Source organism: Rhinatrema bivittatum, chromosome 2 (genome assembly GCF_901001135.1).
Source record: "Rhinatrema bivittatum chromosome 2, aRhiBiv1.1, whole genome shotgun sequence".
NCBI lineage: Eukaryota > Metazoa > Chordata > Amphibia > Gymnophiona > Rhinatrematidae > Rhinatrema > Rhinatrema bivittatum.
In genome coordinates, this window is record NC_042616.1 from 3907392 (window position 1) to 3979269 (window position 71878).

At 46.3% G+C, this 71878-nt stretch overlaps 2 protein-coding genes across 3 annotated transcripts; one reads left to right on the forward strand and one right to left on the reverse strand.

The window, feature by feature from the left end:
- Positions 1-7866: 7866 nt before the first annotated feature.
- Positions 7867-35697, reverse strand: LOC115083438 (gastrula zinc finger protein XlCGF52.1-like). The gene is made up of 3 exons (XM_029587254.1): positions 35532-35697; positions 11844-11970; positions 7867-11249 (listed from the first exon to the last, which is right to left on the reverse strand). Exons 1-3 carry the CDS (start codon positions 35553-35555, stop codon positions 10117-10119), a joined length of 1284 nt encoding a protein of 427 aa, XP_029443114.1. The 5' UTR covers positions 35556-35697; the 3' UTR covers positions 7867-10116.
- Positions 35698-39259: 3562 nt separating this feature from the next.
- Positions 39260-47397, forward strand: LOC115083439 (zinc finger protein 260-like). 2 transcript variants are annotated; one of them, XM_029587256.1, is made up of 2 exons: positions 39260-40910; positions 45269-47397. In XM_029587256.1, the coding sequence occupies exon 2, from the start codon at positions 45430-45432 to the stop codon at positions 47221-47223; it is 1794 nt and encodes a 597-aa protein (XP_029443116.1). In that variant the 5' UTR covers positions 39260-40910; positions 45269-45429; the 3' UTR covers positions 47224-47397. The 2 variants fall into 2 exon arrangements, with proteins under 2 accessions (XP_029443116.1, XP_029443115.1); XM_029587255.1 differs by having other exon boundaries at positions 39260-40833.
- The last annotated feature ends 24481 nt before the right edge of the window (positions 47398-71878 follow it).

Sequence of the window (71878 nt, forward strand, 5' to 3'; positions counted from 1 at the left end):
CATTTGTGCTGGAGGTATATGACTACCCTCATGATAAGGGCTGTCCTCTTACAGCACAATAACCAAGCAACTCTGGTAATCTGCTCCTGTTTCTCCAAAACGTTCTCTCCAGCCAAAATCTAAAAATAATAAATAAATAAAAGGAACTGTACAATTGATGACTGCGAACTACTCTTTGTCATACTAGCACTCAAGGAATGGCAGCACTTATTGGAAGGTGCCAGATACCCTGTGTCCATCTACAGAAACCATAATAATCTGGAGTATTTGTCACAGGCTCAATGGCTGAATCTGTGCCAGGCCTGTTGGTCACTGATTTTCAATAGATCTGACTTCGAGCTACGCTACCACTCAGTGGAGTAGAACCAGCGGGCCAATGCCCTGTCCCATTCATTTAACACTAAGTATGCTCTGGAACTAGCCTGCCACATTTTCGACCCTGCAAGCATTGTGGTGGCAGTCCCGCCAGGGAAAACAGTTGTCCCTCAATGGCTCTGTGAGAAAGTACTGTGCTTGGCCCATGATTTTCAGTTAGCAGGCCATCCTGGCATTACCAGGGCCCTGGAATTAATCTTCCATTACTTCTGGTAGCTCCAAATGAAGAGTGACACAAAGTGGTACATGGACTCATGCCCAGTATGTGCCATGAACAAGAGTTCCCGAGCTCAACCTTGGGGGTTGTTACAGCCAGTGCCGGCCCCCAAGGAACCCTGGACCCACCTGGCCACAAATTTTATCACTGACCTTCCCCTCTCTAGTGGAAACACTACAATCTGGGTGGTGTTGGAACGCTTCTCTAAAATAGCTCATTTCATCCCCACCACCCTTCCCAGCCTATCTTCAGTGATGGAGTTGGCTAGCCTCTATGTCCACCATATTTTCAGACTGCATCGATTTCCCATCCACATCCTCTTTGACCATGGAGTACAATTCACGGCACACTTTTGGAAGAGTGTATGCCAGAAATTCAGCATCATCTTGGATTTCATATTAGTGAATCACCCCCAGAGTAACAGGCAATCCGAGCGGGTGAACCAGATCCTCAGATCATATGAATATAAGAAATTGCCATGCTGGGTCAGACCAAGGGTCCATCAAGCCCTGCATCCTGTTTCCAACAGAGGCCAAACCAGGCCACAAAAACCTGGCAATTACCCAAACACTAAGAAGATCCCATGCTACTGATGCAATTAATAGCAATGGCTATTCCCTAAGTAAACTTGATTAATAGGGAATAGCCACTGCTATTAATTGCATCAGTAGCATGGGATCTTCTTAGTGTTTGGGTAATTGCCAGGTTCTTGTGGCCTGGTTTGGCCTCTGTTGGAAACAGGATGCTGGGCTTGATGGACCCTTGGTCTGACCCAGCATGGCAATTTCTTATGTTCTTATGTTCTTATAAGATACAGGCATGGCTGGAAAAGAGTGACATGGAGAAGGTGAGGCAAGGCAATGATAGGCAGGAACACTGGAACTCAGGAATGAGGCAACATGCACTGACAGCTCAAGGCACAGAGGAGACCTGTTGCTGAGGCGACTGATGCTCCTCTGAAGGAGCCTTAAGTAGAGGGACGCTGATGATGTCATCATAGGGTATAGTTGCTGCCTTCAGCAAGGGCCCTTTAAGATTGATAATGATGGGTGCATACACCCCTAGAGGAAGCCAGGAGAGGTGGCAACAGGGCGGTGTGAGAGCTACATGGAATGGCTTTTGTGGTCCAAAGCGATATCCAGGTTGAGTGAGGTGGCTCGCGGGGCCATCCTACAAGCCGCCAAATGTAACAGTGTTACCCCCCTCCCAGTCTTCTGGGCTTGGGCTTCCTGGGAAATCTTTTGTGGAACTCACACACCAGTCATGGGGACTGAAGGATGGAGGCTGGTTCCCACAACCTTTCTTCTGGCTCAAAGTTCTTTTAGACAATGAGGTACCGGATTTTGTTCCAGACCTTCCTAGAGTCCAAGATCCCCTCTACTTTGTATTGTGTGTCATCTTCAGCCCCACGTCAGTGGGTTTGATGGGAGGTCTTGATGGCCATGACAGTATTGCAGGTTTCAGCAATGACATCAATTATTTGGAGGGTTGGGAGTAGTTTTAGTTTATATGTTACTGTTCCCACTTGTCAAACAACTGAGAGCCACACAAACCTTGGTGCGAACTACATAGATGGAGGAGAAGTCCATTACCTGCTATTTGGAGGAGAAATCCATTACCTGCTATTAATTAAGTTGACTTAGAAAATAGCCACTGCTATTACTAGCAACGGTAACATGGAATAGACTTAGTTTTTGGGTACTTGCCAGGTTCTTATGGCCTGGATTGGCCACTGTTGGAAACAGGATGCTGGGCTTGATGGACCCTTGGTCTGACCCAGTATGGCATGTTCTTATGGCATCTTTAGGTGAAAGCTGCTAGTTCTGAGATGCACCAACTCCCTTGGTTGAAGTTGGGGTACTGGATAGCGTCTTTTATCTTGGAACGTCCTGCCTCTTAATCCAGAAGACAGTGAGCTCTTTACCAAACTTTTTGCAATTGCTGGCCTATTATGTTTGCTGCGGTACAGGTGACTGAGATTGGGATGGGTATGGCATGCGGGGGTAGCAGTTGAACATCACTTAAAAGGGTGAGGACCCAGTTGAGGTCCCCCACATGGCCTGACAACTGGGTAAGAATATAGTGATAGGCATATACTACCATCCACCTGGACAAAATGGTCAGACAGATGATGAAATGCTAAGAGAAATCAGGGAAGCAAACCAATTTGGCAGTGCAATAATAATGGGAGATTTCAATTACCCCAATATTGACTGGGTAAATGTAACATCAGGACTTGCTAGAGACATAAAGTTCCTGGATGTAATAAATGATTGCTTCATGGAGCATTTGGTTCAGGAACCAACAAGAGAGGGAGCTATTTTAGATTTAATTCTTAGTGGAACAAGGATTTAGTGAGAGAGGTTACAGTGGTGGGGCCACTTGGCAGCAGTGATCATAACGATCAAATTTAAACTAATAACTGGAAGGGGGACAATAAGTAAATCTGCAGCTCTAACACTAAACTTTCAAAAAGGAAACTTTGATAAAATGAGGAAAATAGTTAGAAAAAAACTGAAGGTGCAGCTGCAAAGGTTAAAAGTGTTCAACAGGCATGGACATTGTTTAAAAATAAAATCCGAGAGGTGCAGTCTATATGTATTCCACGCATTAAGAAAGGTGGAAGGAAGGCAAAACGATTACCGTCATGGTTAAAAGGTGAGGGGAAGGAGGCTATTTTAGCCAAAAAAAACTCCTTCAAAAATTGGAAGAAGGATCCATCTGAAGAAAATAGGATAAAGCATAAGCATTGCCAAGTTAAGTGTAAAACATTGATAAGACAGGTGAAGAGAGAATTTGAAATGAAGTTGGCCATAGAGGCAAAAACTCATAATAAAAACTTTTTTAAATATATCCAAAGCATGAAACCTGTGAGGGAGTCGGTTGGACCATTAGATGACCAAGGGGTTAAAGGTGCTCTTAGGGAAGATTGTGATAAATTGCAGGAAGACCTTGTGAGACTGGAAAATTGGGCATCCAAATGGCAGATGAAATTTAATGTGGATAAGTGCAAGGTGATGCATATAGGGAAAAATAACCCATGCTATAATTACACAATGTTGGGTTCCATATTAGGTGCTACAACCCAAGAAAGAGATCTAGGCATCATAGTGGATAACACATTGAAATCGTCGGTTCAGTGTGCTGCGGCATTCAAAAAAGCAAACAGAATGTTGGGAATTATTAGAAAGGAATGGTGAATAAAACGAAAACTGTCATAATGCCACTGTATCGCTCCATGGTGAGACTGCACCTTGAATACTGTGTACAATTCTGGTCGCCACATCTCAAAAAAAGATATAATTGCGATGGACAAGATACAGAGAAGGGCTACCAAAATGATAAGGGGAATGGAACAGCTCCCCTATGAGGAAAGACTAAAGAGGTTAGGACTTTACAGCTTGGAGAAGAGACGACTGAGGGGGGATATGATAGAGGTGTTTAAAATCATGAGAGGTCTAGAACGGGTAGATGTGAATTGGTTATTTACTCTTTCGGATAGTAGAAAGACTAGGAGGCACTCCATGAAGTTAGCATGGGGCACATTTAAAACTAATCGGAGAAAGTTCTTTTTTACTCAACGCACAATTAAACTCTGGAATTTGTTGCCAGAGGATGTGGTTAGTATAGCTGTGTTTAAAAAAGGATTGGATAAGTTCTTGGAGGAAAAGTCCATTACCTGCTATTAAGTTCACTTAGAGAATAGCCACTGCCATTAGCAATGGTAACATGGAATAGACTTAGTTTTGGAGTACTTGCCAGGTTCTTATGGCCTGGATTGGCCACTGTTGGAAACAGGATGCTGGGCTTGATGGACCCTTGGTCTGACCCAGTATGGCATTTTCTTATGTTCTTATTGCAGAAAGACTAAATGAATTCTTTGCTTCTGTGTTTACTAAGGAGGATGTTGGGGAAATACCAGTTCCGGAGATGGTTTTCAGGGGTGAACTGAACCAAATCACTGAACCTGGAAGATGTAGTAGGCCAGATTGACAAAATAAAGAGTGGCAAATCACCTGGACCACATGGTATGCATCCTAGGATACTTAAGGAACTCAAAAATGAAATTTCTGATCTATTAGTTAAGATTTGTAACCTATCATTAAAATCATCCATTGTACCTGAAGACTGGAGGGTGGCCAATGTAACTCCAATATTTAAAAAAGGCACCAGGGGCGATCCGAGTAACTATAGACCAGTGAGCCTGATTTCAGTGCCGGGAAAAACAGTGGAAACTATTCTCAAGATCAAAATCGTAGAGCATATAGAAAGACATGGTTTAATGGAACACAGTCAACATGGATTTACCCAAGGGAAGTCTTGCCTAACAAATCTGCTTCATTTTTTTGAAGGGGTTAATAAACATGTGGATAAAGGTGAACCAGTAGATAAAGTGTATTTGGATTTTCAGAAGGCATTTGATAAATTCCCTAATGAGAAGCTTCTAAGAATTGCGGCGGTTACTTCCCCTACTACCCCTAACTAATCAAGCTTGATATTTCACTTGGATGCAGCTCCATCACTGCTCTCTATATTAATGGTGGGGGTGGAAGGGAAATAGAACCAAAGAGCTAAGAGAAACAGATAAGTATGAGAGAAAATGTGTGAAGCTTGCTGGGCAGACTGGATGGGCCGTTTGGTCTTCTTCTGCCGTCATTTCTATGTTTCTATGTTTCTATATGTTTCTAAAAAGTCATGGGATAGGAGACGATGTCCTTTCGTGGATAACAAACTGGTTAAAAGATAGGAAACAGAGAGTAGGATTAAATGATCAATTTTCTCAGTGGAAAAGGGTAAACAGTGGAGTGCCTCAGGGATCTGTACTTGGACCAATGCTTTTCAATATATATATATATAAATGATCTGGAAAGGAATATGACAAGTGAGGTTATCAAATTTGCGAATGATACAAAATTATTCAGAGTAGTTAAATCACAAGCGGATTGTGATATATTACAGGTGGACCTTGCAAGACTGGAAGATTGGGCATCCAAATGGCAGATGAAATTTAATGTGGACAAGTGCAAGGTGTTGCATATAGGGAAAAATAACCCTTGCTGTAGTTGCACGATGTTAGGTTCCATATTAGGAATTACCACCCAGGAAAAAGATCTAGGCATCGTAGTGGATAATACTTTAAAATCGTCGGCTCAGTGTGCTGCAGCAGTCAAAAAAAGCAAGCAGAATGTTAGGAATTATTAGGAAGGGAATGGTTAATAGAACGGAAAATCTCATAATGCCTCTGTATCGCTCCATGGTGAGACCGCACCTTGAATACTGTGTACAATTCTGGTCAATGCATCTCAAAAAAGATATAGTTGCGATGGAGAAGGTACAGAGAAGGGCAACCAAAATGATAAAGGGGATGGAACAGCTCCCCTATGAGGAAAGGTTGAAGAGGTTAGGGCTGTTCATCTTGGAGAAGAGATGACTGAGGGGGGACATGATAGAGGCCTTTAAAATCATGAGAGGTCTTGAACGAGTAGATGTGAATCGGTTATTTACACTTTCGAATAATAGAAGGACTAGGGGGCATTCCATGAAGTTAACAAGTAACAGATTTAAGACTAATCAGAGAAAATTCTTTGTCACTCAACGCACAATAAAGCTCTGGAATTTGTTGCCAGAGGATGTGGTTAGTGCAGTTAGTGTAGCTGGCTTCAAAAAAGGTTTGGATAAGTTCTTGGAGGAGAAGTCCATTAACGGCTATTAATCAAGTTTACTTAGGGAATAGCCACTGCTATTAATTGCATCAGTAGCATGGGATCTTCTTAGTGTTTGGGTACTTGCCAGGTTCTTGAGGCCTGGTTTGGCCTCTATTGGAAACAGGATGCAGGGCTTGATGGACCCTTGGTCTGACCCAGCATGTCAATTTCTTATGTTCTTATGTAATTTAGGAATCCTGCCGGGTACCTGTGACCTGGATTGGCCACTGTTGGAATCAGGATGCAGGGCTTGATGGACCCTTGGTCTGACCCAGCATGGCAATTTCTTATGTTCTTATGTAATTTAGGAATCCTGCCGGGTACCTGTGACCTGGATTGGCCACTGTTGGAAACAGGATGCTGGGCTTGATGGACCCTTGGTCTGACCCAGCATGGCAATTTCTTATGTTCTTATGTAATTTAGGAATCCTGCCGGGTACCTGTGACCTGGATTAACCACTGTTGGAATCAGGATGCTGGGCTTGATGGACCTTTGATCTGACCCAGCATGGCGATTTCTTATGTTCTTATGTAATTTAGGAATCCTGCCGGGTACCTGTGACCTGGATTGGCCACTGTTGGAATCAGGATGCTGGGCTTGATGGACCCTTGGTCTGACCCAGCATGGCAATTTCTTATGTTCTTATGTAATTTAGGAATCCTGCCGGGTACCTGTGACCTGGATTGGCCACTGTGGGAATCAGGATGCTGGGCTTGATGGACCCTTGGTCTGACCCAGCATGGCAATTTCTTATGTTCTTATGTAATTTAGGAATCCTGCCGGGTACCTGTGACCTGGATTGGCCACTGTTGGAATCAGGATGCTGGGCTTGATGGACCCTTGGTCTGACCCAGCATGGCAATTTCTTATGTTCTTATGTAATTTAGGAATCCTGCCGGGTACCTGTGACCTGGATTGGCCACTGTTGGAATCAGGATGCTGGGCTTGATGGACCCTTGATCTGACCCAGCATGGCAATTTCTTATGTTCTTATGTAATTTAGGAATCCTGCCGGGTACCTGTGACCTGGATTGCCCACTGTTGGAATCAAGATGCTGGGCTTGATGGACCCTTGGTCTGACCCAGCATGGGAATTTCTTATGTTCTTATGTAATTTAGGAATCCTGCCGGGTACCTGTGACCTGGATTGGCCACTGTTGGAATCAGGATGCTGGGCTTGATGGACCCTTGGTCTGACCCAGCATGGCAATTTTTTATGTTCTTATGTAATTTAGGAATCCTGCCGGGTACCTGTGACCTGGATTGGCCACTGTTGGAATCAGGATGCTGGGCTTGATGGACCCTTGGTCTGACCCAGCATGGCAATTTCTTATGTTCTTATGTAATTTAGGAATCCTGCCGGGTACCTGTGACCTGGATTGGCCACTGTTGGAATCAAGATGCTGGGCTTGATGGACCCTTGGTCTGACCCAGCATGGCAATTTCTTATGTTCTTATGTAATTTAGGAATCCTGCCGGGTACCTGTGACCTGGATTGGCCACTGTTGGAATCAAGATGCTGGGCTTGATGGACCCTTGGTCTGACCCAGCATGGCAATTTCTTATGTTCTTATGTTCATATGATCTGAGGATCTGGTTCACCCGCTCGAATTGCCCATTACTCTGGGGGTGTTTCACTAATATGAAATGTGGTCCTTGTTCCATCTTTCCTGGACCTGACCTCTAACCTTAGGTCCGACCACGCCTTGTCTGCTGCCTGCCCCGACCTCTGGCCTATTTCTGGAATCTCACCTGCCCGACTGCTCTAGGGTCCCACATAAGTCCTGCCGGCCGCCAGAACCCAAAGGCTCAACCTGCGGGGAAGGCGACTAGTATAGGTGAAGGTCAGCCTGTCCCGTCGTAGGGCATGTCCATCAGCTTGTTGACACGGCCCTAGTGGTGGTCACCCCGTAGGCGGTACCAGCCATGCCACAGCGCCGAGGACCCATCAATACCGACGTCATTAACACTGTATTTCCGACATAAAGTTGTAATTTTGTTATTTGCCATGGGCTTGCCTTGAGCCGCTGAAATAGATGGTTAAATAAATAAATAAATATACAGAGCTGACTTTCAAACACCTGCTCAGAGGATAAGCGAGCCGGTTATATTTTTCCTGGTTAGAGCAGCCGTCTATTCGTCTGCCCTTAGCAGCATAAAACTGCAGCTTAATATATGGCTAATTCTAGTGGGTCCAATTCAGCCACCTAGATTTAGCGCAGTTGGGGGTTCCTCACTGAAGATTAGTGTTCTGTTTATTAAAAAGTGTAATAAATAAACAAAGCTGGCGATCCCCAACTCTTCCCTTCCTCCTGAAGGGTTCTCCTAAATATGGAAAAAGCCCCTCTCACCCCATGCCCCGATCTTCCTTCTTCCGAGCCACCCCTGTCTGCCCCCGAATCAGAGTCCAATCTTCCTCCCTCGTAAAATAAAAAAAATATAGAGATGTGTGAGGGCTGAATATCGGTCGAACCGGCTAAAGCCCAGGTCCCTCGCCAGAGCTAAATCTGGGCACATTTAACCAGTCAGATTTTAAATCCGATTGATTTAACCAGCTGACTGCCAAAAGGAGATCTCATCGTGTTGTTTAGCTTTTATGCAAGGCCCCGGAGAAAGCGTTTCACCCCGGCTCGTTTGAAGGGGAGTTAGCAGTGGTGTTTCTTAGGGGGGGTGCAGTTCCCTCGCTGGGGTGGATGTCTTCAGTTATCCCCGCTTCGGGCTTCAGCCGGCCCCCGACACGGGTTTCTTCCTGCACTCTCGCCCGTGGGCTAATCTGGGTCCACTCCACTGTTTCTGTGAAATCTCCTGGTGCTGTGGCTCCTGCTTCTTGCTCTAGCGTATCCTCCGCAGCACCGGATCTTGATTCTGGGGATTCCTCTACGCCGCTGGGTCCAGCTCTGCCCGTCTGCCGGCAGCGTTGCGTTCCAGGTTCCCCTCTGTAACGCAGAGTCCTGGTTTACATCGTCTCTCTGCGGTACTGGATCTCATTCCTGGGGAGGCCGATCCTGATCCTGGCATTTGGATTTAGATTTATTCATATGTCTTTACAAAGGCAAGTATTTACATCTGAAATCCAAATCCACTGTTGGACCCACAGAATTAGGATCCTGCACCACCGAGGTACATCTAGTTCTGGGATCCAGTGCAGCAGAGAGATCCCTGGGTTCTGGAAGTCCCTCTTTCATACCAGATCCTGATTCTAGGAGCCCTCTGTAATACTGGATCTGGTGTCCATCTGTAGAATGAGATCCTGGTCCTGGGATCCCTCTGTGGTACTGAATCCCGGTCCTGTGTACTCCTGGATCTTCATGCCCGAGTACCTGTGTGATATTATGTCAGAGATTTTTCTTTGAACTGACTGTGTCCTTCACTGAAGCATGCCATTGGTGGCCTTTTTTTTTTACAGTTAAATTCCACGTTGGATAATGGACATCTGCTGCTGAATGTCTCTTTTCATAACATCCCTCTAAGGCAGATTTTCCCTTGTCTCAGGAGCATGCTTTTCCTTGCACAGACACCGTGCCGCTCTGACTCAGCACAGCACTTGCTAGAACATTCCGGACACTGTATAACAGTGTAGCTTCTCCCCTGCATTAAAGGCATATGCATTTCTAACTCTTAGGACACTTATTCATTTCTCCCTGCTGGCTATTCACATTAACTTGTAGAACAAAACAAAACAAGCATGAACTCTGGATGTTTTGATGGCACTCTCACCCTTTAAAGACATCTGATAGTAAGCCTATGTCTTTCTTTACCTGCATTTCCTTGCTGTTTGAAGACAGAATCTAACTTCACTATCGTGGCCTACGCGGTCTTTATACAGCACTACACGTATCATAGGCTAACTTCCTCTGACTATCCAAGTCTGCAGCTGCCAAACGAGCATGGATCTTTTGGTGTTTTACAAGGTTGTGCTTCAGATAGAAACTGCCACCACATTCAGAACATAGAAATGGTCTCTCTCCATTGTGGATTTCCATGTGTCTGTCAAGAATTTGCTTTTGGTTAAAGGTTAACTGGCACACAGAGCATATGAACGGTCTTTCTCCTGTGTGGATCCTCTGGTGCCGTACCAGATTCTGCTTACAGCCAAAGATTTTCTGACACACACAGCACAAGTACCTTTTCTTCTCACCTGGACGATTCCCTTTTTGGACTATGAAATCCACTTTGTAACCAGAATTCTTGCCACGTTCACAGCAGCTGTTGGGTTTCTGTCCCAGGTGGACTTTTTGGTGATTCACAAGAGCTTCCTTCATAGGAAAGCTTCTCCCACATCCATTACAAGAGAATGGTCTGTCCGTTGTGTGGGTTTCTTGGTGCTTCAGAAGGTGTTGTTTCCGATTGAAGCTTTTCCCGCATTCATTGCATGAAAAGGGTCTCTCCCCGGTGTGGATCCTCTCGTGGATGATGAGATCCGCCTTGCGATTGAAGCTCTCTCCACATTCAGTGCAGGAGAAAGGTCTCTCCCCAGTGTGAAGCCTGCGATGTGTTGTGAAGTTGCCCTTGTGATTGAAGCTCATGCCGCAATCAATGCATATGAAGAGCACCCGCCGTTCCTCGTGTACCTTCTGATGCCTGCTCAGATGCTGCTTGTGCGTGAATCCCTTCTGGCACTGCAAGCAGATGAAGCGCCGCTGCAGCGTGTGCAAGCTCTGGTGGTTCCTCAGCTTGGACTCCAGTCGGAAACGTCGGTCGCATTCTGTGCATTTATAGGGTCTCTCTGCCGCATCCTTCAGCTCTGTGTTGCTAGTTCTCCGTTGACTGGAATCATTCTCAGTTTGTCCGGGCTCCTCCCGTGCTTCTCTCGCTGGGCTCCTCACTGCCTGCTGAGGCTCGATTGGACTCCAGCAGTTCCCGTCACTGGTGGGACCCTGAGCCGTGCATCGTGACAACGTCAGCTTCAGGATCTCAGAGCCTTCCTTATATTCACTCCCAGCATCATACTCTGCAGAAGAAAATTGAAAACCCCATTATCAATCAGCACCTCCCACGTTCCTCCTGCTGCCCCATCCACTCTACCTCTGGTGAGTGAGAGTGATTTTCACACTATGAAAGCTAGGCTTGGTTTCTGAGGTCCTGTGGCTGCTGTTTTTCTGACAGCTAATTAACGTGCAGAAATTGTTACTTACCGACGTGAATGACTTTGAAAATTGCCCTACGTATATCTAGATCTTATCAGAAGTTCTTTGCTTTTCCAATTAAATGTACAACAACAGGCACAGAATAATGAATACATTTGGCATGAAAGCTAGTAACAAAAAAAACCACATTGATTAAACTATTATTGTTGGTTTTAATGTCACAGTACCTCTGGAAGCTGATGTTAATCCACATATACAGGTGATGGGTTCTAGATACTTCTCCTCCTATCTGATCTGTGAATGAGGAAGGAAGCTGGTATTGTGACTGTACATGTGTAATGCACATGCTATGGCTGCCCACCTTGCTGAGGTCTTAGACTGAATCTTCCTGACTCTTCCCCAAATGACATCATTGATCTAATCCAAGAGCACAATACAAGACAGCCAGGCAACCTTACCCAAAGACATCAGGAGCTGCAGATTTGCCTCCATCACATCCCTGTGAAGTTCCTTCTGCCATTCTTCTAAATACTCCCACTCCTCCTCTGAGAAATAGATGGCGATGTCATCAAACTTTACTGGGACCTGAAATACAAAGCAGAAACATCCTCAGTCCCATCCGCTTCTCCATGCAGCACCTTACACTCCTCCTACAGAAGAAGAAACATGTAAGCACCATCTGCTTCTCCTCCTGCAGCAGTAGGAAGGCACTTGGCTCGGCCTCTTCCACCTCTCCTACAGCAGCAGCACACCCAGCTGGGCTGCATTCGGCTCTTCTCTTCAGTGCAGGACTAGTTCTGTTTAGATCAATACTGCTACCCAGTCTGTCCACAGGCGATGGGCAATGGACCAGTGTGACATCTAATTATGAAAGAAGCATGGGCAACTCTATCAAATAAGCAGTCATGATCCAAGAAAGGGGCAGCACCTTGAAAATGTGGAGGGAATAGCAGATGGCAATGCTTTCCTTTCTACAAAGCCAAATTGTATTTTATATACCATCACTGATGGTGTTATGACACAGCAAACACAAGTCACCATGTTACAACCCCTTTGGGCTACAAATCCTCTGTGGTGGAGAAGATGGAAGATGTTGGATCTCAAGGAGTGCAAAGGCAAATGAAGGACTGCAGCAAAATGAGCTCTCCAGTCTTGGTCTCCTCGCCACTGGATCAAAGGCTTGTTCTGTGCGGAAATGTGAGGATCCTGGCTTGCAATGGCTCATCTAGCATACATAAAGCAAACACAGGTGTTTTTCCTGGAAACATTGAGGTCCACAGTCAGAGGTATTAAACTTTCTACTTATCCAGCTAAATGCAGATTTTTGAATATTTTTTAATATCTCATCCAGCTAAAGTTTAGCCAATTAAGTGGGGAATTCCGGAGTAATTTCTTGGAGGAGTTAGGTTAGCTGGATAACATATCCTACTAAGTTTAGGAAAGCTGTTCTAAAGTTAGCTGGATAAACTTATCCAGCTAGCTTTAAGAATGTTGTCTATATTCCAAAGTATGGCTGAACCACTGACTATCCCTCCAAAGTTAGTCAGATAAGTTTATCTGGCTAACTTTCAATCTGCTGCAAATCTTAGCCACTTGAAGAGTGATATATAATGAATATTCAGTCAACAAAATGAACGGTCTTTTCGATCACTGTGCTACCCAAAGGGTGTATTCGTCTATCAATAATCAATGTCTTTTCGCACAGTATATTGATTTTTGCAACTGTATGAATTTTTAGTAACCTACACACCAGTGGTATCAATTTTAACGTTGAATATTCACAAATTATTTTTATGAAAATATTTAGAGGAGTTGGTTGAAGGTTTCATACAATCGTGCAGGCGTCCCTGCACAGTATATGCATATTATAATCATTAACCTCCTCCTTTTGTGAACTTTTTTTTTGTGTAAAAAAATTTTTTTTTACAAATATTTATCTAAAAGATTTTTGTTTGTATATTTGTGACATCCAATAAAGTTGTTCCTATTATATATAGGAACAACTTTATTGGGTATATATATAGGAACAACTTTATATAGGAACAACTTTATTGGGTATATATATAGGAACAACTTTATATAGGAACAACTTTATCTTAGAGGTAAGCCAATTTTAAAATTATACACATGATGACTTGGAAATTTCAATAGATTGCTCCTGTCCGTGAATTTACGATATACAGTAATTTTGAGGGATCCATGTGATTTGGAAACTTGTACATGCAAAAACTCCTCTAATTATTTTCATAAAAATAATTTTTGAATATTCAACATTAAAATTGGTACCACTGATGGGTAGGGTACTAAAAATTCATACAGTTGCAAAAATCAATATACTTTGTGAAAAGACATTGATTATTGATAAACGAATACACCCTTTGGGTAGCACAGTGATCGAACAGATCGTTCATTTTGTTGATTGAATATTAACTTTCAATCTGGCCAGTGACTAAATATGGACCTCGGTGTCTTCCAGAACATTCCTCAAGTTATGGGCTCTAGAAGCTCCTAGCAATGAATGGTCTCAAAGGCAGCTTTTACAAAAAGGTTGGATTAGCCTAGATTGCATTTTGGCAGCTGTAATTGTAACTGAGCAGCCCTTTTAAAGATCCATTTTGATTTCCCCAGTTTGGAAAGGGGGTAGAAAAGAGTTGTGCACATAATCTGCTTTTTTTTTTTTGACTAGATAGCCATAATCAGTAGGATCACCTTTAACTCAGTCATAATTAACAGAATCGTCCAATAATTTTTGGTATTTGTATCACCACATTCCTTATAAGCAACTCTAACAGGGAACACCCAAAGCAATGCACCACAATTATAGCTTGAGGATTGCAACATCAACACCAACATCTGAAGAAAGGCATCATCAGAAGGAGATAAAGTGACAGCTATGCTGTATTCTGTAAGGGTAAGCAGAAAGAAAAACACTGCATGGGAAAATCTAGGGGAAGCAAAAGGGCAGTGAGCAAAACTAAGAACATAAGAAATTGCCATGCTGGGTCAGATCAAGGGTCCATCAAGCCCAGCATCCTGATTCCAACAGTGGCCAATCCAGGTCACAGGTACCCGGCAGGATTCCTAAATTACATAAGAACATAAGAAATTGCCATGCTGGGTCAGATCAAAGGTCCATCAAGCCCAGCATCCTGATTCCAACAGTGGCCAATCCAGGTCACAGATACCCGGCAGGATTCCTAAATTACATAAGAACATAAGAAATTGCCATGCTGGGTCAGACCAAGGGTCCATCAAGCCCAGCATCCTGATTCCAACAGTGACCAATCCAGGTCACAGGTACCCGGCAGGATTCCTAAATTACATAAGAACATAAGAAATTGCCCTGCTGGGTCAGACCAAGGGTCCATCAAGCCCAGCATCCTAATTCCAACAGTGGCCAATCCAGGTCACAGGTACCCGGCAGGATTCCTAAATTACATAAGAACATAAGAAATTGCCATGCTGGGTCAGACCAAGGGTCCATCAAGCCCAGCATCCTAATTCCAACAGTGGCCAATCCAGGTCACAGGTACCCGGCAGGATTCCTAAATTACATAAGAACATAAGAAATTGCCATGCTGGGTCAGATCAAAGGTCCATCAAGCCCAGCATCCTGATTCCAACAGTGGCCAATCCAGGTCACAGGTACCCGGCAGGATTCCTAAATTACATAAGAACATAAGAAATTGCCATGCTGGGTCAGATCAAGGGTCCATCAAGCCCAGCATCCTGATTCCAACAGTGGCCAATCCAGGTCACAGGTACCCGGCAGGATTCCTAAATTACATAAGAACATAAGAAATTGCCATGCTGGGTCAGATCAAAGGTCCATCAAGCCCAGCATCCTGATTCCAACAGTGCCCAATCCAGGTCACAGGTACCCGGCAGGATTCCTAAATTACATAAGAACATAAGAAATTGCCATGCTGGGTCAGACCAAGGGTCCATCAAGCCCAGCATCCTGATTCCAACAGTGGCAATCCAGGTCACAGGTAGCCGGCAGGATTCCTAAATTACATAAGAACATAAGAAATTGCCATGCTGGGTCAGACCAAGGGTCCATCAAGCCCAGCATCCTGTTTCCAACAGTGGCCAATCCAGGCCATACGAACCTGGCAAGTACCCAAAAACTAAGTCTATTCCATGCTACTGATGCCAATAATAGCAGTGGCTATTCCCTAAGTCAACTTGATTAATAGCAAGTAATGGACTTCTCCTCCAAGAACTTATCCAAACCTTTTTTAAACACAGCTACACTAACTGCACTAACCACATCCTCTGGCAACAAATTCCAGAGTTTAATTGTGCGTTGAATGAAAAAGAATTTTCTCAAATTGGTTTTAAATGTGCCCCATGCTAACTTCATGGAGTGCCCCCTAGTCCTTCTATTATCCGAAAAAGTAAATAACTGATTCACATTAACCCATTCTAGACCTCTCATGATTTTAAACACCTCTATCATATCCCCTCTTAGCAGTCTCTTCTCCAAGCAGAACAACCCTAACCTCTTCAGCCTTTCCTCATAGGGGAGCTGTTCCATTCCCTTTATCATTTTGGTCGCCCTTCTCTGTACCTTCTCCATCACAACTATATCTTTCTTGAGATGCGGCAACCAGAATTGTACACAGTATTCAAGGTGTGGTCTCACCATGGAGCGATACAGAGGCATTATGACATTTTCCGTTTTATTCACCATTCCCTTCCTAATAATTCCTAACATTCTGTTTGCTTTTTTGACTGCCACAGCACACTGAGCCGACGATTTCAAAGTATGATGCCTAGATCTCTTTCTTGGGCGGTAGCTCAAAATATGGAACCTAACGTCGTGAAACTACAGCATGTGTTATTTTTCCTTGCCCTTATTCACATTAAATTTCATCTGCCATTTTGCTGCCCAATTTTCCAATCTCACAAGATCCTCCTGCAATTTATCTCAATCAGCTTGTGATTTAGCTACTCTGAATAATTTTGTATCATTTGCAAATCTGATTATCTCACTCGTTGTATTCCTTTCCAGATCATTTATAAATATATTGAAAAGCATGGGTCATAGTACAGATCCCTGAGGCACTCCACTGCCCACTCCCCTCCACTGAGAAAATTGTCCATTTAATCCTACTCTCTGTTTCCTGTCTTTTTTGATTAACCACTTTTATTGTTTTGCACATAAAACACTTACAACCTTTATAATGGATGCAGGAATCCTTATGCATCCACACAAATTAGCATAATCAGAACATACAAAGGTAACATCAGAACCAATCCATTTACCTCCCTCAGACCATCCCCCTTTGATTTATCTCTCTCCCTTTCCCCCCTCCTCCCCATTAGGAGACAGAGAAGGGCCACCTTAAATGATACATTAGCATTGGGGGACACTCAGCGATTTAAGGAATGTTCATTAGGCACTTCATCAATTGTTCAGAATCAAACTCCTGGATCTATGTGGTAAAGATTGAATATATGTGTCCCAGATCCGCAAGAACTTCCATCGTAGAACAGGGGATTCTTTCGAGGTCATACAGTCCATCTGCATCATCCGATGAAGATGATTGTGCCCGCCCAGAAGGAGGGTGAAACCGGATCCTTCCAGTGTAATAATATGAGTTTCTTCCCTACATAACACGCTTTTTTAACAAAGATGCGCAAACTACGCCTCGGATTAGTGAGGGCGGAATACAGTCAAACAACAACATTTGAGGAGTGGGTGTCATGGTAATATCTAAAAGTGCCGTCAAATATTGTACAATCTTAATTCAAAACCGTTTAATATGACTGCTTTCCCAAAACAGATGGGAGAGCGAACCTTCCACCCGCCTACACTTCCCACACACTGAGGAGGGAACCAAATGAGAGTGAAAGGCAAGCATGGTGGAAATGAACGCTCTCCATAAGAACTTATATTGCATTTCACGAAAGTACATGTTGGGTGACACTGTGGATATTGAGTGAAAACTGGAACGGATCATGGTTTCAGAGACAGTAAATACTCCGTCCGCATTCCATCATTCAGCTCGCATCTGGCTTGGGTGAACTCTTCTCTGAGTTCACAGCTGCTTGTAATAACAAGAGCGCGAGGGCATGTATTTTTTATTTAGCAACAGGAAAGTCTCAAGACCCTGAAAAACTGCAGGTTGCAGAGAAGGTTGGGGCAAGGAATTCACATAATGACGAATCTGTAAATATGGAAAAGCCTGCAGGCCTGTCAGACCATACAGGGCCTGTACTTCATGCAGAGGTAGCAAGTTACCATCGCCATCTAATACATGGTCTTGGTTTAACAAAGAGATGGGCCGATAGGACGTTGTAGACAGATGGTCATTTCCGGGTTTGGGATTGAGAGTGATATGTGCCAAATTAGTATGGGTGGGGTAGGAACCAGTGGAAATGAGTGCATTAAAGGTTTGAGTGAGAGGAGAAACTAACAAATCCATCAGTGGCTTGTAGAATTCTGCCGTGTAACCATCTGGACCCGGAATCTTGAAGCTCTTTGCTTGCCTAATGGGTTGCCTGACTTCCTCCTCCGAGATAGGTTGATTTAACCAGTATTGTTGTGTCGGGGTTAAGCGCAGCAGATTGAGCGAGGAGAGGAAGCGGGTACAGACCACTGGATCCCAGGATTCTGACCAATAAAGGCCAGAATAATAATTGTGAAATGTTCTCAGAATGGTAGGGATATCAAAGGCCACTCTGCCAGCGGGGTTTCGAATGGCAGTTATGTAACGTGAGCTCCGTTGCATTCTGTTTCCTGTCTTTTAACTAGTTTGTAATCCACGAAAGAACATTGCCACCTATCCCATGACTTTTTACTTTTCCTAGAAGCCTCTCATGAGGAAATTTGTCAAATGCCTTCTGAAAATCCAAATACACTACATCTACCGGTTCACCTTTATCTACATGTTTATTAATCCCTTCAAAAAAGTGAAGCAGATTTGTGCGGCAAGACTTGCCTCGGGTAAAGCCATGCTGACTTTGTTCCATTAAACCATGTCTTTCTATATGTTCTGTGATTTTGATCTTTAGAAAAGTTTCCACTATTTTTCCTGTCACTCAGTCACTCAACTGGTCTGTAATTTCCCGGATTGCCCCTGGAGCCCTTTTTAAATATTGGGGTTACATTAACCACTCACCAGTCTTCAGGTACAATGGATGATTTTAATGAAAGGTTACAGTTTTAACTAATAGATTTGAAATTTCATTTTTTAGTTCCTTCAGAACCCTGGGGTGTATACCATCCGGTCCATGCATGAAGAATAGTGACTGTTGGAAAAATATTCAGGTCCTATACTTACACAAAAACATGCGTGCCAATAACGACCCAGCCTTTTCCCATTCGTTTTTACAACTTGGAAATGGAAACCTGCAAGACCCTGAATTACAGGAAGGCATCTTCGAAATTCCTCCAGTCTGCATTGCGAATGGATATATTATTGATGCTGTCTTTCCTGAGATCATCCGATCAGGAGATGACAGCATTGCTAACTGTGCAAACCTGACTCCAAAAAACCAGGAGTCACTTGCACTTAATGAAAATGTTCTTAGACGAATTCAATCTGAATTGAAATGCTATACCAGCATTGATTCTATTCAACAAGACAGTGCAAACGCCAAGAAGGTAGCAAACTATCCAATAGAGTTTTTTAACAGTTTAACACCTGCAGGTATGCCTCCTCACATACTTAACTTAAAAGTTGGTGCAGTAGTAAGGTTACTACGAAACCTTGACTCAACAAGAGGTCTTTGCAATGGCACAAGAATGGTCTTCAAGCAAATGATATCCAGTCACTGACTGTGAAATCCTCGCCGGACCTTTTAAAGGTACCAGGGTATTTATTCTAAGAGTTATTCTTGCACCCAGTGACCCTGACCTTCCCTTTACATTAAGACATAAACAGTTTCCCTTGAGACTTGCTTTTGCTATGACCATCAACAAAAGCCAAGGACAAACTCTGGATTTAGTTGGTATTTATTTGCCATCTCCAGTATTCAGTCAATGACAACGTTATGTTGCATTCTCAAGAACAAAGTCCTTTCAGCAAGTCAAGGTAAAGTTCTTAGGAACTGATCAACAAGGCAACTTAAAGAAAGACCATAGAGCTTATACCAAAAATGTCGTGTACAAAAATGTTTTCGCCAAATAAATAAACTTTGCCAGCCCTGGCTTTAGCAAATGTGCCTCCACGTCCCTTGCCCTGGGTGAAAACAATTTCATTTTTCCTTTTCAGATTACGCTTCCATACAAGAGCATATGTGCCAATAAAAAGGCTCGCCGCCCGGGCGTAGAACGGGTACAGTTGCTAGTTTTAAATATTTTGAGAAGAATTTCCCTAGAAATTCACTGTAAGAGTGTCCCTTCCACTTGCCCTTTCAGGCCCCAGCTCCTCCACCTGCCAGTATCTCTCCCTCCACCTCTAGGCCCAACCCCTTCCACTCTATCACCAGTACCAGAGTTTGACCCCATTCTCAGTACTGCCCCTCACACAGGCTCCCTCTGCCCCTCCCTCTCTCACACACATGCTCCCTCTCTCTAGTGCACATACACACTCCCTCATACAGGCTCCCTCACTCTCTTACACACCACATCCCCTTATACAGGGTCCCTCTCTTTGCATACACACCCACACAAGCTCCCTTTCTCTCTCACACATACATCCTCACACAAGCTACCTATGTCTCTCTCTCACGCAGCCCTTCACACAGGATCTGTCTCACACATACACAGTCCCTTCACACAAGCTAGCACCCTCACATACACACAATCTCTCCCAATCTCTCACACACACACACTCCTTCACAATCTCCTCATATAGGCTCCCTCTCTCTGAAACCCACACTCAAGCATTCCCCCTACTCTCTCTCACACCCCCCCTGCTCTTTCATCCCTCCCCCCCTCTCACACCCCCTCCCCTCTCTCACATGCTCCTGCTCATCCCCCTGCTCTCTCACCCCCCCTGCACTCTCTCTCTCTCACCCCCTCCCCTCACCCATACCTCTCTACAAACATTCACTCTCACTGGGGCCATCCTCTTCACCACAAGTAGAGCGCATCCTGTGGCGGTCTTCCTCATCACCGCAAACAATGCGTGCTCCGTTCATGGTGCGGCAAGACCTTCCTTTTTGCCGCGAATGGCGCGCCGGGACCTTCCTCTTCGCCGCGAACGGTACATGCTCTGTTCGCGGCATGCCGGGGTCTTCTCTGCCATTTTCTGCTCAGAATTTGGCAATTCTGCATGGGAGGGGAATTCTGCGCAAATTCTGCACTCCACAGTAGCGCAGAATTCCCCCAGGACTAGATGATCCCTGCTACTCAAGTGGGAGCCCAGATGGACATTAGCGATAGTAGATTATTCTGAAGATGTAAATAAACATGCGGATAGAGGTGAGCCAGTTGATATAGGAGGTAATTTTATAAGTATTTACATATGCAAATTTAACATACTATTGTAGCAATATTAAAAGCCATTTACTCATGTAACAAGCACTTTCACATGTATGAACTATGGACAATTCAATAGCACACTTACATGGGTAAAGTGTATTCACACATATGAACTATGGACAATTCAATAGCACACTTACATGGGTAAAGTGCATTCACACGTATAAACTATGGACAATTCAATAGCACACTTACATGGGTAAAGAGCACTTTCACACGTGTAAACTATGGACAATTCAATAGCACACTTACATGGGTAAAGTGCATTTACACGTATAAACTATGGACAATTCAATAGCACACTTATATGGGTAAAGTGCATTTACACGTATAAACTATGGACAATTCAATAGCACACTTACATAGGTAATGTGCATTTACATGTATAAACTATGGACAATTCAATAGCACACTTACATGGGTAAAGTGCATTCACATGTATAAACTATGGACAAGTCAATAGCACACTTACATGGGTAAAGTGCAGTCACACGTATAAACTATGGACAATTCAATAGCACACTTACATGGGTAAAGTGCATTTACACGTATAAAACCCAATTTTAAGCATGCAAGTACATTTCTAAAATCAGGCTCTTAGGGTATTTGGATTTTCATAAGGTGTTTGACAAATTCCCTCATGAAATTTGGAGATTATGGGATAGGAGGCAGTGTCCTATTGTGGACTGGTAATTGGATAAAAGACAGGAAACAGAGGGTCGGACTAAATGGTCAGTTTTATGAATGGAGGAAGGTTGTTAGTGGAGTGCATCGGGGATCGGTACTGTGATCTGTACTGTTTAACATATTCATAAATGATCTGGAGAAAGGAATAATGAGAGAGGTGACCAAATTTGCAAATGACACAAAATTGTTTCAAGTTAACAACAGTTAGCAGATTGTGAGGAACTGCAGAAGGAGTTGGAGAGATAGGAGATTGGGCTTCTACTTGTCAGATGCAATTTATTGTGGACAAGGGCAACGTGATGCACGTAGGGAAAAATCATCCCAACCACAGATACACGATGCTGGGTTCCGAGTTAGGAGTCACCGCCCAGGCAAAAGACCTCGGAGTCCATGTGGACATTGAAATCCTCAGCTCCGTGTGCGGTGGTCAGAAAGGCAAGAAGAATGCTAGGGATAATTTTTATAGGAAGAGAAAACAAATCTGAGAATATCTCAACGCCTTTGTATAGACCGATGGCGCGACAACACCTTGAGTACCGAGTGCAGTTCTGGTCGCCACCATCTCATGATAAAGGGGATAGAAAAGGTACAGAGAACGGTGACAAAAATGATAAAGGGGATGGGAAGGATTCCTTATGGAGAAAGGTTAAACAGGTCAGGGCTCTTTAGCTTGGAATAGAGACGACAGAGGGGATGTGATGGAAATTTATAAAATCATGAGTGGGGTGGAACGAGCAAATAGGACACAGTTATTTACCATTTCAAACACTGGGGCTAGGGGACATGCCATGAAACTGGCAACCGGTAGATTTGAAACAAAATCACAGGAAGTATTTTTTTTTCACTCAGCGCACAATCAAGCTATGGAATTTTATCAAAAGAGGGTTGGACAAGTTCCTGAGGGAAAAGCCCATGAGCAGATACTGAATCAGCCAGGTAGACTTGGGAAAGCCAGCGTTTATCCCTGGAAGTGAGATACACGAAATAGATCAAGCATTGGGGAGCTGTCGAATACTTGTGACCTGATCCGGCCACTCTTGGAGACAGGATGCCAGGCTCGATGGACCTTGGCCTGACCCTGCGTGGCACTTCTTATATTCTAGCACTATCTCAATTTGTGAGCACCAGGTGCAGCATCGCTCTTCGCATTTCAGGGGCATCCACAATCTCTCGACTTCCCACAAATTCTGCAGCAGGGATATGCCAACTCACATCCAGCAGATTAAAATTTCAGACAGACAAACAACATTTCTCCCTTCCGTCCCATTTTTTGAAAGTCTTCAGCCTTCTGTCCAATCCTTCTACCAGAGTTGGAGGCCTGTAGACCACACTGGTATAAATGGAAGTGCCATTGTCCTTACTTTCAAGACAGCCCATTCTGCTTTCTCCTTTCTCCATCTCCCCTGCATTTCAGAGTATTTAAGACACCAGATAGAGAAAACTCCACTGCAGAGTGATAATATTAATGATAACATGCTGAAAACACACTCTACAACATACATGTATGGACAAAAACAAAATGGCTGCCAATACAAATACAAATGGTGATGGGTGGTAGTTTCATAAAATGTCTAAATCAAGTACCAACCAGGATACTGTGGACAACTCATAAAATCATCAGCATCCACCCAACTCACTTAATAGTAACTTCTGTTATGACAGTCCATTTCTTTTCAAATATTTTTTGTTGCAAATAAAAATCTCTTAATATCTTAATAAAATGAAAGTTGAGACTCAAACCAATGCTGGTAGTTCCACTTTAGCAGATTATTACTCATTATAAAATCCACATGTCCAAATTTCTTTAAAAATATCTCTCATCGCAATAGACTAACCCAATGTGGCCCCGTTTCGGATAACAATCCTTCCTCAGCGAACGGTGATAAATCGGTGATGGCGTCAAAATATTTGCGACGGACTGAGTCACCTCTGCTTAGCATCCCCTTCTTTTGACTCACTTGAAACTTTCTTACAGCATCCATTTAAAAGTACCCATTGACTAGAAAGAAACCTATCAGAATTAATGATGAAAAAACAGCAGCCATTCATATGCTTTAAATGAATATCCAATGGGAACAGTCTTACAACAATGTCAACCAATTAAGTTCTTCATTCATCCTTGCCAGAGACACAGTATTAAATGTAAAAATGGAAAAAGATTCAAGGCAATTCAAAATGGATTTTAAATCATCTCCCTGTGCTGACAAGTGGACTTGTTCAATCAGTGTCCATGGTCATTGCTCAATGCTGTAAACTGTTTTTGTTCAAATTTATTTGCTAAAGACGGTATATAAAAAGTCTTAAATAAAAATAAAATAAATAAAGGTATGAGAAAAATCAGCACAATGTTGTAGCATAGGTGCCCCCAATTTTCTTGTATGTAATCGAGATCAATGTTCTATCAATCTGGTCTTCACTGAACACATGGTGTGTCCAATGTACAACCTGGGACAGGGACAAATACAGATGTATACCACATTTATTGCACTGCAGTCTGTTGTAAGACTGATCCCATTGGATATTCATTTAGAGCATTTGAATGGCTGCTTGGGCGTGAGTGCTAAGGGGGTGGCATGGTTTACAAACTGGTTGATGGGTAGAAGACAGCGTCTAATGATAAATGTAACCTTCTCTGAAGAGAGAGTGGTGTTAAGCGGAGTGCCACAGGGATTGGTGTTGGGATCAGTTCTGTTCAATATCTTTGTGAGCAACATTGCGGAAGGGATAGAAGGTAAAGTTTGTCTACTTGTGGATGATACTAAGAACTACAACAGAGTGGACACGCCGGAAAGAGTAGAGAGGATGAAAAGTGATTAAAGGAAGCTTGAAGAGTGGTCAAAGATTTGGCAACTTGGATTCAATGCCAAGAACTGCAGAGCCATGCATTTGGGATGGGCGGTGAAAGACTGATGTGCATGGACCAAGACAGGGACCTTGAGGTGATAATGTACGGTGATCTAAATGCAGCAAAGCAATATGGCAAGGCGATAGCTAAAACCAAAAGAATGCTGGGCTGTATAGAGAAAGAAATAACCAGTAAGAAAAAGGAGGTGATAATGCCCTTGTTGTTATGGGAGTCTCTGTTTAGTGGACCCTTGGGCCGACCTGGAGACTGGGAAAGGAGGTCAAGGTCTCTAATGAATAGCAGGCCGGGAGGCAGATGTTCAGGCAGGACATAGATGCTCTTCACCCTGGAAGCTGGTGCTCCCCCGGGAGGAGCCCGTAGGAGCCCAACCGCTGAAACTTAGGTGGCTTCACCCTTGGAAGCCGAAGCCCCCCCGGGAGGAGCCCGTAGGGGCCTGGCCGCTGGGACTTAGGTGGGTTGTGGATCAGGACAGGTAACTGGAACCAGACTAGGACAGTAGCAATACTGTAACAGGGCTCGGGTTCTGGAACCAGGCAGGAACTGTAGCAAGACTCAGGTACTGGAACCAGGCAGGAACTGTAGCAGGATTCGGGTACTGGAACCAAGCAGGTACTGTAGCAGGCAGGCAGGAACCAAGCAGGTACTGTAGCAAGCAAACAGGAACCAACCAGGTACTGTAGCAGGCAGGCAGGAACCAGGCAGGTACTGCAGTGGGAATGAAGCGACGAAGCAAAGCGAGTCACTCCGGGGCACAGCGCAACAGGAAACCGGGAGGCTAACCCGTTGCAAGGCAAAGACTGGATGGCTGCGGCCAGCTTATCAAGGCCGCAGCGTCTGACGTCAGGAATTGGGCAGAGTCACCACTGGCGGGAAACAGCCTAGAAAAGCGCCCAAGTGGCGCGCGCGCGCCTAGGAGCCGGGCGTCCATGGGAGACCTCGCAGCGGCGCAGCCCCAGCGGGACACCGCCAAACAGGCCGCAAACCAGGCCTCTGGAAGCGGGAGCAGGTCCGGGAGCACGGAGGTAAGGGCCTGGCCGCGGTGCTCGTGGCCAGAACCGCAACAGTACCTCCCCTCTTACGCCCCCTCTTAGCCGGTCCGAGTTTACTTGGGTGGTCCAGATGGAACTGCCATAATAAGTCCTTATCGAAGATGTTACGGGCCGGTTCCCAAGAATTATCCTCGGGTCCGCAACCCTCCCAGGCAAGCAAGTATTCCCATCGGCGTTGATGAAACCGGACATTCAAAACTTCACGCACTTGATACGTGACCTCGTCCGGTACTGAAGGATCCGATGGTTCAGGAGCCCGGGAGTGGTACCTGGATAACACAAGAGGCTTCAGCAATGACACATGGAACACGTCATGTATGCGCATAAAGGAGGGTAGGCGCAGACGGTATGAGACTGCTCCCACTCATTTGGCGACTCGAAAAGGCCCACAGAATTTCGAAGCTAGTCTTCTAGACGGAATACGTAGCTGTAGATTTCTGGTGCTAAGCCAGACACAGTCTCCTGGGAGGAAAATGGGTGCTGGCTGACAATGCCTATCTGCCCACTTCTTGGTGGACAGGGCGGGTTTACGGATCTTTTCCTGGGTAGAGATCCACAAAGAACGAAGCTGGTGAGCTGAGAGTTGCACTGCCGGGAGTGTACTAGGTTCAGGCGAAGGTAGGGGCGGACGAAGTTGCTTCCCATAAACAACAAGGAACGGCGAACTTCCAGTAGCAGCATGCATGTGATTATTATTTATTTATTTATTTATTTATTTAAAATAATTTATATACCGGAGGTTCCTGTATAATATACATATCACCCCGGTTCACAAAGAACAGTAACTATCGCTACAAATAGCGGTTTACATAGAACAGAATAAAAGAAGTTTTACATTGAACAAAAACTAAGTAACAAGTTTTTACATTGAAGTCAGCATGTGTAAATTTCTGATTAACAAAGGAAGAAAAAAATAGATCTGAATAACTCGTTGTGGGCTTGAAAAGACTTTTCTTTGTGTTCTTGGCTCTAGGGGAAAGCTTGTTTGAAAAGCCAAGTCTTAAGTTTCCCTTTAAATGTAGAGTGGCATGGTTCCAAACGAAGGTCTGGAGGGAGCGAGTTCTAAAGTGAAGGGCCCGCTGTGGATAATGCACGTTTCCTCAGAACGGATTTCGCAGGTTGTGTGATTAGTCTGTTCTGATAGGCGCTTCTGGTTGGTTTCACAGATGTGTGTAATTGAATTTGGAATGTTAGGTTGAGAGGTGCGATGTTGTGTAAGGCCTTATGTATCATCATTAAAGACTTGAACTGGATCCTGTATTTAATTGGAAGCCAGTGGAGATGGTGGAGAATTGGGGTGATATGATCTCTCTTTTTGGCATTTGATAGAATTCTTGCAGAGGTGTTTAGGACCATCTGAAGTGGTTTGATGGTGCATGCTGGAAGGCCTAGGAGGAGAGAGTTACAGTAATCCAGCTTTGGGAGTATGATGGCTTGTAAAACCATGCGGAAGTCTCTGTATAGGAGGAGAGGTTTGAGTTTCTTTAATGTTTGAAGTTTAAAGAAACATTCTTTTGTTGTGTTGTTGACGAATTTGTTGAGACTGAGTCTGTTGTCTATGATGACTCCCAGGTCTCTAACTTGTTGCGTGGTGGAGAGCCCTGCGGTGACCGGATGTTGATTAGTGTTAGAATGTGAGGAAGGGGTATAGTTTTCAGGAGTTATAATGAGGATTTCAGTTTTGTTTTTGTTTAGAACCAAGTTGAGGCTGGTGAGTAGATTGTTGATAGCTGACAGACATTTATTCCAGAATGATATGGCTTTGTGTATGGAATCTTCTATAGGGATGAGGATTTGAATATCATCCGCGTATAGGTAATGTCTTAGCTTAAGGTTAGTGAGAAGTTGACAAAGTGGGAGTAGATAAATATTGAAAAGAGTCGGGGAGAGGGATGATCCTTGTGGTACCCCCCTTTTGGATTCGATGGTGTGGGACTCTTTGTTATTTATCTTGACCTTAAGAACATAAGAACATAAGAAAATGCCATACTGGGTCAGACCAAGGGTCCATCAAGCCCAGCATCCTGTTTCCAACAGTGGCCAATCCAGGCCATAAGAACCTGGCAAGTACCCAAAAACTAAGTCTATTCCATGTAACCATTGCTAATGGCAGTGGCTATTCTCTAAGTGAACTTAATAGCAGGTAATGGACTTCTCCTCCAAGAACTTATCCAATCCTTTTTTAAACACAGCTATACTAACTGCACTAACCACATCCTCTGGCAACAAATTCCAGAGTTTAATTGTGTGTTGAGTAAAAAAGAACTTTCTCCGATTAGTTTTAAATGTGCCCCATGCTAACTTCATGGAGTGTCCCCTAGTCCTTCTACTATCCGAAAGAGTAAATAACCGATTCACATCTACCCGTTCTAGACCTCTCATGATTTTAAACACCTCTATCATATCCCCCCTCAGTCGTCTCTTCTCCAAGCTGAAAAGTCCTAACCTCTTTAGTCTTTCCTCATAGGGGAGTTGTTCCATTCCCCTTATCATTTTGGTAGCCCTTCTCTGTACCTTCTCCATCGCAATTATATCTTTTTTGAGATGCGGCGACCAGAATTGTACACAGTATTCAAGGTGCGGTCTCACCATGGAGCGATACAGAGGCATTATGACATTTTCCGTTTTATTCATCATTCCTTTTCTAATAATTCCCAACATTCTGTTTGCTTTTTTGACTGCCGCAGCACACTGAACCGACGATTTCAATGTGTTATCCACTAGGACACCTAGATCTCTTTCTTGGGTTGTAGCACCTAATATGGAACCCAACATCGTGTAATTATAGCATGGGTTATTTTTCCCTATATGCATCACCTTGCACTTATCCACATTAAATTTCATCTGCCATTTGGATGCCCAATTTTCCAGTCTCACAAGGTCTTCCTGCAATTTATCACAATCTGCTTGTGATTTAACTACTCTGCACAATTTTGTGTCATCTGCAAATTTGATTATCTCACTCGTCGTATTTCTTTCCAGATCATTTATAAATATATTGAACAGTAAGGGTCCCAATACAGATCCCTGAGGCACTCCACTGTCCACTCCCTTCCACTGAGAAAATTGCCCATTTAATCCTACTCTCTGTTTCCTGTCTTTTAGCCAGTTTGCAATCCACGAAAGGACATCGCCACCTATCCCATGACTTTTTACTTTTCCTAGAAGCCTCTCATGAGGAACTTTGTCAAACGCCTTCTGAAAATCCAAGTATACTACATCTACCAGTTCACCTTTATCCACATGTTTATTAACTCCTTCAAAAAAGTGAAGCAGATTTGTGAGGCAAGACTTGCCCTGGGTAAAGCCATGCTGACTTTGTTCCATTAAACCATGTCTTTCTATATGTTCTGTGATTTTGATGTTTAGAACACTTTCCACTATTTTTCCTGGCACTGAAGTCAGGCTAACCGGTCTGTAGTTTCCCGGATCGCCCCTGGAGCCCTTTTTAAATATTGGGGTTACATTTGCTATCCTCCAGTCTTCAGGTACAATGGATGATTTTAATGATAAGTTACAAATTTTTTACTAATAGGTCTGAAATTTCATTTTTTAGTTCCTTCAGAACTCTGGGGTGTATACCATCTGGTCCAGGTGATTTACTACTCTTCAGTTTGTCAATCAGGCCTACCACATCTTCTAGGTTCACCGTGATTTGATTCAGTCCATCTGAATCATTACCCATGAAAACCTTCTCCATTACGGGTACCTCCCCAACATCCTCTTCAGTAAACACCGAAGCAAAGAAATCATTTAATCTTTCCGCAATGGCCTTATCTTCTCTAAGTGCCCCTTTAACCCCTCGATCATCTAACGGTCCAACTGACTCCCTCACAGGCTTTCTGCTTCGGATATATTTAAAAAAGTTTTTACTGTGAGTTTTTGCCTCTACAGCCAACTTCTTTTCAAATTCTCTCTTAGCCTGTCTTATCAATGTCTTACATTTAACTTGCCAATGTTTATGCATTATCCTATTTTCTTCTGTTGGATCCTTCTTCCAATTTTTGAATGAAGATCTTTTGGCTAAAATAGCTTCTTTCACCTCCCCTTTTAACCATGCCGGTAATCGTTTTGCCTTCTTTCCACCTTTCTTAATGTGTGGAATACATCTGGACTGTGCTTCTAGAATGGTATTTTTTAACAATGACCACGCCTCTTGGACATTTTTTACTTTTGTAGCTGCTCCTTTCAGTTTTTTTCTAACAATTTTTCTCATTTTATCAAAGTTTCCCTTTTGAAAGTTTAGCACGAGAGCCTTGGATTTGCACACTGTTCCTTTTCCAGTCATTAAATCAAATTTGATCATATTATGATCACTATTGCCAAGCGGCCCCACCACCGTTACCTCTCTCACCAAGTCCTGTGCTCCACTGAGAATTAGATCTAAAATTGCTCCCTCTCTCGTCAGTTCCTGAACCAATTGCTCCATAAAGCTATCATTTATTCCATCCAGGAACGTTATCTCTCTAGCGTTACCCGATGATACATTTACCCAGTCTATATTGGGGTAATTGAAGTCTCCCATTATTACTGCACTACCAATTTGGTTAGCTTCCCTAATTTCTCTTAGCATTTCACTGTCCATCTCACCATCTTGACCAGGTGGACGGTAGTATACCCCTATCACTGTAGTCTTCCCTGATACACAAGGGATTTCTACCCATAAAGATTCAATTTTGTATTTAGTCTCATGCAGGATGTTTATCCTGTTGGACTCTATGCCATCCCGGACATAAAGCGCCACACCTCCTCCCGACTGCTCCTCTCTGTCATTGCGATATAATTTGTACCCCGGTATAGCACTGTCCCATTGGTTATCCTCTTTCCACCATGTCTCTGAGATGCCAATTAAGTCTATGTCATCATTCACTGCTATACATTCTAATTCTCCCATCTTACTTCTTAGACTTCTGGCATTAGCATACAAACATTTCAAAGTTTGTTTTTTGATTGTATTTTTATTCTGCTTTTTAATTGATAGGGATAAGTTAGAATTTTTTAGCTCAGGTGAGTTTTTAGTTACAGGCACTTGGACTACTTTTCTAATTATTGGAACCTCACTGTCGGGATGCCCTAATTCTAATGCATCATTAGTATCCTTTAAAGATACATCTCTCCGAACCATGCGCTGCTGAGCGACTGTCGGCTTTCCCCTTTGTTCTAGTTTAAAAGCTGCTCTATCTCCTTTTTAAAGGTTAGCGCCAGCAGTCTGGTTCCACCCTGGTTAAGGTGGAGCCCATCCCTTCGGAAGAGACTCCCCCTTCCCCAAAAGGTTCCCCAGTTCCTAACAAAACTGAATCCCTCTTCCTTGCACCATCGTCTCATCCACGCATTGAGACTCCGGAGCTCTGCCTGCCTCTGGTGACCTGCGCGTGGAACAGGGAGCATTTCAGAGAATGCTACCCTGGAGGTTCTGGATTTAATCTTTCTACCTAAGAGCCTAAATTTGGCTTCCAGAACCTCCCTCCCACATTTTCCTATGTCGTTGGTGCCCACGTGTACCACGACAGCCGGCTCCTCCCCAGCACTGTCTAAAATCCTATCTAGGTGACGCGTGAGGTCCGCCACCTTCGCACCAGGTAGGCATGTTACCAGGCGATCCTCACGCCCACCCGCCACCCAGCTATCTACATTCCTAATAATCGAATCACCAACTATGACGGCCGACCTAACCCTTCCCTCCTGGGCAGTAGGCCTTGGGGAGATATCCTCAGTGCGAAAGGACAATGCATCACCTAGAGAGCAGGTCCTTGCTACAGGATCCTTTCCTGCTACATCTGGTTGGTGCTCTCCCATTATGAGACCTTCTTCCTCCAAGGCAGCACCAGGGCTGCCAGTCTGAAGTTGGGACTGGACTACTATGTCCCTGAAGGTCTCATCTATATACCTCTCTGTCTCCCTCAGCTCCTCCAGGTCTGCCACTCTAGCCTCCAGAGATCGGACTCGTTCTCTGAGAGCCAGGAGCTCTTTGCATCGCATGCACATGTACAACTTCTCACCGGTGGGTAAAAAATCATACATGTGACACTCGATGCAAAAGACTGGGAAGCCCCCCTCTTGCTGCTGGACTGCTGCCTTCATCTCAATTTTTATCAGTTCCTAGTTAAGTTTTAGGTTGCTATGGGAGTAGGAATGTGTCTGGTAGTGGCCTACTGGAACCAGTTAAAAGCTACTCCTGCAATGCCGATGTCTATTAGGCGTTGCAGGAGGCATGAATGGTTAACGGTATCAAACGCTGATGAAAGATCCAGGAGAGCGAGGAGGCAAGGTTGGCCCTTTTCTAGGTTGAAAATGATAGTGTCTGATAATGATGTTAATAATGATTCGGTATTCATAGACTTACGAAAGCCAAATTGGTTTGAGGTGAGGATGTTGTTTTCGTCAAGATATTCTGTAAGTTGTTTGTTTACAACTTTCTCCATAACTCTGGCAATCAACGGGAGGTTTGCTATGGGTCTAAAGTTTGCTGGGTCTGAGGTGGGTAAGTTGGGTTTTTTGAGGAGCGGCTTGAGCATGGCTAACTTGAGTTGGTTCGGGACATGTCCTTGAGAGAAGGAGCAGTTAATAATGTCTGCTAAAGGTTTGGCTATGGTGTTGGAGATCAGACACAGTTTGTTGTATGGAATATGGTCTGATGGATGGGAGGATGGTTTTATCTTCTTGAGAATATTCTCTATTTCTAGAGTGGATGTGAGCTCAAAAGTGTTGAGCACTGTTAGTGAAGTGTTAGGTTGTTTGACATTTGGGTGCGATGGTTGTTGACCTGTTGGGAGTGGAGAACTCCGCCCATGGGAGTAGCTTGGCCCAATTATCTTGTCGTTCATTCACGAAGGCACGAAGAAAAGTCTTCAAGGTTCGATTGGTTCGTTCCTTTTGCCCATTACTTTGAGGATGGAACGCTGACGAAAGACTAAGTTGCTCATTGAAGCATTTGCATAGGGCTTTCCAATAATGAGCTGTAAACTGTGGTCCTCGATCGGAGACTATATCCGGCGGGAGGCCATGAAGTCTAAAGAAATGCTGAGCGAACAGGCCGGCCAGGTCAGGTGCAGAAGGTAGCTTAGGCAAAGGGAAAAAGTGTGCCATCTTGGAAAATCAGTCCACGGTTTCCCAAATGACTGAACTACCTCCTGAGGCAGGAAGGTCCACGATGAAATCGGTGGAAATGTGTGTCCAAGGCTCCACCGGAATGGGCAATGGTTGCAACAGGCCCCTGGGCTTCCCGATGAGTGGCTTTTGAACAGCATAGGTAGGGCATGAGCCCACAAAAGCTTGGATGTCCTGTCTCACCGTTGGCCACCAGTAGAAACGGTTTAACAGCATGGCCCCCAGTGAGGGAGTCATGGGCCCAAGCGAGAACTGCTCTCCGGGAGCGACGTGGAACGACGGTCTTCCCTTGGGAGGACACTGAGGTTGCAGCAAGAATTACTTTCTCAGGGTCCAAGATATATTGAGGTGTATCAGGAGTCTCTTCGACCTCAGAGGAACGCGAGAGCACGTCAGCTCGAACGTTCTTCGAGCCGGGTCAGTAGCGTAACGTAAAGTCAAACTGGTCAAAAAACAGCGACCACCGGGCTTGCTTTGGATTCAGGCGTTGGGCTTGCTTCAAGAATGTTAGGTTTTTGTGATCGGTGTAAATCGTAACCGGATGGTTGGCTCCTTCCAACCACTATCTCCATTCCTCCAGGGCAAGTTTCACGGCTAGCAAGCCCTCCAGGGCAAGTTTCCTTGAGAAATATGAACAGGGCAACAGCTGTCCAGAATCAGAGTACTGACTCAGTACGGCCCCCACGGCCACATTGGAGGCATCAACCTCCACCACGAAGGGCTGGCTGGGATCCGGATGGCGAAGGCAGGTGTCTAACAAGAAGGCTTCTTTAAGGGCCTCAAAAGCTTGGCAGGCAGAAGTGGGCCAATCCACCGCGTTAGCCCCCTTTCGGGTGAGGGCAGTTAACGAGGCCACAATACGAGAGTAATTGGGAATAAAGTGACGGTAGAAATTGGAAAAGCCGAGGAAGCGTTGCAACGCTTTAAGACCCCTTGGCCGGGGCCAATTCTTAATAGCCGCCACTTTCTCAGGATCCATTCGAAAGTCAGCTGCAGAGACTATGTGGCCTAGGAACGGCAGGGACGTCTTCTCAAAGCTACATTTTTCCAGCTTCGCGTACAGACCATGCTCCCTAAGTATCTGGAGCACTTGACGGACATGCTGACGGTGTGACGGCAGGTCCTGGGAGTAGACTAACACGTCGTCGAGGTAAACAATTACGCCGGTGTTCAGAAGGTCCCGCAACACCTCATTCATCAGGTACTGGAACACCACCGGGGCATTACACAAGCCGAAAGGCATCACCAGGTACTTGTAATGCCCGTCTCGGGTATTAAATGCGGTTTTCCACTCATCTCCGGGATGGATTCTGACTAAATTGTACGCTCCTCGCAAGTCCAACTTTGTGAAAATCTTCGCCGATACAGAAGCAGGACTGTGACGGGAGGAGTGCTGCACCTTGGCCCGTTGTTGTATGCGGCGTTCAATGCGGGCAGCCATCTCAATCAAGGCGTTGAAGTCCTCCGGCTGATCTCGAGCAGCAATTTCATCCTTTATACGTCCGGGCTGGTGGCAGTCTCCTGTACTCCCAGGATAAGGAGTGTGAGAGCCTCCTACCTGCACACATTGCCCTGCAGCCATGTCCCTCACTCTGGGGATCCTGGGGAGGGAGGGTCAGTGTCAGGGCTGGTGTCAGTCTCCTGTACTCCCAGGATAAGGGGTGTGAGAGCCTCCTACCTGCACACATTGCCCTGCAGCCATGTCCCTCACTCTGGGGATCCTGGGGAGGGAGGGTCAGTGTCAGGGCTGGTGTCAGTCTCCTGTACTCCCAGGATAAGGGGTGTGAGAGCCTCCTACCTGCACACATTGCCCTGCAGCCATGTCCCTCACTCTGGGGATCCTGGGGAGGGAGGGTCAGTGTCAGGGCTGGTGTCAGTCTCCTGTACTCCCAGGATAAGGGGTGTGAGAGCCTCCTACCTGCACACATTGCCCTGCAGCCATGTCCCTCACTCTGGGGATCCTGCGGAGGGAGGGTCAGTGTCAGGGCTGGTGTCAGTCTCCTGTACTCCCAGGATAAGGAGTGTGAGAGCCTCCTACCTGCACACATTGCCCTGCAGCCATGTCCCTCACTCTGGGGATCCTGGGGAGGGAGGGTCAGTGTCAGGGCTGGTGTCAGTCTCCTGTACTCCCAGGATAAGGGGTGTGAGAGCCTCCTACCTGCACACATTGCCCTGCAGCCATGTCCCTCACTCTGGGGATCCTGGGGAGGGAGGGTCAGTGTCAGGGCTGGTGTCATTCTCCTGTACTCCCAGGATAAGGGGTGTGAGAGCCTCCTACCTGCACACATTGCCCTGCAGCCATGTCCCTCACTCTGGGGATCCTGGGGAGGGAGGGTCAGTGTCAGGGCTGGTGTCAGTCTCCTGTACTCCCAGGATAAGGGGTGTGAGAGCCTCCTACCTGCACACATTGCCCTGCAGCCATGTCCCTCACTCTGGGGATCCTGGGGAGGGAGGGTCAGTGTCAGGGCTGGTGTCAGTCTCCTGTACTCCCAGGATAAGGAGTGTGAGAGCCTCCTACCTGCACACATTGCCCTGCAGCCATGTCCCTCACTCTGGGGATCCTGGGGAGGGAGGGTCAGTGTCAGGGCTGGTGTCAGTCTCCTGTACTCCCAGGATAAGGGGTGTGAGAGCCTCCTACCTGCACACATTGCCCTGCAGCCATGTCCCTCACTCTGGGGATCCTGGGGAGGGAGGGTCAGTGTCAGGGCTGGTGTCAGTCTCCTGTACTCCCAGGATAAGGGGTGTGAGAGCCTCCTACCTGCACACATTGCCCTGCAGCCATGTCCCTCACTCTGGGGATCCTGGGGAGGGAGGGTCAGTGTCAGGGCTGGTGTCAGTCTCCTGTACTCCCAGGATAAGGGGTGTGAGAGCCTCCTACCTGCACACATTGCCCTGCAGCCATGTCCCTCACTCTGGGGATCCTGGGGAGGGAGGGTCAGTGTCAGGGCTGGTGTCAGTCTCCTGTACTCCCAGGATAAGGGGTGTGAGAGCCTCCTACCTGCACACATTGCCCTGCAGCCATGTCCCTGGCTCTTCCTCTCTCTCTCTCTGCGGATCCTGCGCTGGGAAGGTCTGGGTCGGGGGTCACTCACAGCTGCCAGGATGAAATTGTTAGATGCAGACTTCCTTGCAAGCCTCAGTGATGGCTTGGTGCTTGGGGTACCCAGCGCTGACAAAGGAAAGAAGGAGCCTGGAGGGAAAAGGATGCTGGGAGCTGTAGTTTTGTTTGCCGAAGCAGTCGCCTGGGAGCTGTAGTCATTGAAAGAGAGCATGCGCAGATGAGAGAGAGCCTCCCATTCAGATAACTTTATTGGCAGGACAATCACAGTCATGAAATGAAAAGGGGTAGGAAGGGAAAGCAGAATGAGAGGGTGGTGATAGTTTAGGGAAGGGGCAGTACCTCAGAGAGGCTGCTGGGAGCTGTAGTCACTGAAAGAGAGCATGCGCAGATGAGAGAGAGCCTCCCATTCAGATAACTTTATTGGCAGGACAATCACAGTCATGAAATGAAAAGGGGTAGGAAGGGAAAGCAGAATGAGGGGGTGGTGATAGGTCAGGAGGGGGCAGTACCTCAGAGAGGCTGCTGGGAGATGTAGGCATTGAGTCGGGGGGGGGGGGGGGGGGGGGGGGGGCGTGTCTGTGGCTGCCGCTCTTAAAGGCACAATGCCCTTTGGGAAAGCTCTGCCCAGGGCTGGCCCGGACCCTGCTTCTCTTTCCTTTGGGGGGTTTGATGAGGAAATGCTGTTTTAAAATGAAGTCATCCGTTTGCCTTGTGGGTCCCCCTGAATATTCAGAAACATTTGTTGGATAAAGGGGATGGAGCTGCCCCCCTATGAGGAAAGGCTGAAGGGGTTAGGGGGATGTGATAGAGGCCTTTACATTTCATGGGTGGAGTAGGACCTGTAAAAGTGAATTTTAAAAGTACAAAGAGCAGGGGACACACAATGATGTTATTTGCTACTACATTTAAGACAAATAGGAGAACTTTTTGTTTTTTTACTCAATGCAAAATTAAGCTCTGGAAATCGTTGCCTGAGGGTGTGGTGAAAGCTATTAGTGTAGCTGCGTTTAAAAAAGGTTTGGACAAGTTCCTGGAAGAAAAGTTAATTAACCATTATTAAGGTGGAGCTGCAGAAATCCCCTGCTTAATCCTGGCATCAGCAGCTTGCAACCTCTCTGTCCCTTGCGATCCTGCCGGGGACCTGTGACCTGGATTGGCCTCTGTTGATGGACCCTCAGTATGACCCAGCATGGCAGGTTCTTATGGAGCGAGGTGGCTCCCTGGGAGACTTGTGAGGAGCAGGTTGCAGTAGTCTAAGCCACCGCTTCTCAGCCCAGTCCTCAGGGCACATCTAGCCAGTCAAGTTTTCAGGATATCCACAATGAATATGCATGAGATAAGATTTGCATACAGCGGAGGCAGTGCATGCACGTCTATCTCTTGCATATTCATTGTGGATATCTTGAAAATCTCACTGGCTAGGTGTACCCCTAGGACTCGGTGGAGAAGCACTGATGTAAGCAGGAGGAGATGAGAGACTGGATAAGGGTTCTGGTACTGTGTTCACAACGGAAGGGATGGATTTTGAGCAGAAGGCCGCAAATGGGTCAGGTTTTTTTGGATAGTCCAAATGACTATGCATGAGATAATTATACATGCACACTGCCTCCACTGTATGCAGATCTATCTCATGCATAGTCATTATAGGTATCCTGAGAGCCCAACGTGTTTGCGGCCCTCGAGGGCTCGGCGTGAATACCACTGTTACAGAGAGAAAGAAATGGCACATTTTAGCAGTGTTCTGGATATGTGTAGAGAAGGAGAGAGAGGAGTCAAAGATGAGCCAAGTTGTTAGCTGAGGGACTGGGAGGATGACCGTGTTCCCCACAGAAATGGAGAAAAGAGGAAAGAGAAGGAGCTCTGTTGGGTCATGTTGAGTTTGTGCTGACAGTGGAGCTGTCAGACAAGCAGGATGAGGCTCGGGACTGGATTCCAGATGAAATGTCTGGTGTAGAGAGGTAAATTCCATATCCTGCAACGTGCATAAGGAATGCCATACTGGGTTAGACCAAAGGTGCAAACTTAGATTGTGAGCCCTCTGGGGTGGGAAATACCCACAGTACCTGAGTGTAATCTGCTTTGAACTGCCAAAAAGCAAAATAGAAATGAAATAAATGCATACATTTTATTATATTATTATATTATTTTTTATTTTATTTTATTTCATAGGGTTATTTCATTTTATATTTTTTTATTTTATTTTTTATTTTATTTTATTTCATGATATTTTATTTGATTTTAGGACATGTCGTTAAAGATTGCCCATTGTCTTATTGTAAACCGACATGAAGTGTATACAATATGTTCGGTATATAAAAATGCCAAAATAAATAAATAAATAAGCCCATCATCCTGTCTTTCACAGTGGTCAATCCGGGTCACCTGTCCCAGGCAGGATCGCAAATAACAAATCTAATCCTTGTTCCTCATAACCCAGGATAAGCAGAGACTTTCCCAGGTCTGTCTGGCTAAGAGTGCTTTATGGACTCTTCCTCCAGGAACCTGTACAGACTCTCTTTAAACGCAGCTACGCTAACAGCTTTCACCACATCCTCTGGCAACAAATTCCACAGTTTAATTGTGTGCTGAGTTGAAAAATACTTTCTCTGATTAGTTTTAAATGTGCTTCATGGACTATGCTCTAGTCCTACTACTATTTGAAAGAGTAACTACCCATCCCCTTTATATCTGTTCTGCCCCAATCATGATTTTATTAGACCTCTATTTATTTTTTTTAAATATCATCCGCCTATAATGTATAAACCATATCCCCCTTCAGCCGTCTCTTCTCCAAGCTGAACAGCCCTAACCTCTTCAGCCTTTCCTCATAGGGGAATTGTTCATCCCCTTTATCATTTTGGTCGCCCTTCTCTGTACCTTTTCTAATTCTGCTCTATCTTTCTTGAGATGCGGCGACCAGAGCTGCACACAATACTCAGGATGAGGTTGCACCATGGAGGGATACAGGGACATTATGACATTTTCCGTTTTATTCTCCATTCCTGTCCTGACAATCCCTGACCTGGTGCCTGCAGGGGATATCCTTAGCTAGATCAGTGCAGAGGAGAAGTACAGAATCACCTCTCTTATTGCATTTGTTGCTTTCTGTCCTTGCTTCTCTAGGAGCCACGGTGCATAAAATGAATGAGTAAAACCTGCTGTGCTTCTGTGCAAAATGCAAAGGAGATGGGCGCTGCACCTTCCCCGGGAGCTGAGCGAATGAGCAGGGGAAACTCAGAGCGGTCCTGGGGTGAAAGAGCAGCAGCCAGAGCCGGGCAAAAGCGTTTCCACTTCCCCTTCTGCACTTGCTAGCTTGTCCCTTTTTTTTACCACCCAATGTACAAAGTGTTAAACCCCGTTTCTTGACTTGTGCATGAGAAAAGCTCCACCAGTGCAGGACTTGCAGCTCCCGGCAGCCAGGGGAGGTTTCTGTCTGCCGCCCTCCCCCCCCCGGGATCCATGCAGGCAGAAATCAAAGGGCACATCTGGGAGTTGGACCCAGCACCTATCTGCCACGTGCCTGGAAAAGCAGGCGGAAGTAGAAGAACTACAAGTCCCATCAGCCCCAGGCCTGCCCTGCGTCAGCCGCCACGCCCCCTGCTGTTAGGCACAGTGAGAAACGCCCTCCCCAGCAGCAGCTGCATGCAATACCCAGAGTCCCTGGGCCCTGGTGGCAGCCATTGGAGGAGGGGATGCAGCATACAGAGAGAGAAAGTGTCAGACACGAGAGAGAGAGAGAGAGAGAGACATCCCTAGGAAGAGAGAGAGAGACAGGAGGGATACACACCATTCAGCAGCCGGACAGAGCGACCAGACAATCCTTCATAGAAAGAGAGGGACATGAAAGCATCCACACCTTCCTGCAGCCAGAGAGAGAGAGACACACACAAGCATCCATAGAAAGAGAGAGCCAGCAGGGATCCACGCCTTCCTGCAGCTGCAGAGAGAGACACACACACAAGCATCCATAGAAAGAGAGAGCCAGCAGGGATCCACGCCTTCCTGCAGCTGGAGAGAGAGACAGACAGGAGTGACACCTTCCTGCAGCCGGACAGAGAGACACACGCACAAGCATCCATAGAAAGAGAGAGCCAGGAGGGATTCACGCCTTCCTGCAGCTGGAGAGAGAGACACACGCACAAGCATCCATAGAAAGAGAGAGCCAGGAGGGATTCACACCTTCCTGCAGCTGGAGAGAGAGACAGACACACACACAAGCATCCATAGAAAGAGAGAGCCAGCAGAGATTCACGCCTTCCTGCAGCTGGAGAGAGAGACAGAGATACACACCTTCCTGCAGCTGGAGAGAGAGACAGAGATACACACCTTCCTGCAGCTGGAGAGAGAGACAGACAGGAGTGACACCTTCCTGCAGCTGGAGAGAGAGAGACACACGCAAAAGCATCCATAGAAAGAGAGAGCCAGCAGGGATTCACGCCTTCCTGCAGCTGGAGAGAGAGACACACGCACAAGCATCCATAGAAAGAGAGAGCCAGCAGGGATTCACACCTTCCTGCAGCTGGAGAGAGAGACACACACAAGCATCCATAGAAAGAGAGAGCCAGCAGGGATTCACACCTTCCTGCAGCTGGAGGGAGAGACACACGCACAAGCATCCATAGAAAGAGAGAGCCAGGAGGGATTCACATCTTCCTGCAGCTGGAGAGAGAGACACATGCACAAGCATCCATAGAAAGAGAGAGCCAGCAGGGATTCACACCTTCCTGCAGCTGGAGAGAGAGACACACAAGCATCCATAGAAAGAGAGAGCCAGGAGGGATTCACACCTTCCAGCAGCTGGACAGAGAGACACACCTTCCTGCAGCCGGACAGAGATACACATCTTCCTGCAGCTGGAGAGAGAGACAGACAAGCATCCATAGAAAGAGAGAGCCAGGAGGGATACACACCTTCCTGCAGCTGGAGAGAGAGACAGACACACACACAAGCATCCATAGAAAGAGAGAGCCAGGAGGGATTCACACCTTCCAGCAGCTGGAGAGAGAGACACACAAGCATCCATAGAAAGAGAGAGCCAGCAGGGATTCACATCTTCCTGCAGCTGGGGTGACAAACCACAGGAAGAGACAGGAATGACACACACGGGAAGGATACACACCTCCCAGCAGCTGGGGAGAGAGGAGACAGTCATAAAACGCACCTTCCTGCCAGTGCCAGCCAGCTCCTGGGGTGGAAATACCCTGCCCCAGCGGAGGAGGGACGGCAGGGACCTGCACAGGTAGGACTGCGCTCGTATCCGGGATCATTCACACCGCAGGCTGGAAGCGGGACAGCAGGATCCATTTTACTGAATAGGTATCGGTACCAAGTGTGTTCCCACCTTCCTAACCCGATTCCGTCTGTGCCCTGACTAATTAAAGATTCTCCTTTGCACGTCCCTGACACTCTCACATCTCTTTTCGCTTCACCTAAAGGGAAATCCCTGAGTAGATGTGACCCTTCATTTCGCCTTTTCACTTTTCACTTTGTGACCACTGAATTTCCCAATAGTGTGCACAGCCCTTCATGTACACTTTGTGCCTGAGGCTTGAAGAGAATGTAGTGGTGCCGCTTGAGTGCAACCCTTGCAAAGCACTTTGGGATGCAGTTTGCAAATAAGGCTCCTGAGATCTGGGTCAGTTCCCAGCAAACAGAAAAGTTACTGGAAGCTCGTTTCCTGCTCATTAAACAGAACACTGGGATCCTACGCACCAGGTTTGACATTTAGGAGACGTTCTCTGTAACTGGGTGCACGGTTGAGGCTGAGTGGAAATGCACCAGGATTGAGTGCAGGTTTGGGATTTAGGAGATGTTCTCTGTGACTGGGTGCACAGTTGAGGCTGAGTGGAAATGCACCAGGATTGAGTGCAGGTTTGGGATTTAGGAGACATTCTCTGTGATTGGATGCATGGTTGAGGATGAGTGGAAATGCTCCAGGATTGAGTGCGGGTTTGGGATTTAGGAGACGTTCTCTGTGACTGGGTGCACGGTAGAGGCTGAGTGGAAATGCTCCGGGATTGAGTGCAGGTTTGGGATTTAGGAGATGTTCTCTGTGACTGGGTGCACGGTTGAGGCTGAGTGGAAATGCTCTAGGATTGAGTGCGGGTTTGGGATTTAGGAGACATTCTCTGTGTCTGGGTGCACGGTTGAGGCTGAGTGGAAATGCTCCAGGATTGAGTGCAGGTTTGGGATTTAGGAGACGTTCTCTGTGACTGGGTGCACGGTAGAGGCTGAGTGGAAATGCTCCAGGATTGAGTGCGAGTTTGACATTCAGGAGACATTCTCTGTGACTGGGTGCACGGTTGAGGCTTTGTGGAAATGCTCCAGGATTGAGTGCGAGTTTGACATTCAGGAGACATTCTCTGTGACTGGGTGCACGGTAGAGGCTGAGTGGAAATGCTCCGGGATTGAGTGCAGGTTTGGGATGTAGAAGACGTTCTCTGTGTCTGGGTGCACGGTTGAGGGTGAGTGGAAATGCTCCAGGATTGAGTGCAGGTTTGGGATTTAGGAGACGTTCTCTGTGACTAGATGCACGGTTGAGGCTGAGTGGAAATGCTCCAGGATTGAGTGCAGGTTTGGGATTTAGGAGACATTCTCTGTGATTGGATGCATGGTTGAGGCTGAGTGGAAATGCTCCAGGATTGAGTGCAGGTTTGACATTTAGGAGACGTTCTCTGTGACTGGGTGCACGGTTGAGGCTGAGTGGAAATGCTCCAGGATTGAGTGCAGGTTTGGGATTTAGGAGACATTCTCTGTGATTGGATGCATGGTTGTGGCTGAGTGGAAATGCTCCAGGATTGAGTGCAGGTTTGACATTTAGGAGACGTTCTCTGTGACTGGGTGCACGGTTGAGGCTGAGTGGAAATGCTCCAGGATTGAGTGCAGGTTTGGGATTTAGGAGACATTCTCTGTGATTGGATGCATGGTTGAGGCTGAGTGGAAATGCTCCATGATTGAGTGCAGGTTTGACATTTAGGAGACGTTCTCTGTGACTGGGTGCACGGTTGAGGCTGAGTGGAAATACTCCAGGATTGAGTGCAGGTTTGGGATTTAGGAGACATTCTCTGTGATTGGATGCACGGTTGAGGCTGAGTGGAAATGCTCCAGGATTGAGTGCAGGTTTGACATTTAGGAGACGTTCTCTGTGACTGGGTGCACGGTTGAGGCTGAGTGGAAATACTCCAGGATTGAGTGCAGGTTTGGGATTTAGGAGACATTCTCTGTGATTGGATGCATGGTTGAGGCTGAGTGGAAATGCTCCAGGATTGAGTGCAGGTTTGGGATTTAGGAGACATTCTCTGTGATTGGATGCGTGGTTGAGGCTGAGTGGAAATGCTCCAGGATTGAGTGCAGGTTTGGGATTTAGGAGACATTCTCTGTGATTGGGTGCATGGTTGAGGCTGAGTGGAAATGCTCCAGGATTGAGTGCAGGTTTGGGATTTAGGAGACATTCTCTGTGATTGGATGCATGGTTGAGGCTGAGTGGAAATGCTCCAGGATTGAGTGCAGGTTTGACATTTAGGAGACGTTCTCTGTGACTGGGTGCACGGTTGAGGCTGAGTGGAAATGCTCCAGGATTGAGTGCAGGTTTGGGATTTAGGAGACATTCTCTGTGATTGGATGCATGGTTGAGGCTGAGTGGAAATGCTCCAGGATTGAGTGCAGGTTTGGGATTTAGGAGACATTCTCTGTGATTGGATGCATGGTTGAGGCTGAGTGGAAATGCTCCAGGATTGAGTGCAGGTTTGGGATTTAGGAGACATTCTCTGTGATTGGATGCATGGTTGAGGCTGAGTGGAAATGCTCCAGGATTGAGTGCAGGTTTGGGATTTAGGAGACATTCTCTGTGACTGGGTGCACAGTTGAGGGTGAGTGGAAATGCTCCAGGATTGAGTGTGGGTTTGGGATTTAGGAGACGTTCTCTGTGACTGGGTACAAGGCTGAGGGTGAGTGGAAATGCTCCAGGATTGAGTGCAGGTTTGGGATTTAGGAGATGTTCTCTCTGACTGGGTGCACGGTTGAGGGTGAGTGGAAATGCTCCAGGATTGAGCGTGGGTTTGGGATTTAGGAGACGTTCTCTGTGACTGGATGCACGGTTGAGGCTGAGTAGAAATGCTCCAGGATTGAGTGCGGGTTTGGGATTTAGGAGATGTTCTCTGTGACTGGGTGCAAGGTTGAGGCTGAGTGGAAATGCTCCAGGATTGAGTGCGGGTTTGGGATTTAGAAGACGTTCTCTGTGACTGGGTGCACGGTTGAGGCTTTGTGGAAATGCTCCAGGATTGAGTGCGAGTTTGACATTCAGGAGACGTTATCTGTGACTGGGTGCACGGTTGAGGCTGAGTGGAAATGCTCCAGGATTGAGTGCGGGTTTGGGGTTTAGGAGACGTTCTCTGTGACTGGGTGCACTGTTGAGGCTGAGTGGAAATGCTCCAGGTTTGAGTGTAGGTTTGGGATTTAGGAGATGTTCTCTGTGACTGGGTGCACGGTTGAGGGTGAGTGGAAATGCTCCAGGATTGAATGCGGGTTTGGGATTTAGGAGACATTCTCTGTGATTGGATGCATGGTTGAGGGTGAGTGGAAATGCTCCAGGATTGAGTGCAGGTTTGGGATGTAGGAGACGTTCTCTGTGTCTGGGTGCACGGTTGAGGGTGAGTGGAAATGCTCCAGGATTGAGTGCAGGTTTGGGATTTAGGAGACGTTCTCTGTGACTAGATGCACGGTTGAGGCTGAGTAGAAATGCTCGAGGATTGATCTACTTGGTGGGGGTCTCGCACTTTATGTCTGGGAGGGTATAGAGTCCAACAGGATAAAGATCATACAGGAGAGTAAATGCTCAGTGGAATCTATATGGGTAGAAATCCCATGTGTGTTGGAAAAGAGTATAGTGTTAGGAGTATACTACCATCCACCTGGACAAAATGGTCAGACAGATGATGAAATGCTAATAGAAATCAGGGAAGCAAAGCAATTTGGCAGTGCAATAATAATGGGAGATTTCAATTACCCCAGTATTGACTGGGTAAATGTAACATCAGGGACTTGCTAGAGACATAAAGTTCCTGGATGTAATAAATGATTGCTTCCTGGAGCAATTGGTTCAGGACCAACAAGAGAGGGAGCTATTTTAGATTTAATTTTTAGTGGAATTTTATTTATTTATTTATTTAAATTCTTTTAATATACCGATGCTCAAGACGAGGTCTTATCGTACTGGTTTACAATGGAACTAGGGGAAAACCAATTAACAACAATATAGAAGGTAAAGTTACATTGAACAGGGAGCATAAACATGGGCATTGGAAGAAAAGAGAGATTCAATGCAGGATTTGGTGAGAGAGGTAACAGTGGTGGGGCCACTTGTCAATAGTGATCATAACATGATCAAATTTAAACTAATAACTGGAAGGGGGACAATAAGTAAATCTGCAGCTCTAACACTAAATTTTCAAAAGGGAAACTTTGATAAAATGAGGAAAATAGAAAAATCTGAAAGGTGCAGCTGCAAAGGAATTGAATTCATCAGTAATGGATTCCTACAGATACGAGATAGATTGTAAGTCAATAGGTAAGAAAAGGGATACAGTAGGTAGGAATAAGGAACTTGGAACAATGGGTATAAATTTCATATATACAGTTAAGAACATAAAACTATGTCTCAATTTTTTTGTGTACAGATTTTTTGCCTACATATGGAAACTCTACCAACTTACATTGGACTCTACCAGTCATTAACACTCCCCGACTGACAGACAGAGTTCAGGAATCCACTAAAGTGTAAACAGCAATCCTCTGAAGACCTTCACCATAGGTAAAGAATATTCCACACATCATTAGCATGGCAGAGATGAAGGAACTGGAGACAAGCAGCTCATTGACGTCTGCCAGCTGTAAGGAAAGTTTCCAAGAGAGTGTTACGCTGCAGGCAGAGCAGAGCGCCTTCACTGTCAACCCACCGTTCCATGGGAACCAACGCGAGGACAGCGATCAAGAGAGCATTACGCTGCAGGCAGAGCCGAGCGCCTTCACTGTCAACCCACCGTTCCATGGGAACCAACGCGAAGACAGCATTCAAGAGAGCGTTACGCTGCAGGCAGAGCAGAGCGCCTTCACTGTCAACCCACCGTTCCATGGGACCCAACGCGAGGACAGCGATCAAGAGAGCGTTACGCTGCAGGCTGAGCAGAGCACCTTCACTGTCAACCCACCGTTCCATGGGAGCCAACGCGGGGACAGCGATCAAGAGAGCGTTACGCTGCCGGCAGAGCGGAGCGCCTTCACTGTCGACCCACCGTTCCATGGGAACCAACACGGGGACAGCGATCAAGAGAGCGTTACGCTGCAGGCAGAGCAGAGCACCTTCACTGTCAACCCACCGTTCCATGGGAGCCAACGCGGGGACAGCGATCAAGAGAGCGTTACGCTGCAGGCAGAGCGGAGCGCCTTCACTGTCGACCCACCGTTCCATGGGAACCAACACGGGGACAGTGATCAAGAGAGCGATACGCTGCAGGCAGAGCAGAGTGCCTTCACTGTCAACCCACCGTTCCATGGGAGCCAACGCGAGGTCAGCATTCAAGAGAGCACTAAGCTACTGGCAGATCAGAGCGCCTTCACTGCCAACCCACCAGGGAGCCAACGCGAGGACAGCATTCAAGAGAGATCTAGGCTACTGGCAGATCAGAGCGCCTTCACTGTAGATGCAACGTTCCATGGACGCCACCATGAGGACAGTTTTAGCCAGGTACCCCAATTCCTGAGTCAGCACAGCCTACATAGGCGGGATCGGCCATACCCCTGCTCCGAATGTGGGAAAAGCTTCCGCCGAAAAACTGACCGGGTGAGGCACCAGAGGATCCACACCGGGGAGACCCCATTTCCGTGCACAGAGTGTGGGAAGAGCTTCAATCGGAAAGAGAACCTCATCACGCACCAGAAGGCCCACGCGGGGGAGAGGCCCTTCCCCTGCACAGAGTGCGGCAAGAGCTTCCTGCAGAAGCAGCACCTCCTCACCCACCAGAAGACACACACGGCAGAGAAATCCTTCACCTGCGCACAGTGTGGGAAGATCTTCATTTACCGGCAGCATTATATCACTCATCAGCGCATTCACACTGGAGAGAGACCGTTTTCCTGCCTGGAGTGCGGAAAAAGCTTCAGCTGCAAGACTGGACTCACCACCCACCAGAAGATCCACTCGGGGGACAAGCCCTTTGCCTGCCACGAGTGTGGGAAGCGGTTCAGCGAGCAGCTGGACGTGATCATCCACCAGCGCATGCACACAGGGGATAAGCCGTACACGTGCATGGAGTGTGGAAAGAGCTTCAGCTGCAAGGACTACATGGTGCTGCACCAGAAGGTGCACACCGGCGAGGGGACCTTTATCTGTGCCGAATGTGGCAAGAGCTTCATCAACAAGCAGACCTTCAAGGTGCACCAGAGGACCCACACGGGGGAGAAGCCATTCACTTGCGTCGAGTGCGGGAAGAGCTTCATCCTGAACACGGGCCTCATTCGGCACCAACGCATCCATACTGGAGAGAGGCCCTACCAGTGCACGGCCTGTGGCAAGAGCTTCAACCAAAAGGGGAACCTGAGGACTCACGAGAAAATTCACACTGCCGGGAAGTGACGGCATTAAGCTTCTGGGAGGGGTGTGGCTGCTTCCAGCTGCTAAAGCAAAAAAGAGAACCTCTTTGATTGGCCATTTCTGGTCATACTCTTTCACTCATGTTGGGCCTGAAGCTCCAAAAGAAGGCCTATACGTGTGGGTTCTGTAACTTGATTCTGTAAAATAAATGTTTGAGTGGGAAAGATGTTTCCTAGGGTTGCCAGAGACCTCAGAGGTCCTATAGAATTGGAGCAAGATAGAGCTGGAAAGGAAGTTCAAGAGGTCTTATGGTTTATTCCCTGCCTCCACTTAGGACTGACCGTAGTGAAACAGGCCCATAATCTGCTCTTAAAACGTCTGGGGTTTTTTTGGTAACGTACCTATTCTGCCAGTTAGATTCAATAATGTGGGGCATGCTTTGAAGAGCGAGGCTCCATGGGATGGCCATTCTTACACCAAAAATAGGAAAAGAAAATCCATGAACCAAGGTATTTACCGAAGAGAAAGAAAGAAACATTCAACTAGAAACAATGCACATGAATCAAATCAAATATTTAGCATCCTGCGTCAAGTCACCACTATAGTCATCAGTCCCGAACATGCTCCCTAGACAGGGCTGGAGCTAGACTTTTGGGGGGCAGCACGAGACCCACAGGGTCCCTCCAGTAGGAGGGAGCTCTGTGCTGGGGGATGGAGGTGCAAGATAAAAGGTCTCCCTCCTAGGGCACCAGATATTCTTGCACCGGCACCATCCCTGGAAAACCAGTCCCAAGCATTGAAAAGAGAAGAAGGGATCGCGCTGATCTCGGCTTACACGGAGGACTCGCCCTGCCCTCCTCTGCTTCCGGCCGGGCGTGTTTAGGTCAGGGGAGGTAAACGGCCTGCGCGCAGTGCATTTTCCCAGCATGCGCGATGTTTTCCGCCCCCTTCAGCCGCCCGAGCGCGCGCGCTCGCTTTGCAGGTGCTGATTTCAAAAAGCCAAACACCACCTGGGGTTGCCCTTGGAAGATGAGCTGCAGTGTCCCCCGTGCATGACAAAGAGTGCAGGCTACCAAAATCTTCCCCTTCAGACGGAATTATATTCACCTTAAGCTCAAGGCAAGTTACGTGCAAGTGCTGTAGATAGTTCCCTGTCCTCAGAGAGCAAAGGGACTTGCCCAAAGTCCCAAGAGGTTTAGGTGGGATTTGAAGCCTGGCTGCCCTGCTTCTCAGTCCCCAGCTCTCACCACGCAGCAGCTCCACAGAAATGTTAAACCAGAGGGGAATTTGTATGCACCTCTCAACTTGGCAGTCTGACTGGGCCATTTTGATCTTTGCCACCATTTACTACATTACTCTGATATTTTCCCCTGCTCCCTGCTTCTAATTTACCTTGGGGGCGTTCCCAGGACACACTTTCACTTTGCCAAGCTAGGGCTGGTATTCATCGTTTACCCAGGAGACGTTAATGCCGTTGATTTCCACTCGCTGAACGCCATTGCTCAATCGAGTTCTTGGCCAGTTGATATCTTTGTCCTCCTCACCTACTGGCTGGTCTGTGTGAAGCTGTGGCGACGTTATTACTGAAGTGCAGGGTGGCTACCTCCACTGCATCTGACTGAGAACTGAATTGGGTTTATCTGCGGGATCTTCCCTTGGTGAATGGGTGCTGTCTGGGGTCCTGTCACTCGCTCATTTCAGGGTTGCTGTAATATCTCGCTCTTGTGGTTGCTTGAGGCCCTGTCTAGTGCTGGAATCTCAGAGAGATCTACGTAAAGAGAGAAAGGTCCCCTGGGCTTATGCTTATACATGAACTGCTGAAGGTCTAGCACTTTCTCTGAAAAAGTGGTCAATATGAACACTCCTACTCCCTACCTGAATTTACAGTAGAAAGCTCTCGGAGTTAGAGAAAAGAAGCAGGAGACAAGGAATATCCAGCAATGGAGAAAGAGGGCAAGCTGGTGATGTGATGATAAACTCTTGCCATACTTTCAGCCCATGGGCTAGTAGCAAACTTCCTTCAGCCCATAACCAGACCCTTAACTAACTATATCTGTCCATAACCAGCTCTTGGGTTAAAAGGTGGACAGCCAGAGAGATGTGGAAAGCAAGAGGAGGGATCTAGCAAAGCTCAAGGAATGGTCTAAGGTCTGGCAGCTAAGATTTGATTCTAAAAAATGCAAAGCAATGCATTCAGGACGCAGAAACCCAGGGGAGAGGTTCAGTATTGAAGGTGAAATTCTTCTAAGCACACAGGAAGAGCAGGATCTGGGGGTGATCTTATCTGATGATCTTAAGGTGGCCAAACAAGTGGATTAAGCAACAGTAAAAGCCAGAAAGATGCCTGGGTGCACAGGGAGAGGAATGGTCAGCAGAGAAAGGGAGGTGACACTGCCCCTGTACAGGTCCCTGGTGAGACCTCACTGGGAATACCGAGTACAGTTCTGGAGACCCCACCTTCAAAAGGAGATAAACAGGATGGAGTCGCTCCTCCAGAGGGAGGCTGCTAACATGGTCAGTGATCTTCATCCTAAAGCATAGGGGGAGAGACTTAAAGATCTAAACAAGGATACCCTGGAGGAAAGGGGAGATAGGGGAGATATGATGGAGACATTCAGATATCTCAGAGGTTTCCATGCACAGGAGGTGAGACTCCTTCAATGGAAAGGAGGCTCTAGAACAAAGGCTCCTGAGATGAGGGTGAAAGGGGGCAGACTCAGGAGTAATCTTGGGAAATATTTCTTTACAGGGATGGTGGTCGATATAAGGAACAGACTCCCAGTGGAGGTGATGGAGACAAAAACTGAATCTGAATAACATGGAATAAATACAGGTGATTTCTAAGGAAGTGATGGGAATTGTAAAGCTAAATTAACTGGACGGATGGGCAGAGGATCCTTATGGACTTTTTCTGCAGTCATATTTCTCTGTTTCTAATATTCACTTATAACCAGCCATGGGGTTCATGTGTTTTTTTCCAGTGGGAAACTCATAAATATTTGATATGGGTTTCATTTAGGAAGTGTTGTGTTATGTACCCCCTGGGTGGGAAGCCAGGGGAGTACACACCTCAGTTCACATATGCAGTGTTCAATTCCTAGAAGGATTGTCCTGGATTCCCTGTGGGGAGGGGAGATTAACTGCAAAGGTTAAAAGTGTTCAACAGGCTTGGACATTGTTTAAAAATACAATCCTAGAGGCGCAGTCCATTTGTATTCCGCGCATTAAGAAAGGTGGAAGGAAGGCAAAGCGATTACCAGCATGGTTAAAGGTGAGGTGAAAGAGGCTATTTTAGCCAAAAAAAAATCCTTCAAAAATTGGAAGAAGGATCCATCTGAAGAAAATAGGAAAAAGCATAAGCATTGTCAAGGTAAGTGTAAAACATTGATAAAAAAAAGTGAAGAGAGAATTTGAAATGAAGTTGGCCATAGAGGCAAAAATTCAAAATAAAAACTTTTTCAAATATATTAGAAGCAAGAAACCTATGAGGGAGTCGGTTGGACCATTACATGACTAAGCGGATAACGGGGCTCTTAGGAAAGATAAGGCCATTTCATAAAGACTAAATTAATTCTTTGCTTCTGTGTTTACAAATGAGGATGTTGGGGAGATACCAGTTCCGGAGATGGTTTTCAGGGGTGATGAGTCAGATGAACTGAACCAAATCACTGTGAACCTGGAAGATGTAGTAGGCCAGATTGACAAACTAAAGAGTAGGAAATCACCTGGACCAGATGGAATGCATCCTAGGAAACTGAAGGAACTAAAAAATGAAATTTCTGATCTATTAGTTAAAATTTGTAACCTATCATTAAAATCATCCATTGTACCTGAAGACTGGAGGGTGGCGAATGTAACACCAATATTTAAAAAGGGCTCAAGGGGCGATCCGGGTAACTATAGACCAGTGAGCCTGACTTCAGTGCCGGGAAAAATAGTGGAAACTATTCTCAAGATCAAAATCACAAAGCATATAGAAAGACATGGTTTAATGAAACACAGTCAACATGGATTTACCCAAGGGAAGCCTTGCCTCAAAAATCATTTTTTTGAAGGGGTTAATAAACATGTGGATAAAGGTTAACCGGTGTATGTAGTGTATTTGGATTTTCAGAAGGCGTTTGACAAAGTCCCTCATGAGAGGCTTCTAAGAAAACTAAAAAGTCATGGGATAGGAGGTGATGTCTTTTGTGGATTAGAAACTGGCTAAAAGACAGGAAACAGAGAGTAGGTTTAAATGGTCAATTTTTTCAGTGGAAAAGGGTAAACAGTGGAGTGCCTCAGGGATCTGTACTTGGACCAGTGCTTTTCAATATATGTATAAATGATCTGGAAAGGAATACGACAAGTGAGGTTATCAAATTTGCAGATGATACAAAATTATTCAGAGTAGTTAAATTACAAGTGGATTGTGATAAATTGCAGGAGGACCTTGCAAGACTGGAAGATTGGGCATCCAAATGGCAGATGAAATTTAATGTGGATAAGTGCAAGGTGATGCATATAGGGAAAAATAACCCATGCTATTTATTTATTTATTTATTTATTTATTTAAAGTCTCTTCTATACCGATATCCGTTCGCACATCGCATCGGTTTACAAAGAACAGGAACAGTTGGGCGGAGCCCTTACATATAACAGAGAAATACAAATTAACTTTTGGGTGGAGCCCTTACATATAACTGAAAAGAAAAGGCTAAAACAGGGAGAGGGGATAAAACCGACTATGCAGTGCAGAGTCAATAAATCAATAAATAGATGCAACAGAAACAATATATAAGTATAACCGAAACTATAAACATAGCTATAAACATAAATGGCAAAGTACAGAGTACAAAATCAGCGGGCATAAAGGCAAATTCTTAGAAATGTATTCTTAGTCATAGAGGCAATTCTTAGTCATGCAGTGGAGTATTATGTAAAGTGGGGTGACACGGGGTAGGCTTGCTGGAAGAGCCATGTTTTCAGTTTTTTTTTTAAAGTGGGTGTATATGTCTCCAGACGTATATCGTGAGGCAGGCTATAGTTACACAATGTTGGGTTCCATATTAGGTGCTACAACCCAAGAAAGAGATCTAGGTGTCATAGTAGATAACATTGAAATTGTCGGTACAGTGTGCTGTGGCAGTCAAAAAAGCAAACAGAATGTTGGGAATTATTAGAAAGGGAATGGTGAATAAAACGGAAAATATCATAATGCCTCTGTACCGCTCCATGGTGAGACCGCACCTTGAATACTATGTATAATTCTAGTCACTGCATCTCAAAAAATATATAGTTGCGATGGAGAAGGTACAGAGAAGGGCAACCAAAATGATAAAGGGGATGGAACAGCTCCCCTATGAGGAAAGGCTGAAGAGGTTAGGGCTGTTCAGCTTGGAGAAGAGATGGCTGAGGGGGGATATGATAGAGGTCTTTAAGATCATGAGAGGTCTTGAACGAGTAGATGTGACTCGGTTATTTACACTTTCGGATAATAAAAGGACCAGCGGGCATGCCATGAAGTTAGTAAGTAGTACATTTTAGAGATGTGAATCGTGTCCTCGATCGTCTTAACGATCGATTTCGGCTGGGAGGGGGAGGGAATCGTATTGTTGCCGTTTGGGTGAGTAAACTATCGTGAAAAATCGTTAAAATCGTGAGCCGGCACACTAAACCCCCCTAAAACCCACCCCGACCCTTTAAATTAAATCCCCCACCCTCCCGAACCCCCCCAAATGCTTTAAATTACCTGGGGATCCGGCGGTGGTCCAGAACGGCGGCGGTCCAGAACGGCCCCCTCAATAGAATCGTGTTGTCTTCAGCCGGCGCCATTTTTCGAAATGGCCGCCGCAAAATGGCGGCGGCCATAGACAAAAACAATTCGACGGAGGAGGTCGTTCCGGACCCCGCTGGACTTTTGGCAAGTCTTGTGGGGGTCAGGAGGCCCCCCCAAGCTGGCCAAAAGTTTCCTGGGAGTCCAGCGGGGTTCCGGGAGCGATTTCTCGCCGCGAATCGTTTTCGTACGGAAAATGGCGCCGGCAGGAGATCGAGTGCAGGAGGTCGTTCAGCGGCGGTCCGGAACCCCCGCTGAACGACCTCCTGCACTCGATCTCCTACCGGCGCCATTTTCCGTACGAAAACGATTCGCGGCGAGAAATCGCTCCCGGAACCCCGCTGGACTCCCAGGAAACTTTTGGCCAGCTTGGGGGGGCCTCCTGACCCCCACAAGACTTGCCAAAAGTCCAGCGGGGGTCCGGAACGACCTCCTCTGTCGAATCGTTTTTGTCTATGGCCGCCGCCATTTTGCGGCGGCCATTTTGAAAAATGGCGCCGGCTGAAGACAACACGATTCTATTGAGGGGGCCGTTCCGGACAGCCGCCGTTCTGGACCACCGCCGGATCCCCAGGTAATTTAAAGCATTGGGGGGGGGTTCGGGAGGGTGGGGAATTTAATTTAAAGGGTCGGGGGTGGGTTTTAGGGGGTTTTAGTGTGCCGGTTTTCCTGCCCTCCCCCTTCCCCCGATTTACGATTTTTTAACGATAAATCGGGGGAATTGGTATTGTATCGTGGCCCTAACGATTTTTTGACGATTTAAAATATATCGGACGATATTTTAAATCATCAAAAAACGATTCTCATCCCTAGTACATTTAAGACTAATTGGAGAAAATTCTTTTCCACTCAACGCACAATTAAACTCTGGAATTTGTTGCCAGAGGATGTGGTTAGTGCAGTGTGTGTAGCTGGATTTAAAAAAGGTTTGGATAATTGCTTGGAGAAGGAGTCCATTAACTGCTATTAATCAAGTTTACTTAGGGAATGTCCTCTGCTATTAATTGCATCAGTAGCATGGGATCTTCTTAGTGTTTGGGTAATTGCCAGGTTCTTGTGGCCTGGATTGGCCTCTGTTGGAAACAGGATGCTGGGCTTGATGGACCTTTGATCTGACCCAGCATGGCAATTTCTTATGTTCTTATGTAATTTAGGAATCCTGCCAGGTACCTGTGACCTGGATTGGCCACTGTTGGAATCAGGATGCTGGGCTTGATGGACCTTTGATCTGACCCAGAATGGCAATTTCTTATGTTCTAATGTAATTTAGGAATCGTGTCGGGTACCTGTGACCTGGATTGGCCACTGTTGGAATCAGGATGCTGGGCTTGATGGACCTTTGATCTGACCCAGCATGGCAATTTCTTATGTTCTTATGTAATTTAGAAAACCTGCCGGGTACCTGTGACCTGGATTGGCCACTGTTGGAATCAGGATGCTGGAATTGATGGACCCTTGATCTGACCCAGCATGGCAATTTCTTATGTTCTTATGTAATTTAGGAATCCTGCTGGGTACCTGTGACCTGGACTGGCCTCTGTTGGAATCAGGATGCTGGGCTTGATGGACCTTTGATCTGACCCAGCATGGCAATTTCTTATGTTCTTATGTAATTTAGGAATCCTGCTGGGTACCTGTGACCTGGACTGGCCTCTGTTGGAATCAGGATGCTGGGCTTGATGGACCTTTGATCTGACCCAGCATGGCAATTTCTTATGTTCTTATGTAATTTAGGAATCCTGCCAGGTACCTGTGACCTGGATTGGCCACTGTTGGAATCAGGATGCTGGGCTTGATGGACCCTTGATCTGACCCAGCATGGCAATTTCTTATGTTCTTATGTAATTTAGAAAACCTGCCGGGTACCTGTGACCTGGATTGGCCACTGTTGGAATCAGGATGCTGGGCTTGATGGACCCTTGGTCTGACCCAGCATGGCAATTTCTTATGTTCTTATGTAATTTAGAAAACCTGCCGGGTACCTGTGACCTGGATTGGCCACTGTTGGAATCAGGATGCTGGAATTGATGGACCCTTGGTCTGACCCAGAATGGCAATTTCTTATGTTCTTATGTTCTTATGTAATTTAGGAATCCTGCCGGGTACCTGTGACCTGGATTGGCCATTGTTGGAATCAGGATGCTGGGCTTGATGGACCTTTGATCTGACCAGCATGGCAATTTCTTATGTTCTTATGTAATTTAGAAAACCTGCCGGGTACCTGTGACCTGGATTGGCCACTGTTGGAATCAGGATGCTGGGCTTGATGGACCCTTGGTCTGACCCAGCATGGCAATTTCTTATGTTCTTATGTAATTTAGAAAACCTGCCGGGTACCTGTGACCTGGATTGGCCACTGTTGGAATCAGGATGCTGGAATTGATGGACCCTTGGTCTGACCCAGAATGGCAATTTCTTATGTTCTTATGTTCTTATGTAATTTAGGAATCCTGCCGGGTACCTGTGACCTGGATTGGCCATTGTTGGAATCAGGATGCTGGGCTTGATGGACCTTTGATCTGACCAGCATGGCAATTTCTTATGTTCTTATGTAATTTAGGAATCCTGCCGGCTACCTGTGACCTGGATTGACCTCTGTTGGAATCAGGATCCAGGGCTTGATGGACCCTTGGTCTGACCCAGCATGGCAATTTCTTATGTTCTTATGTAATTTAGGAATCCTGCCGGGTACCTGTGACCTGGATTGGCCATTGTTGGAATCAGGATGCTGGGCTTGATGGACCCTTGGTCTGACCCAGCATGGCAATTTCTTATGTTCTTATGTAATTTAGGAATCCTGCCGGGTACCTGTGACCTGGATTGGCCACTGTGAGAATCAGGATGCTGGGCTTGATGGACCCTTGGTTTGACCCAGCATGGCAATTTCTTATGTTCTTATGTAATTTAGGAATCCTGCCGGGTATCTGTGACCTGGATTGGCCACTGTTGGAATCAGGATGCTGGGCTTGATGGACCTTTGATCTGACCCAGCATGGCAATTTCTTATGTTCTTATGTAATTTAGGAATCCTGCCGGGTACCTGTGACCTGGATTGGCCACTGTTGGAATCAGGATGCTGGGCTTGATGGACCTTTGATCTGACCCAGCATGGCAATTTCTTATGTTCTTATGTAATTTAGGAATCCTGCCGGGTACCTGTGACCTGGATTGGCCACTGTGGGAATCAGGATGCTGGGCTTGATGGACATTTGATCTGACCCAGCATGGCAATTTCTTATGTTCTTACGTAATTTAGGAATCCTGCCGGGTACCTGTGACCTGGATTGGCCACTGTTGGAATCAGGATGCTGGGCTTGATGGACCTTTGATGTGACCCAGTATGGCAATTTCTTATGTTCTTATGTAATTTAGGAATCCTGCCGGGTACCTGTGACCTGGATTGGCCACTGTTGGAATCAGGATGCTGGGCTTGATGGACCCTTGGTCTGACCCAGCATGGCAATTTCTTATGTTCTTATGTAATTTAGGAATCCTGCCGGGTACCTGTGACCTGGATTGGCCACTGTTAGAATCAGGATGCTGGGCTTGATGGACCTTTGATCTGACCCAGCATGGCAATTTCTTATGTTCTTATGTAATTTAGGAATCCTGCCGGGTACCTGTGACCTGGATTGGCCACTGTTGGAATCAGGATGCTGGGCTTGATGGACCCTTGGTCTGACCCAGCATGGCAATTTCTTATGTTCTTATGTAATTTAGGAATCCTGCCGGGTACCTGTGACCTGGATTGGCCACTGTGAGAATCAGGATGCTGGGCTTGATGGACCCTTGATCTGACCCAGCATGGCAATTTCTTATGTTCTTATGTAATTTAGGAATCCTGCCGGGTACCTGTGACCTGGATTGGCCACTGTTGGAATCAGGATGCTGGGCTTGATGGACCCTTGATCTGACCCAGCATGGCAATTTCTTATGTTCTTATGTAATTTAGGAATCCTGCCGGGTACCTGTGACCTGGATTGGCCACTGTTGGAATCAGGATGCTGGGCTTGATGGACCCTTGGTTTGACCCAGCATGGCAATTTCTTATGTTCTTATGTAATTTAGGAATCCTGCCGGGTACCTGTGACCTGGATTGGCCACTGTTGGAATCAGGATGCTGGGATTGATGGACCTTTGATCTGACCCAGCATGGCAATTTCTTGTGTTCTTATGTAATTTAGGAATCCTGCCGGGTACCTGTGACCTGGATTTGCCACTGTGGGAATCAGGATTCTGGGCTTGATTGACTCTTGGTCTGACCCAGCATGGCAATTTCTTATGTTCTTATGTTCTAGACTCCATTTGCGTTGCTTGGTCCAGTGTGAACAGCACCGACAGTCTCAGAGAGGTAGCTAGCAGCAACGATCACGCTGGAACCTGGATTGTTTCCAGCTGAATTTTACTGATAATTGATAAGATGTAATGAAAAGTTCTTTACAGCTCATTGATGTTAAGGTCCAACTGATGTACAATCAGAATTTAAAAAAATGTGTGACATTCTACCTCCAGCAAATATCTTCAACTGAATAAGCCAATTCCTTTAAGACTGTAACTCCTTCTCCCATGCAAATAGTGCATTTCAGCACTGTTTCTCCCATTTCAGAATGATTTAGATTAACAAAGCTCTCCAGCTCTCTTCTCCTTCCCTTTGTTCCTCTCCTCCCCAGCCTGCTCTCAGCTCCTTCTCCCTCTCTCTCTCTGGTTATGGGCGTGAATCCTTTCCTGCTTGGCGACGCGGTCTGCTCCACAGCTTCCTTCTAAGCAAAGGGCCGTGCTCCCTCCCCAGGGGTGAGCCAGAATCCGAGCCACTGGGCCCCAAGTTACCCAGTGAGGCACGCTCCCTCCCGAGTCCCTGCCCTGCGGATCCTCACACTCCTTTTCCTAGGAAAAAACATCAACCTGTGGAGCACATTGTCCCTACGAAGGGGAGGTCAGGAAACTGAGCTAAGAATGCACACCCTGAGATGGCGGCGGCAGGGTTTATATACAGTCGGAGCCCACTCGGGGGAGCCAAAACTTACCACTGCACTAATTACAGCACCGTGCTCCCCTCCCAAAGGCCTGGATCAGCCGTTCCAAGAGAGGATCCTTTAGGCCCACTCGGTTGTACTAGGGCGGTGGAAGAAAAAGAAAAGCATTATTTACCCCCTGGCCCCCCAAGTTCCCCTGCCCCGGTTCCTCGCTCTCACCACCCCCCCCAACTCTCACTGCTCGCTCTCACCCCCGCTCCCCAGCCCTTGTTCCTCACTGTCGGCAGCTCAGTCACTTTATGGAAGCACTCATCGGCCTTCATCGTGAGAAGAGGGCCGAGAGTACAGGTGGGCACCCGGCTCAAAGCGACTGAGTGTTGTGCGGAGCTGGGAGTGGCAGCAGAAGCTGCACTTCAGGAACGGGGCCGCAACCCGAGCCCCGTGCGACGCATCCCAGCCACCGGGTGGCAGCCCCAAGGCCCAGGCTCAGCGTACGAAGGTTTGGCATTGCTCAGCAGCGCGTACCTTACCGCCTTTGCAAAGCTTTGTGGGGAAAAACTTTCACGAGCGCGGACCTCGGCACAGGCCTCCAAAATCTGGGACTGTTCACCTTGCTCCCTGTTTTGTGGGGGGAGATCTCCCCCCCCCCCCCCCCCCCCGCCTGACATTCTTCTGTCCACGGGCATCGTTAGTCTTCAAATCTGATCCTGCATTTACATGTGTAAAAGGTGATTGTAAGATTATTCCAGGAGCTGCAGGCATAAAACGTGCACACATAAGCAATTTGGCGCGTTCTTTGACGCGCAGCTGAAAGACGTTTTGGGAGGGGGAAACTGGAAGTCTGGGCATAAACGTATGCATGTACATTTATCCCCTGCTCCCCTGCCGGGGTCAATAAGAACATAAGAAAATGCCATACTGTTTCCAACAAACCCATCCTTCCCCACCAACCTCAAACCCCCCTCTCCCCCACCATCCATAGCAAGTCTTAGGAAATCGTACACCCTAGTACACGGACCCAGAGCATAGTCCAGAGTCTGGAAATAATTCCTATCCAAATATACGCGGTTAGAGACAAGTTTTGCCAAACTTCCAAAAGCTGAGATAGTTTCGATGCGAGCCTTCAAGAGCAAACAGTTTGAAAGAGTAGGAACATAAGAACATGCCATACTGGGTCAGACCAAGGGTCCATCAAGCCCAGCATCCTGTTTCCAACAGTGGCCAATCCAGGCCATAAGAACCTGGCAAGTACCCCAAAACTAAGATGTATGATGAACAGCCATCGGAGGAAGAACATCCAAAGAGCAAATGGTCAGAAGACTCTTGAAGCTGTCCTGAGGTGCCATGTAGGGGCCTTCTTTTGTGCTCTCAGCGAAGTCCTATAACTGAAAAATAACCTTTTTCCCTTGATGAAGGTTTCTATGGTCGAAACATAGATGAGTTGGGCATTTTGTTGTTCATGAGGATAGTTTTAAGGCAAAGATGGTTTTAAATGCTCTGAAGCACATTTTAGTTTCCTTTTATTAATGAGACAGCCTCTCATCACAACTGCAGTCCCCTCTCGCGTGTATTTATAAGACAGCCTGTAATTACAACTTTCACCTTCCCTCCCTCGTATTAATGAAGCAGCCTATCATCACAAGTTCAGTCCTCCCTCCTTTACGTAATGTAGAGATCCTGTCAGATCCCTACTAAGAGTCATTCAGAATGTACCATTCGAGTGGGGAGGAAACAAGTTGACAGTGTGGGTAGGTAGTTCCCCCATGTGGAAGAAAATCATTGGTAGGTTCCTCTGGTATATAAAGCCAGACCACCATCTTAGGGTGTGGATTTCTCTGTTTCCTTCCTAGGGGCAGCGGGTTCAGGGCTGTCCCCCCCCCCCCCCCGTTTTTCTAATTGATGTCAGTTGGCGAGCCTTCATGGAGATTTTCAGTTGCTTTTAGATGTGGGAGTTTTATTCCATCCCTCCTTATCTATTCAGCTTTTAAGTTCCTGAGCCTTCAGTCAGAAGGGACCCGGTGGACCCTCAGTATCCAGAGGAGGGTTGATTTACAGCCATCCAAAAAAAAGGAGAGAGGAGAGGAAGGAACCGGGATGGATGTCCAGAGAGCTCATGAATATCTAGTGGAGATTTGGGGGGGAAGAGGAGTATCATTCTGATGCAGAAAAGGAGAAGAGGAGAATATTTGGTGCCATTCAGGGACTAAGAAGAAACTTAAGCAGCTCAGAGGAGAAAACTACATGGAGAGGTCGCAGATAGAATAAAGGACTGAGTAAGAGTGGATTTCACCTACATAGGGCGGGAAGCACTAACTTGCCCTATGGCAATGGACTGAGATAGACGTCAGTTTAAAGACTGAACCATCTTAAGTTTTAAATAAGACCTTCAGAAGTTCCAGATTTAGTTACAAGCATTTGTAGCATCGATGAGTGAACCAAACAGCTGTGAAGTTTCTCTTTATTACTTCACAGCCTATCTGTAAAAGTAACATTGCAAAACACCAAAGCTTCCAGCATTGTTCTTACTCTACAGAGACCTCATTTGTGCTGTTATCATCACTGCTGTGTACAATAACTTGGAACTAGGATTTGAGTGAATGCAATGCAAACGCCTTGAAAGTTACCTCCCCCTGCTCAGGGAACCCTGCAGGATGACTCATTTTAACTTTCTGGGAAATTTACCACCTAAACCTGTGTTTGAGATGTGGCCTCTGGTACCACTATTCATCCCAGGGGTTACAGTAACGAGGCACCTTCTTATCACAGTTTCAACGCACCCTCACTTTTATTATTATTTATTTATGTATTTATTTAACAATATATTTATTTAACAATATATAATCTCTAACAATATATAATTGATCAAAACGGTTTACATTGATAAAATTAAAAGAAATAAAACAAAAATAAATAATATAATATACTATAAAATAATACTATAGCTAATAGTAAATCAATGTGACGGGGTCACTATGCTAGACTAGATAGGAAGAATAAAGCTAGGAACCAAAGATTCAAGGGAAGGGGGGGAAGGAAAATACAGCAACACCAGGCAAGAGACGTCCCTTGGTTCCTTCCCCCGGATGTTACAAGGACAGAAGAACCACAGGTGTGGGAGGTTAAAGGTGGGACTTCCCTGGAGCCAATCAACTGGCAGAGGAGGAGGAGTTTCCACAGGATAAAAAGGACTCCCTAGTAGAGCAGTCTCAGTCCCCTGCGGGGGACCGAGGAGGAAGGATTGGATTGCCTGTCTGCTCTGGGAGACTGCGAGGCTGGACATTACCCGACCGTGTGAAGGACTGCCGCAACTATCACAGAGAGAAGGTGAGCGCGGGGACTTCTGTTGTTCGGACGTACAACAAGGATACTTTGCCTGGAGGACTGCCGGTGGGTGGCTGTACCTCTGGGGAAGGGTTGAGGTATGGAGGGAGGTGGCAGTTAGGCCCAGTGGGGCCGGACTTTTGAACTATGGACTTTGAGAGGGACTTCTGAAGCCAGTTGCTGGCTCAGTGGGGAAGGCATCTGCCTTCCATCCAGGTGGTGAGGGTTCAAATCCCAGCTGGGGACTTTTAAGATAAATATGTTTAAACTGCTATTTGAGTTTCCAAGGGACCAGGGAAGCTCCGTCAAGGTTTGGACCCGGGAACGGACGCAAGCAGACAGTGTACAGCCCGGTGAAAGCGTCACAATGCCAATGCCTGAAGTATAAGAAATAAGATGGGAGAGTTAGCGTCTATAGCAGCAAATGATGAGATTGATATAATTGGCATCACAGAGACTTGGTGGAAGGAGGATAACCAATGGGACAGTGCTATATCAGGGTACAAATTATATCGCAATGATAGGGAGGATCAACTTGGTGGGGGTGTGGCACTTTATGTCCGGGAGGGTATAGAGTCCAACAGGAAACATAGAAATGACGGCAGAAGAAGACCAAACAGCCCATCCAGTCTGCCCAGCAAGCTTCACACATTTTTTCTCTCATACTTATCTGTTTCTCTTAGCTCTTGGTTCTATTTTCCTTCCACCCCCATCATTAATGTAGAGAGCAGTGATGGAGCTGCATCCAAGTGAAATATCTAGCTTGATTAGTTAGGGGTAGTAGGGGTAGTAACCGCCGCCATAAGCAAGCTACACCCATGCTTATTTGTTTTACCCAGAATATGTTATTCAGCCCTTATTGGTTGTTTTTCTTCTCCCCTGCCGTTGAAGCAGAGAGCTATGCTGGAAATACAATGAAAGTGAAGTATCAGGCTTATTTGGTTTGGGGTAGTAACCGCCGTAACAAGCCAGCTACTCCCCGCTTTTTGAGTACGAATCCTTTTTTCTTCTCCACTGCCGTTGAAGCAGAGAGCTATGCTGAATTTGCGTGAAGTATCAGTTTTTCTTCTCCCCTGCCGTTGAAGCAGGGAGCTATGCTGGATATGCGTGAAGTATCAGTTTTTCTTCTCCCCTGCCGTTAAAGCAGAAAGCTATGCTGGAAATGCAATGAAAGTGAAGTATCAGGCTTATTTGGTTTGGGGTAGTAACCGCCGTAACAAGCCAGCTACTCCCCGCTTTGTGAGTGCTAATCCTTTTTTCCACATTTCCTCTTGCTGTTGTAGCTTAGAGCGATGTTGGAGTCGCAGTAACCATGTGTATGTTTATTGAATAAGGGTATTATCTCCAGGCAGTAGCCGTCATTCTGGCGAGTCACCCACTCTTCATTGACGGCCTCTTGACTTTATGGATCCACAGTGTTTATCCCACGCCCCTTTGAAGTCCTTCACAGTTCTGGTCTTCACCACTTCCTCCGGAAGGGCATTCCAGGCATCCACCACCTTCTCCGTGAAGAAATATTTCCTGACATTGGTTCTGAATCTTCCTCCCTGGAGCTTCAAATCGTGACCCCTGGTTCTGCTGATTTTTTTTCCTACGGAAAAGGTTTGTCGTTGTCTTTGGATCATTAAAACCTTTCAAGTATCTGAAAGTCTGTATCATATCACCTCTGCTCCTCCTTTCCTCCAGGGTGTACATATTTAGATTCTTCAATCTCTCCTGATAAGTCATTTGATGAAGACCTTCCACCTTTTTGGTCGCCCTTCTCTGGACCGCCTCCATCTTGTCTCTGTCTCTTCGGAGATACGGTCTCCAGAACTGAACACAATACTCCAGGTGAGGTCTCACCAAGGACCTGTACAAGGGGATAATCACTTCCCTTTTCTTACTCGATATTCCTCTCTCTATGCAGCCCAGCATTCTTCTGGCTTTAGCTATCGCCTTGTCACATTGTTTCGCTGTCTTCACATCATTAGACACTATCACCCCAAGGTCCCTCTCCTGCTCCGTGCACATCAGCCTTTCCCCCCCCCCATCGAGTACAGTTCATTCGGATTTCCACTCCCCATATGCATGACTCTGCACTTCTTGGCATTGAATGTCAGCTGCCATATCTTCGACCACTCTTCCATCTTCCTTAAATCCCGTCTCATTCTCTCCACTCCTTCCGGCATGTCCACTCTGTTGCAGATCTTAGTGTCATCCGCAAAAAGACATACCTTACCTTCTATCCCTTCCGCAATGTCGCTCACAAAGATATTGAAAAGGACCGGTCCCAACACCGATCCCTGCGGTACACCACTTAAAACCGCTCTCTCTTCAGAGAGAGTTCCATTTACCATCACACATTGTCTTCTGCCTGTCAACCAGTTTGCAATCCAGGCCACCACCTCGGCACTCACTCCTAAGCTTCTCATTTTATTCACCAGTCTCCTGTGCGGGACAGTGTCAAAAGCTTTGCTGAAGTCCAAGTAGATGACATCGAGTGCTCTTCCTCGATCCAATTCCTTGGTTACCCAGTCAAAAAAGTCAATCAGATTTGTCTGACAGGATCTTCCAATGGTGAATCCATGCTGCCTCTGGTCCAGCAATTCTCCCAACTGTAGATAGTTCACTATTTATTTATTTATTTATTTATTTATTCAGCTTTGTATACCGGCTTTCAATTTAACATCAAGGCGGTTAACAATCATAGAATTTGCAGTAGCAAAATTCGAAAAAAACATACCCATAAAGCAAATTTCTCACTATAGATTTACATAGTTTTTCAGCTAAAAATAATGAACTAAAAAATACATATTGGGGTAGATTTTCAAATAGCGCGAATTGGCCTACTTTTGCTGGCGCATCAGGCGCAAGCAAAAGTACGCTGGATTTTAGTAGATACGCGCGGAGCCGCGCGTATCTGCTAAAAACCTGGATCGGCGCGCGCAAGGCTATTGATTTTGTATAGCCGGCGTGCGCCGAGCCACGCAGCCTACCCCCGTTCCCTCCGAGGCCGCTCCGAAATCGGAGCGGCCTCGGAGGGAACTTCCTTTTACCTTCCCCTCCCTTCCCCTGCCTAACCCACCCGCCCGGCCCTGTCTAAGCCCCCCCCTTACCTTTGTCGGGGGATTTACGCCTCCCGGAGGGAGGCGTAAATCCCCTCGCGCCAGCGGGCCTCTTGCGCGCCAGGACGCGACCTGGGGGCGGGTACGGAGGGCGCGGCCACGCCCCCGTACCCGCCCCCAAAACGCCGACTCGCCCCCTAAACGCCGCGAGTCCCGGGGCTCTGCGCGCGCCAGTAGGCCTATGTAAAATAGGCCTACCGGCGCGCAGGGCCCTGCTCGCCTAAATCCACCCGGATTTGGGTGGATTTAGGCGAGCAGGGCTCTGAAAATCCGCCCCATTACTTCCACATTGAGGTTTAAAACATTTAATAAAAGTATTAATATGACAATTTTAATTTTAAAAATTAAAAACCCTTCTAACTTCATCACCCTTCTTCTCCCATGCCTATACCTCCCTTGTTCCTATCCTTCTTTATACCCTAGTTCCCCTCTGAACCCTTACTGTTTTTATTTCTCCTTCTAATTCCCCATTAAATATACTGCACAAAAAGAAAAGGGTCTTTCAACAGTGACTCCATTACTTTTCCCACCACCGAAGTGAGGCTAACCGGTCTGTAGTTACCAGCCTCTTCTCTGTTCCCACTCTTGTGAAGCGGGACCACCACCGCTCTCCTCCAATCACTCGGCACCACTCCCGTTTCTAGGGATCTATTGATCAGGTCACACAGTGGACCCGCCAGCACATCTCTGAGCTCCCTCAGTATCCTGGGATGAACCTCATCAGGTCCCATGGCTTTGTCCACTTTCAGTTTCACCAGCTCTTCCCATACATTTTCTACTGTAAATGGAGTTACGTCTACTCCATTCCCCTCCAGTTTCTTGTTAACTAGGGACGGTCCTTCTCCAGGGTCCTCTTTAGTGAACACAGAACTGAAGTATTCGTTTAATATTTCTGCCATTTCTTCATCTCTCTCCACACATTGATCCTTTCCACCTTTCAATTTCACTATACCACTTTGACCTTTTCTCTTTTCACTGATGTATCTGAAAAATGTTTTGTTACCACGCTTTACCTCTTTGGCAATCTCTCTTCCGTTTGACTTTTTGCCATCTTGATTAATTTCTTCGTCTCCCTCAGTTCTACCAGATATTCTTCTTTGTGCTCCTCCTTTTGGGATCTTTTATATTTCTTGAACGCTGTTCTTTTAGCCTTTATTTTGTCAGCCACCTCCTTTGAGAACCAGATAGGTTTCATTTTTCTTTTGCTTTTCTTTACTTTTCTAACATATAGATTAGTTGCCTTGGTAATTGCTCCTTTTAGATTGGTCCACTGTTGATCCACATCTCTCTCGTTTTCCCAGCCTTTTAGTTCTTCCTCCAGGTACTTCCCCATTTCATCAAAGTCTGTGTTTTTGAACATCAAAAAAGATAAAGGATAAAGATCATACAAGAGACTAAATGCTCAGTAGAATCTATATGGGTAGAAATCCCATGTGTGTTGGGTAAGAATATAGTGATAGGAGTGTACTACCATCCACCTGGCCAAAATGGTCAGACAGATGATGAAATGCTAAGAGAAATCAGGGAAGCAAACCAATTTGGCAGTGAAGTAATAATGGGAAATTTCAATTACCCCAATATTGACTGGGTAAATGTAACATCAGGACTTGCTAGAGACATAAAGTTCCTGGATGTAATAAATGATTGCTTCATGGAGCAATTGGTTCAGGAACCAACAAGAGAGGGAGCTATTTTAGATTTAATTCTTAGTGGAATGCAGGATTTGGTGAGAGAGGTAACAGTGGTGGGGCCACTTGTCAATAGTGATCATAACATGATCAAATTTAAACTAATAACTGGAAGGGGGACAATAAGTAAATTTGCAGCTCTAACACCAAACTTTCAAAAGGGAAACTGAGAAAATGAGGAAAATGTATTTATTTAGGAACTTTTATATACCGGTATTAGTGGGGACATCATACCGGTTTACATTTTAACAAAAGGTTTGAAAATACATATCAACAGGGAAGGAGAAATGGGAGGGGGAGGGGGGGGGGGGTTAACCAAGGGCAGAATGGAAAATAGTTTAAACACATAACAAGAATAATAAACAATTTACAATGTAATTAGCTCCTTAATATAAGGAAAGGGAGGTCACCATGGGGAGATGTAAGGAAATAGAAAAAACTGAAAGGTGCAGCTGCAAAGGTTAAAAGTGTTCAACAGGCATGGACATTGTTTAAAAATACAATCCTAGAGGCGCAGTCCATATGTATTCCATGCATTAAGAAAGGCGGAAGGAAAGCAAAACTATTACCGGCATGGTTAAAAGGTGAGGTGAAAGAGGCTATTTTAGCCAAAAAAACATCATTCAAAAACTGGAATTTCATTCCAGAGGATGTGGTTAGTGCAGTTAGTACAGCGGTGTTTAAAAAAGGTTTGGATAAGTTCTTGGAGGAGAAGTCCATTAATGGCTATTAATTAAGTTTACTTAGGAAATAGCCACTGCTATTAATTGCATCAGTAGCATGGGATCTAGGCGTCATAGTGCACATTTCATATGTACAGAAAGGAGCAGGCACTGCATTTGGTGTGTGGGAGTCTCTTTCTCTCTTTATATAGAAAGGACCGGGCGGTACATTTGGTGTGTGGGAGGCTCTTTCTCTCTTTATATAGAAAGGAGCGGGCGGTACATTTGGTGTGTGGGAGTCTTTCTCTCTTTATATAGAAAGGACCGGGCGGTACATTTGGTGTGTGGGAGGCTCTTTCTCTCTTTATATAGAAAGGAGCGGGCGGTACATTTGGTGTGTGGGAGTCTTTCTCTCTTTATATAGAAAGGAGCGGGTGGTACATTTGGTGTGAGGGAGGCTCTTTCTCTCTTTATATAGAAAGGAGCGGGCGGTACATTTGGTGTGAGGGAGGCTCTTTCTCTCCTTATATAGAAAGGAGCGGGCGGTACATTTGGTGTGAGGGAGTCTCTTTCTCTCTTTATATAGAAAGGAGCGGGCAGTACATTTGGTGTGAGGGAGGCTCTTTATATAGAAAGGAGCGGGCAGTACATTTGGTGTGAGGGTGTCTCTTTCTCTCTTTATATAGAAAGGAGCGGGCGGTACATTTGGTGTGAGGGAGGCTCTTTCTCTCTTTATATAGAAAGGAGCGGGCAGTACATTTGGTGTGAGGGAGGCTCTTTCTCTCTTTATATAGAAAGGAGCGGGCAGTACATTTGGTGTGAGGGAGTCTCTTTATATAGAAAGGAGCGGGCAGTACATTTGGTGTGAGGGAGTCTCTTTCTCTCTTTATATAGAAAGAAGCGGGCAGTACATTTGGTGTGAGGGAGGCTCTTTCTCTCTTTATATAGAAAGGAGCGGGCAGTACATTTGGTGTGTGGGAGTCTCTTTCTCTCTTTATATAGAAAGCAGCGGGCAGTACATTTGGTGTGAGGGAGGCTCTTTATATAGAAAGGAGCGGGCAGTACATTTGGTGTGAGGGAGTCTCTTTCTCTCTTTATATAGAAAGAAGCGGGCAGTACATTTGGTGTGTGGGAGGCTCTTTCTCTCTTTATATAGAAAGGAGCGGGCGGTACATTTGGTGTGTGGGAGTCTTTCTCTCTTTATATAGAAAGGAGCGGGCGGTACATTTGGTGTGAGGGAGGCTCTTTCTCTCTTTATATAGAAAGGAGCGGGCGGTACATTTGGTGTGAAGGAGGCTCTTTCTCTCTTTATATAGAAAAGAGCGGGCGGTACATTTGGTGTGAGGGAGGCTCTTTCTCTCTTTATATAGAAAGGAGCGGGCGGTACATTTGGTGTGAGGGAGGCTCTTTCTCTCTTTATATAGAAAGGAGCGGGCAGTACATTTGGTGTGAGGGAGGCTCTTTCTCTCTTTATATAGAAAGGAGCGGGCAGTACATTTGGTGTGAGGGAGTATCTTTATATAGAAAGGAGCGGGCAGTACATTTGGTGTGTGGGAGTCTCTTTCTCTCTTTATATAGAAAGAAGCAGGCAGTACATTTGGTGTGAGGGAGGCACTTTCTCTCTTTATATAGAAAGGAGCGGGCAGTACATTTGGTGTGTGGGAGGCTCTTTCTCTCTTTATATAGAAAGCAGCGGGCAGTACATTTGGGGGTAGATTTTAAAAGAAGCGCGATCAGCCTACTTTTGCTTGCGCATCAGACTCAAGCAAAAGTACGCTGGATTTTAGTAGATACGCGCGGAGCCGCGCGTATCCACTAAAATCCTGGATCGGCGCGCGCAAGGCTATCGATTTTGTATAGCCTGCGCGCGCCGAGCCGCGCTGCCTCCCCCCGTTCCCTCCAAGGCCGCTCCGAAATCGGAGCGGCCTCGGAGGGAACTTTCCTTTGCCACCCACCCACCCGGCCCTGTCTACACCCCCCCCTTACCTTTGTCGGGGGATTTACGCCTCCCGGAGGGAGACGTAAATCCCCGCGCGCCAGCGGGCCTGCTGCGCGCCGGGCCGCGACCTGGGGGCGGGTACGGAGGGCGCGGCCACGCCCCCGGGCCGTAGCCACGCCCCGTACCCGCCCCCAAAACGCTGTCGACACGCCCCCGGAACGCCGCGACGACCGGGCCCGCCCCCCGACACGCCCCCCTCCGAGAACCCCGGGACTTACGCGAGTCCCGGGGCTCTGCGCGCGCCGGGAGGCCTATGTAAAATAGGCTTCCCGGCGTGCAGGGCCCTGCTCGCGTAAATCCGCCCGGTTTTGGGCGGATTTACGCGAGCAGGGCTCTGAAAATCCGCCCCTTGGTGTGAGGGAGGCACTTTATATAGAAAGGAGCGGGCAGTACATTTGGTGTGTGGGAGTCTCTTTCTCTCTTTATATAGAAAGAAGCGGGCAGTACATTTGGTGTGAGGGAGGCTCTTTCTCTCTTTATATAGAAAGAAGCGGGCAGTACATTTGGTGTGAGGGAGGCTCTTTCTCTCTTTATATAGAAAGGAGCGGGCAGTACATTTGGTGTGTGGGAGTCTCTTTCTCTCTTTATATAGAAAGCAGCGGGCAGTACATTTGGTGTGAGGGAGGCACTTTATATAGAAAGGAGCGGGCAGTACATTTGGTGTGTGGGAGTCTCTTTCTCTCTTTATATAGAAAGAAGCGGGCAGTACATTTGGTGTGAGGGAGGCTCTTTCTCTCTTTATATAGAAAGGAGCGGGCAGTACATTTGGTGTGTGGGAGTCTCTTTCTCTCTTTATATAGAAAGCAGCGGGCAGTACATTTGGTGTGAGGGAGGCTCTTTCTCTCTTTATATAGAAAGGAGCAGGCAGTACATTTGGTGTGAGGGAGGCTCTTTCTCTCTTTATATAGAAAGGAGCGGGGCAGTACATTTGGTGTGAGGGAGGCTCTTTCTCTCTTTATATAGAAAGGAGCGGGCAGTACATTTGGTGTGTGGGAGTCTTTCTCTCTTTATATGGAAAGGAGCGGGCAGTACATTTGGTGTGAGGGAGGCTCTTTCTCTCTTTATATAGAAAGGAGCGGGCGGTACATTTGGTGTGTGGGAGTCTTTCTCTCTTTATATAGAAAGGAGCGGGTGGTACATTTGGTGTGAGGGAGGCACTTTATATAGAAAGGAGCGGGCAGTACATTTGGTGTGAGGGAGGCTCTTTCTCTCTTTATATAGAAAGGAGCGGGCAGTACATTTGGTGTGAGGGAGGCTCTTTCTCTCTTTATATAGAAAGGAGCGGGCAGTACATTTGGTGTGAGGGAGGCTCTTTCTCTCTTTATATAGAAAGCAGCGGGCAGTACATTTGGTGTGAGGGAGGCACTTTATATAGAAAGGAGCGGGCAGTACATTTGGTGTGAGGGAGGCTCTTTCTCTCTTTATATAGAAAGGAGCGGGCAGTACATTTGGTGTGAGGGAGGCTCTTTCTCTCTTTATATAGAAAGGAGCGGGCAGTACATTTGGTGTGAGGGAGGCTCTTTCTCTCTTTATATAGAAAGGAGCGGGCAGTACATTTGGTGTGTGGGAGTCTTTCTCTCTTTATATGGAAAGGAGCGGGCAGTACATTTGGTGTGAGGGAGGCTCTTTCTCTCTTTATATAGAAAGGAGCAGGCAGTACATTTGGTGTGTGGGAGTCTCTTTCTCTCTTTATATAGAAAGCAGCGGGCAGTACATTTGGTGTGAGGGAGGCTCTTTCTCTCTTTATATAGAAAGGAGCAGGCAGTACATTTGGTGTGAGGGAGGCTCTTTCTCTCTTTATATAGAAAGGAGCGGGCAGTACATTTGGTGTGAGGGAGGCTCTTTCTCTCTTTATATAGAAAGGAGCGGGCAGTACATTTGGTGTGTGGGAGTCTTTCTCTCTTTATATGGAAAGGAGCGGGCAGTACATTTGGTGTGAGGGAGGCTCTTTCTCTCTTTATATAGAAAGGAGCGGGCGGTACATTTGGTGTGTGGGAGTCTTTCTCTCTTTATATAGAAAGGAGCGGGTGGTACATTTGGTGTGAGGGAGGCACTTTATATAGAAAGGAGCGGGCAGTACATTTGGTGTGAGGGAGGCTCTTTCTCTCTTTATATAGAAAGGAGCGGGCAGTACATTTGGTGTGAGGGAGGCTCTTTCTCTCTTTATATAGAAAGGAGCGGGCAGTACATTTGGTGTGAGGGAGGCTCTTTCTCTCTTTATATAGAAAGCAGCGGGCAGTACATTTGGTGTGAGGGAGGCACTTTATATAGAAAGGAGCGGGCAGTACATTTGGTGTGAGGGAGGCTCTTTCTCTCTTTATATAGAAAGGAGCGGGCAGTACATTTGGTGTGAGGGAGGCTCTTTCTCTCTTTATATAGAAAGGAGCGGGCAGTACATTTGGTGTGAGGGAGGCTCTTTCTCTCTTTATATAGAAAGGAGCGGGCAGTACATTTGGTGTGTGGGAGTCTTTCTCTCTTTATATGGAAAGGAGCGGGCAGTACATTTGGTGTGAGGGAGGCTCTTTCTCTCTTTATATAGAAAGGAGCAGGCAGTACATTTGGTGTGTGGGAGTCTCTTTCTCTCTTTATATAGAAAGGAGAGGGCAGTACATTTGGTGTGAGGGAGTCTCTTTCATATGTACAGAAAGGACGGGTCATCATGTGTAGAAACATAGAAATGACAGCATCCAGTCTGCCCACCAAGCTTATGGTAGTATCTGCTGTGCCATACACGTCACCACCATCCAGACCATCAAAGTCAGAGCCCTTGTTGGTTGCTGTTTTACTCCAACTCCCCATCACCTCTTGCCAATGAAGCAGAGAGCAATGTTGGAGTTGCATAAAAAGTATCAGCAATTAGTAACCACCAGATCAGCAAGTTACCCCCATGTGCTCTTTTCTTCATTCCCTTTCTCTAACCTTTAGGGATCCACAGTGTTTATCCCATGCCCTTTGAAACCTTTTACTGTTTTCGTCTTCACCACTTCCTCCGGAAGGGCATTCCAGGCATCCACCACCCTCTCCATGGAGAAATATTTCCTGACATTGGTTCTGAGTCATCACCCTGGAGTTTCACTTCATGACCCCTAGTTCTACTGATTTCTTTCCAATGGAGAAGGTTTGTGGATTGTG

Coding starts and splice junctions, on each gene's coding strand:
- LOC115083438 (XM_029587254.1), bottom strand. CDS start 35,555: ATGGCTGCAGGGCAATGTGTGCAG. Junction 11,971..35,531: donor CTGCAGGGCAATGTGTGCAG/GTAGGAGGCTCT, acceptor TTTGTATTTCAG/GTCCCAGTAAAGTTTGATGA. Junction 11,250..11,843: donor GCAGCTCCTGATGTCTTTGG/GTAAGGTTGCCT, acceptor TTTCTTCTGCAG/AGTATGATGCTGGGAGTGAA.
- LOC115083439 (XM_029587256.1), top strand. CDS start 45,430: ATGGCAGAGATGAAGGAACTGGAGACAAGCAGCTCATTGACGTCTGCC.